This window comes from Betta splendens, chromosome 1, assembly GCF_900634795.4.
Source record: "Betta splendens chromosome 1, fBetSpl5.4, whole genome shotgun sequence".
Lineage (NCBI taxonomy): Eukaryota > Metazoa > Chordata > Actinopteri > Anabantiformes > Osphronemidae > Betta > Betta splendens.
Window position 1 is genome coordinate 16,875,985 of NC_040881.3, and position 72,089 is coordinate 16,948,073.

At 43.3% G+C, this 72,089-nt stretch overlaps 2 protein-coding genes and 2 long non-coding RNA genes across 4 annotated transcripts; 3 read left to right on the forward strand and 1 right to left on the reverse strand.

The window, feature by feature from the left end:
- Nucleotides 1-6,898: 6,898 nt before the first annotated feature.
- Nucleotides 6,899-11,031, forward strand: LOC129604007 (uncharacterized; the record flags this gene model as incomplete). The annotated part of the gene is made up of 2 exons (XM_055508282.1): nucleotides 6,899-7,270; nucleotides 9,840-11,031. Coding segments are annotated over 2 exons (648 nt in total), but the record flags the coding sequence as incomplete, so codon positions are not given.
- A 12,279-nt stretch (nucleotides 11,032-23,310) lies between these two features.
- LOC114851158 (complement C3-like) lies at nucleotides 23,311-41,530 on the forward strand. Its single transcript, XM_029142768.3, has 43 exons — nucleotides 23,311-23,469; nucleotides 24,617-24,812; nucleotides 24,903-25,065; nucleotides 25,227-25,321; nucleotides 25,415-25,503; nucleotides 26,518-26,600; nucleotides 26,701-26,788; nucleotides 26,954-27,056; nucleotides 27,183-27,303; nucleotides 27,420-27,535; nucleotides 27,857-28,003; nucleotides 28,608-28,707; nucleotides 28,797-28,891; nucleotides 29,011-29,202; nucleotides 32,117-32,272; nucleotides 32,852-32,981; nucleotides 33,213-33,281; nucleotides 33,390-33,587; nucleotides 33,677-33,797; nucleotides 33,877-33,965; nucleotides 34,051-34,190; nucleotides 34,286-34,498; nucleotides 35,208-35,271; nucleotides 35,380-35,469; nucleotides 35,755-35,961; nucleotides 36,182-36,257; nucleotides 36,355-36,514; nucleotides 36,702-36,797; nucleotides 37,505-37,655; nucleotides 38,084-38,169; nucleotides 38,396-38,473; nucleotides 38,561-38,716; nucleotides 38,811-38,873; nucleotides 38,990-39,071; nucleotides 39,169-39,205; nucleotides 39,332-39,422; nucleotides 39,497-39,586; nucleotides 39,665-39,767; nucleotides 39,933-40,022; nucleotides 40,473-40,565; nucleotides 40,676-40,759; nucleotides 40,880-41,018; nucleotides 41,212-41,530. Exons 1-43 carry the CDS (start codon nucleotides 23,393-23,395, stop codon nucleotides 41,354-41,356), a joined length of 4,962 nt encoding a protein of 1,653 aa, XP_028998601.1. The 5' UTR covers nucleotides 23,311-23,392; the 3' UTR covers nucleotides 41,357-41,530.
- A 748-nt stretch (nucleotides 41,531-42,278) lies between these two features.
- Nucleotides 42,279-52,518, forward strand: LOC129603746 (uncharacterized). The gene is made up of 3 exons (XR_008693964.1): nucleotides 42,279-44,173; nucleotides 44,593-45,298; nucleotides 52,095-52,518. It is a non-coding gene; the product is annotated as an uncharacterized LOC129603746 (long non-coding RNA).
- A 3,621-nt stretch (nucleotides 52,519-56,139) lies between these two features.
- On the reverse strand, nucleotides 56,140-57,863 carry LOC121202127 (uncharacterized). Its single transcript, XR_005897469.2, has 3 exons — nucleotides 57,611-57,863; nucleotides 56,795-56,882; nucleotides 56,140-56,426 (listed from the first exon to the last, which is right to left on the reverse strand). It is a non-coding gene; the product is annotated as an uncharacterized LOC121202127 (long non-coding RNA).
- Between the last annotated feature and the right edge of the window lie 14,226 nt (nucleotides 57,864-72,089).

The window sequence follows — 72,089 nt, forward strand, 5'->3', positions numbered from 1 at the left end:
AAACCCGTAAAGCGGGGTAAGTTTAAACCCGTTTCAAGAAGCGAGGTAATCGAAACTCTGAGTCAGTTACTATGGCAACTTTCCCTGTGAACCTAACTTGGTCGGGAGCAGGTTTTATTCGGGAAACCCAGAGTTTCCTTCGGTCTCCGCCCCTTTTTAAAGTGAACGGTGTTTAAATATCTCGTTTAATCTTTCAGTACATTCATAGATTTCACCTGTTTCCTTCGCGCAGAGACCAAAATGTCAGTTTTTTAGAGGATCCTGTAGATTAGGACGCTGTATTATTTTTTTTTGCAAACTGTAGTTTTCTTTATAACATTGGAGATGCTGAGCACATTAGTGAAGCAACTGTTTGTAGAATAGTTCGACCTCAAGCGCTTTCCATGACACAAACTCCTTAAAGCCATTAAAGAGGAGTTTCACAGGATTGCAGGTATGTGGTATTTAATTTGTTTCACTGAGGCTAATCTGAAAATGATCAGTTAATAATATCTTGCTGTGATCTGAAATAAAATGATTAATGTGCAGGTGCACTGACTACTCTTTCTAATGGTCACTGTAACTGACATTACATTGTTTACATCACCAAGATCATATGTGATGCTGCACATATAAACGTGAACTCATGAATATATCGTGAGTCAACCCTAAATAACTGTTTTTTAGTGTATAGGACATACATGTAAGTACATGTATGTCCTATACACTTATTTCAATGCATGCACTACACACTCACAGGAGCACTTCTATGCAGCACTAAAGTAATGTAAACTTTCTTCTAGGAGAGATTGACAGCTTTCTGCTGGAGATAGGGGTTAATGCCAGCCCACACTACTGACCCCTGACCCAGAACCTGAAGCAGGCCCCCAGCAGTGCTTTAACGTGTCACTGCAGAACAAGAGACCGGGCCAAAATGACCATGGCCTGTTGAAAGCACTTCTTCAGTGCCTACGTCACCTCAGGGAAACACCTGAGAGGCCTGTGACATTAATGTGTCATGTGTTGTTTTCCACATTATTACAAGGGGAGCAATAGCCTGCCCTACAAATACAAGACCCTGAGGAAGACTTCTTCCATCATGGTAATCTGCAGTCAGTTGTGATTTGCTTTAATGTCTTATTCAACCATCACCACCACCAATAAAAAAAAAAACTGAATAAATGCAAATCATAATTTATTTGGTTTTCTTCATTTCCTACAAATACAAAGGCAATTGTTAGATTTTATGATTCTTCCAATAATTCATACAATTCACCTTTAACTATACACTCACCTCCAGCTTGTGTTTGGGAATTTCAATTTCTAGATCTGTCTTTTCAATCTTGTGGTACAAGTGTGATATTTCCTTGAGATTTAGTTTATACAACTCAATAACCGGTCACTTAAAATACAGAAGATTTAGAGTTACAAGACATAGTTCCTCATTACTCTCTCAGAATTGAACTCTGGCATTTACTGAACATCACTGAACTGTGTGCATCTGTGCAGCAGAATGTGATGGACCCTCCTCTTGCTGTCCTTTAGGCTACGCAACACAAACATCAGAAATCATGTGCTGTGTATAAACTGTATTAATATTACACTTTATAATACTGCTTATCATAATTTAAGCTTTATTTAGTATAATACTCACAACATCCTGGGTTTCTGTTGTGACAGGAGGATTCATATATTACCATAAGAATCTGTTAAGACCAACAAAAAAATGAACCCAGAGTCTAAGAAATGAATATATCAAAAGTAGCCTATGTAAAATATCAAATATATGGGTAGGCCTCTTACATTTTACACATGCACTTGTATCCTGGGGAGTGACTGGTTCTGGTGAACTCCCTCCAGGAATTCCTTCAGCCCCTGCTTTCCAGTGTTCAGGCTGAGAGCCGCTGCACTGCTATACTCTGCATGCTATTTAGTAGTGATGGGTCCGGCAACACCGATGCGTCGGCGCCTGCGTCGAGCTCTTAGAGCGAAACACTGTGTCGGTGCGCGTATCGCGTTGGGAAAGCACGTGACCGATACAGTTCCTGTATCAGTCACTGTCTGACGCGCCAGACTGTGTTTATAAGGAAGCGCATGTGTCGGGCTGCATCTGCCGAATGGAATCCATGAGCGTTTGTCGTTCATCGTCAAATTCATCTATAATTCATCTCATATCGGAAAATAAGGTTTCTTTTATGATTTAATTTTATGATAAAGTGAAAGTGTAGTATTAAAATAATTAATTAATTTTAAAAAGTTTTCACTTGATCTATTTGAATTCAGATTATTTTCCAAAGTGACTCTTTACTAATCATATTGTTTTATGCAGGTTAAATTTCGTATTTATTCGACAGAACTTTCCTATTTTAACAAAACCACCTCACAGTGTGATGACCCCAGCAACACTTCTAGACCCCAGATTTAAATCACTCCGCAGTTCCTCCAAGTGCAATGAGGCCGTCAGTAGACTGCAGTCAGAACAGCAGCTGTCTGCACCCTCTTCAGGCATGTTACAGTATTCAGCATTATTTGTTTCTTGTTGTTTGGAAATGGTGTACTAAAATGGCAGTGTGTTGTTTCAAGATAACCTTTGGCAAGATCTCCTCATTGCAGTGGGCAGAGAGACCATTTGTTTAAAAAAAAACAAAAAAGGCATCTTCATTCACAACATGTTCACTTAGATTTTTACGTTATGATACATGTCCACTTTATCGACTGTATCTAAAAATATAAATTTTAAATGTAAATGAAGATATGAAATATTATTTTATATATAATAAAATATTAATAAAATAAAATTAATAAAAATATATATATAATTATATTATTGTATATATTAAGTCACAAAATCAGTGTCAGCTGAGTCTGTCAACTAGGTTGCCTGTAGGGAGTTTTAATGTCCAGCAGGTGGCAGGATTCAGTGACACAGTATCGGCACAGTATCAATACAGTTTTTCAATGTGTTGAAACGTTTCATGACGCCTCATCTACCCATCACTACTATTTAGTTCATTAATTTGTCAAATGTTGTAAAGTCCGGTAGTCTACACCCATGACATGATGGTGCCTTATACCTGTTTGAATTATGTTTTTATATTTCATTTTTAGCCACGTGCTTCTATGCCTGCAGGATTGCACATATTGCGCCTACATAAAAACTGAAATTAAATTCTTATATTATTTTATAACTTTTAAAAACCTAATTAGATTAATGTAATAATTGCTCTCCATAAAATGTATTGGATTATTGAATTATCATTACTTTACAAATCCCACATCAACCACAACAGGAATTTTAAAAATGCATAGACATAACACTGCACTTTTAATTCATACAAACATCGGTATTTTATGCATGTTTCGTTTAAACTCAGAGTTTGTTAAAGCTCCTTCTTGATACGGGCCCCAGGTGGACTGGATATTTACTACATCTGTAAATATAACAACTGGCTCCATGTTGGAATGACCGTTTAGCGGATGGAGACACAGTAGGAGTAAGGCAGAGATGGTGCGAAGAGGTACTTTAATTTTCACCCAGTGAACAACACAAGACTAAATCTACCAAACAAAATAGCACAAAATGAAATTAAAAGTCCAAGCGGGCCACAGCCCATGTGCAGCAGCCTTCCTGCAACAGCCTCCTCCCTTTCTCTGCTAACGAGGGAGCCCGTCCTTTTATATTGTGCCTGCCCGGTGTAATGGAAAAATTGTGCTTTAATGCTCTTGTGTTCATTTCTGACTCTGTACAATAACCATGCATTCTGTACTTGTTGATTAGACCCAGAACTGAACATTATTAGACAAACAATCTATCTTCCTCTCAAGGTTCTGACGCACATTAAGCGCTGACATCTAATGTTGTGTTTGACTGACCGATTGTTTATGGCCTGTGTCTGCCTTTTACCCCTGGGCTCTGGCTTCTTTCTATCTGAGGCCTCGCCAGACCCAAGGCTGTAAACCTTGTGTATTCCCTGTGTAATGTAAACATCTTCACCCACAGTGTGATAGGAAGATTCCACCAGGTCCCGGGAGAGAGGTTAAAAGGCAGAGACAACCTCAGAACGGGGTGATCTTTGCATTATACCTCCGTGGTGTATGTTCTGGTCTCCCCAGCTGGCTTTTTATTTGCTTTCCTCATTATTTTTATTTTCTTTATTTTTTCAATAAATCGCACAAAAAGGACAACTCTCTCATCTACTTCTTTATGGAAAATTTCCACCACAGAAATTGGCGTCTACGAACAGGATCCGCTGCAGGTCGTCTGGACGGCGTGATCAGGGACGGCGGTCCTGAGGACTAGGGTCGCTCAGCCTCCAAACCTCTACAGCTGTTCTGAGTGGGAGGACTGCTCACCCGTCTGGATCGCCTCTGACGAGATCCAACGAACTCAAAATCCAACGAACTCAAAATCCAACCTCTGCTCGGCCCGGTGAGAGAGATTCCGTTTTGTTGCGACTTGTTAAGGAAAAAAACTAAACAAAACCGGTTTGAAATTGGTTTCAGGTATTCGGGTTTACTTGGCTCTGATCATTTGGTTTAGGGAAATAATAATATATAATAGATAACAATTAATTCTAAAACATCCGCAACTAGACTAAAACAAACAATGACAAAAGAAAATATAACTAGGAAAAGAGATAATAATATTTCTAAAACGACTATGTGGTGGAAGAGAAATTTCGAAAAAAGGTTCCGGCCGGAACACAAAAAAGTCTAAGGCAGAAAACCGCCGGGACTCTGAAAGATGGGTTCGGGGCGAAGTCTCCACCACCAGACTGCAGCATTACAAAATTAATGAGACGTAAATATGGTGATGAGTGTGTGTCATGTCTTCACGACTGGACAAAACATTATGGGTTTCAAGAAGGTGGATCACTCAGTGTGAAGGACATACGCGCTTTAAAAGAAAAATTAGAAGAAAAGGAGAAACAGCTCCGCAAAAGTAGAACGATCAAAGTTAAAACCTTAGAGGAAATTGAATTAAACAAAAGATGCCTTAAAATTTGGGTTAAAGAATCCGAACGCAGGGAAAGATTGAAATGCCAAAAAGAAGTAGGAGGGAGAAAGGACGAGAGTGGTGACGTAGCTGGCAGAAAAGATAACAACTCTGTGGAAGCTTGCACACCGCCACCATACACACACACACACACACACACACACACACACACACACACACACACACACACACACACACACACACACACACACACACACATACAGTATCATGTCAAGAGCAAATGCTCCCATTGTTTCTGCTCTCTATTCTAATGCAGAACTGAGCGCGATGAGGGTAAATCCTGATCTGGACTCCTTTCCCACCATCAGCAGAAGAACCGAAGGAGAAGAAGCGCCAACCAACAACCAGAACAGGGTGGAAGCTCTGACACCACAGCAGCTGGAGGACACAGACCACAGCATGGAGGCCTCACTGACTCCCACAACGTCTGCAGCCATCACGTTCTGGGCTCATCAGATGAACCAGCTACTACAAGCGTGTGTGTCTGACACAGACACCTGCTTATGACAATCAGCAAAGGAAAACAAGGACAGAGCAACAGCAGAGTGAGAAGACGTGCTCTGACACAGACACTGGTTGAAACAACAGGAGAGGCTTCAGACGTGATCGGCCCAATAGAGCTGCATGCGAGGATCCAGGAAAGGTCTGTCATCGAGGAACAACTGTCCCATTGAAAGGCTTCACCCACTGGCGCTCACATGAGACTGATGGTTGGGGAAGGAGGAAGGTGACGGTTCCTTTTCACGTGACGTACAAGACGGTACCGCAAACACACACACACACATTCATACACGCAACGAAGAAACACGCTTACAGCTGATACACGCTCAAATTCATGTTCATGCTTATCTGCTCGCAATGAAGAATCGCTTTTTGCTCAAAACATCCCACAGAGTGATTTTAAAATGATGACAAACAGCTAAATGACAACTGCTGCATGACTTTACAGTCTGATGGGTTTAAACTATTTTAACTTGCAACAAATTCAGTAATAAAATCCTTCATGTTTCTAAAAAGATGTGCACACTATAGGTTCGTCTGGCCAGACTATAAAAAAAAAAAAAAAAAAAAAAAAAAACAGACTATAGGAAAACAAAACAGACTATCAATGACTATTAAAAGGGAACACGGCTATTAGAGAGAAGTAATAATAATTACTGTACGTACCAGACAATAAAAGAAAAACTTACTGTGCCTCTGTCTTGCACAACATCGGACGGCAAGACACTCAGACATTCATTTTTGCTTTCAAACTTATGCCCAGTTAATCTATTAGGAAGAGATCTCATGTGTAGTTTAGGTATTTCACTGATTTCCACTCCGGAGGGAGTGCAGGTCACAACCACAGACAATGTAAATAATTTTTCTTTTGTTTGTGTTAATTTCAGCTCAGAGCCGCTGCTCTACTCTTATCAGGGGCTGCTGAAGGGAGAGGCTGTAACTGAGGCCCTCATACAGGCTGCTCGGCAGCTTGTTTCCTCACAGAATACGACCTTTAGAGACGCATCTGACCTGTCTTGTACAGCACATGTGTCCACTGGTCCTGATGAGAAGTTTGAAAAATCATGGTTACGCACATCTGCGGACAAACTGACCTCAACCTCTCTTTTTTGGGAGGAACATAGGTCTGCGCTTGCGATTTCTCTCACTAACGAACAAGAGAGATTTGTTGATGCTTATTCTACAGATCCACATGTCCTTCTGTCAAAACATGACGGAGACAGATGGCAGGACTTGGGTCCTTTCGTGGACAGATGTCAACGGGAAGGAGACTGGCAAACGACTTCCGACCCGAATGTGATGTATTCACCTACCTTGCATGCTTACAAAAAACTTTTTCAGTCTAACTTTCATGCGCAGCGTACAGTGCACTTGGTACCTCAACATTCCACACACACTTCACACCACGTGCTTTTGTCGGAGGACGCTCTGACGCAGTATCCAGCCTTACAGGAAGTTCCAGCTTCCCTGTGGGCCACACACAAATATGATGTAGGTTTGATCAAAGGGTGTGACCCAGTGGTCATCACGCCAAAATCTGACTACAGACCATGCAAACAGCAATACCCTTTAAAGAGAGAAGCAATTGAAGGAATAACACCGGTGTTTAACTCTCTTTTGAAAGCAGGAGTCATCGTCCCATGTGACAACTCTCCAGTGAGGACTCCACTCTTCCCAGTTAAGAAAATCAGAGACAAAGGACAGCCAACAGAATGGAGGTTTGTCCAGGATCTGCAAGCAGTAAATGCGGCGGTCCAACCACGCGCGCCTACGGTACCGAATCCCTACACCATTCTTTCTCAGGTTCCGCCCAAGGCTAAATTTTTTTTCAGTAATTGATTTGGCCAATGCTTTTTTCAGCGTGCCCGTCCACAAAGACAGTCAATTCTGGTTTGCTTTTGAATTCAACGGAAAGTCATACACCTTTACCAGACTGTGCCAGGGGTATTCAGAAAGCCCTACAATCTACAATATGGCACTGAAAGACAGCCTGGATGATCTTGTCTTGTCCCCAGGCACCGCCCTGCTGCAGTACGTTGACGACTTGATGATCTGCACTGAGGATCAGGAAACTTGCGCAGCAGACACGATCAAGCTGCTGAAACACCTGCATGCTGCAGGACACAAAGCATGTCTGTCTAAATTACAGTTTGTACAGACGGAAGTCACCTTCCTAGGTCACATCATTACCGCGGAAGGAAAATCCATTTCACCTAAAAGAGCTGAAGCTATTCAGAACCTGCCGTGCACATACAAACAGCTTATGTCCTTTTAGGCATGTGCTCTTATTGCAGGAATTTCATTCCTAACTGCGCCGTCTTGGAGGCTCCGCTTAGAGCTCTGATGCAGACGTCTTCTGCATCCACCACCCGCCTGATGTGGACGTCTGAGGCTGAACAGGCGTTCACTGACCTCAAACTAGCTCTTCAGTCGGCTCCTACTTTGGGTCTGCCTGACCCTACGCGACCTTTCACCCAAACAGTGGATGAGAAATCAGGTTGTATGACCTCTGTCCTTCTACAGGATCACGGAGGGCGTCCACGCCCTGTAGCCTATTTCTCTGCTAAGCTTGACCCAGTCGCTGCGGGGCTCCCACGATGCCTCCGAGCAGTGGCTGCGGCAGAGAAAGCCGTGCTGGCATCACATGACATTGTTGGGTATTCTGATGTCACCCTGCTGGTTCCTCATGCCGTGTCTTTGATCCTTTTGGAACAAAAAACATCACATCTTTCTACAGCCCGATGGCTTAGATACAACACCATCCTACTGGAAATGCCAAACATCACTGTCAAAAGGTGCAATGTGCTTAACCCAGCCACTTTGTTTCCAGGCCCTGACGATGGCGAGCCTCACAACTGTGTTTCGGTGTTGAACCAGGTCTGCACTCCGCGCCCACTCTATCGGAGGTGCCAATTCCTAACTGTGACCTCGTTCTCTTTGTTGATGGCTCCGCCTCTAGAGACCCTGCTTCGGGCCACTGTCAGGTTGGATATGCAGTCTGCACCTCTCATACTGTTTTACAGTCTGGCGCTTTGCCAGGACATTACTCTGCTCAGGCTGCGGAGTTGATTGCACTGACCGAAGCCTGTAAATTGGCTGAAGGGAAGTCTGTTACTATCTACACAGACTCCAGATACGCTTTTGGCGTCACACATGACTTTGGTGCTCTGTGGAAACACAGAAAGTTTTTGAAATCTGATGGCAAACCTATCTTGCATCATGATAAGGTTGCTGATCTGCTTGATGCAATTCTGTTACCAGCTGCAATTGCTGTATGTACTGTAAGTGCCCTGCACACACTGGGGGCACTGATCCCATCTCTGCTGGAAATGCACGCGCTGATGCTGCTGCAAAGGCAGCTGCCCGACTCCCCCTTCCTTTTGTTCCCTGCCTCTTATCCTCCACCTCTACCCAACCTCCCTCTCCTCCCTCTGCTCTCCCAGATCTTCAGACATTCTCTACCCCACAGGAACGCAAGCTCTGTCTGACGAATGTCGCCACCAGTAGCCATGCCCTTTGGTATGGGCCCGACGGCAAACCTTGCCTACCTAAACACTTTTTCCCTCATTTCGCGAAGTTGACAAATGGATTAGACCATTTATCAAAGGGGGGAATGTTAGATGCTCTTACAAAACATTGGTACACTAAGGGATCAATCTATGCACAAAAATACTGTGAAGCATGTATGACATGCGCCCAACACAACCCAGGTAAGACGACTGCCAAACCACTGGCAGCTCATCCACCACAGGAACAGGCGTTTGACCATTTAATGCTGGACTTCATCGAACTAACGCCAGCAGAAGGTAAAAAGTATTGTTTAGTGATTGTTGATATGTGGTCAAAATGGGTGGAGGCCTTCCCAGCTAAACATGCTAAGAGCCATGCAGTCACCAAAGCCTTGCTGACAGAAATAATTCCCAGATGGGGGATTCCATCTAAAATCAGCAGTGACAACGGCTCACACTTTGCAAACCAAGCCCTGGAGGAAGTGGGAAAGTTTCTGAACATCGACATCAGAAAGCACTGCTCTTACCACCCTCAAAGTGGAGGGGCGGTAGAGAGAGAGAATGGCACTTTGAAAAACAAACTGGCTAAATGCTGCTCAGAGACTGGTCTCAAGTGGACTCAGGCTCTTCCCATTGTGCTCTCATACATGAGAATGAGGAGAAGGATCAGAACAAACCTCAGCCCGTATGAGATCCTATTTGGTAGACCTCCTATGATGGGACTCCACCCTGAGACTGAGACTAGGATTTTACCACCTACTGAAATGTGCGAAGACGCAATGCTACAGTACTGTAAGAACTTATCCTCTGTTCTGTCCCAAATCTCCAAACAGGTGAAAGCGGCTCTGCCCAAACAGGCGACAGAACCACTGCACATCATTCAACCAGGAGACTGGGTGATCATTAAGGAGCTTCGCAGGAAGCACTGGAACTCAAAGCGGTGGCAAGGTCCCTTCCAAGTCCTTCTGACGACCAACACGGCTGTGAAGATTGCAGAAAGAGCGACTTGGATCCACTCCAGCCACTGCAGGAAGGTCCCGGCTCCGACAGACGACCCTCCATCTACATCTACACCACACGAGAAAACCACCACTGACGAAAAGAATTGAGAAGGACGACCCTCACTCTGCTCACACACGCACTGAGGCGAGGCTGCGTTGACCGTTCAGCTGAAGGTGTGAGCCAAGCGCCGCCTGAAGCTGCGCCGGTGAATCACACTATCTGACCATACATCTACACACACACGTTCCTGAGAAAACACACACACGAGCAGCCTTGAGTTGCCGACGCTGGACGACGTGTAGACTCTTCACATCACTGGGAGTGACAGTGACTCAGACGACATTGGGAGGAAACCTGGCAGTGATAACGAACCCCAAGTGTCTCTGTGATCAGCTGATCACAACCTGAAGAACCCCAAAGAACTGTCAAGGTGTCAACAAACAGGTTGGAAACAATCTAACGCTACTATTCAACAGGAAGAAGAAGACACTGATTGTGACCCTGTTGCTTTGATCCTTATTGTATGTTACTTTAATATTTGCTCTAAATTGTGTGGTTGATTTACATGTATGCCTCTCTGTGATTTTATCTACTATTTTTGAACGAAAACATTTTACGGTCCAGACTCCTCCACTGGCTGCATAGGGAAGCTCTAAACTCAAACACTCATACACAAATGAAATAAATCAATCAATCACACAAATACATAAACATAATACAAACAAACAATAATCAATAATCTGTGCTGTTGCACTCCTCCTATTCCAAACAATAATATAACTTCAAATTAAATACCGAACCGACTACAAACTCCCATTAATCAGTAGTTGAGGCCAGAGCTTTCAAAATGGCGCCTGGTTGTGAGGTCACTCTCTTTACCAAACCAATTGGAGCACATGAGGTGAGTCAATCAATGTCCATTTGAGTTATTTAAACCTGTAAAATAAAGTTACTTTAAAGTATGGTTATGGGTTGTGTTATTTAACAAATTGAGGCGCTAAGGAGTTCCATTAGTAATGGAGACCACCTCCATTACACTCTAATAATCATGTTTTGGCAACATGAAAGCTGGCTCTTTTAACTGGCCTCATGAAGATAATAAAAGTGATGAAATAATTCGCTCGTCACCTGTGCAGTTTCAATTAGACACATGTGGAAGAACAAACATGTTGCAGCACTATTGGGTCGTAGATCTGAGCGTCGTGTCATTGAGTTAAACAGGCACAGTCGACGATCGCTGTAAAGAGAATTACGATGATTATTGCCGCCGTTTACACAAAATCTAAAAGACGTGGCGTCACTATGTCCACTAGAAAACATGTAGCGGATAATATTTAGACGTTGTGGCCATTTGAAACTGACATAAGCAGCTGTAGTCCTACACAAACCGAGCTAAACGCCTTAACGAGGCGGTGCGCGCTCCTGCGTATGGGGTGCCAAATGTAAAAGGAGCACCTATAACTACAGAGGCAGCCGGTAAAAGTGTCTACCCCCACCGTGTTTAGGTTTCAAATCTGCCGCGTCAGTGCCGGGTTTGTACTGCGGGAGGAGTGTGTTACGTCCTTCTGGCCTGTAGGTGGCGATTGACTCCCACTTTTGGTCCTAAAACATCGTAGTTGCTTACGTCATATAGGCTCTTGTAGAACATCCAATGATCAGGTCTTTGGTGGCCTAGTGGTTAACGTGCATGGCCACAACGTTTTTTTTTTTTCCGGGGTTCGAGTCTGAGTGGAAGCAGTTTTTTTATTTTAATTATTGGAAAAACAACGTCTCATCATCATAATGTGATCACGAGATGACAACATTGTATTACTTAGTGCATGGATCGCCAAGACCATGAACCGCTGGTCGCGTTATAGTATGAAGTTATGAACGTAAGTAAATTATGGCAAATTATGGCAGTTTAAAACCGAAAATAAGAAGCTGAACGATGCGTCCTCCCGCGTGCAGCGTTCGATTTATGGCAGACAAGCTACTGTAACCCTGATTTCTCGCTGTTGGTACGGGCAATTTTCTTTACGTGGAATGCTTCTTTAATGCACCACACGGCAAGACAGTACGGCACATGTACACTTTTTTCTTTACGCCGCTCTTATCCAACGCGCGTCACCTTTTTCCTGTCCCCCGTCAACAAGGACAGGTAGGAACTAATGTTGATGACAAATAAAATCACAGTAGCTGAAATGTCACGTTTCCCAAACATAAAATAAAAAAATAAAAAGGAATACTAACTAAGGTTATGTCAGGACTCGGGCAGGCGGCGGACCCACATGCACAGCACGAAGGCACGATTATGATAAAGCACAGGTTTATTAGATACGGCAGGGTAAGGCAGTCCAGGTCATACACGGAAGTGTTCAGTGAGCGGTAAACAAGGGAGCAGGCAATCTCTGATTAAATGTCCAGGCAGGGTTCGGTACACAAACAGGCTCGGTAAAGGTACAAACGGGGATAAGGCAAACTCACGGTCAGGTAGTTAGTCCAGGTTCTTTTACAGGCAGGATACACGGAGCAAGGCAAAACAGGAACAGGCACGAGGAGCACGGACACGGAACACGAAAACACGGGAAACACGGGAAACTCGGAATGCTCAGGAAACACGCGACACTGATGAAACACGAACGAAACTTGGACTCTCAAGAAACACGACAATCTGGCGGAGAACTAAGGACACAGGTGGTGGTTAAATACACGGAGACTTGATTACCGATTACAGACAGGTGCGGTGAATGAACGGATAACAGGAAGTCTACAAAATAAAACAGGAAGTAGTGTGACAACAGGGCATGGCGTGAAACATGACAAACAGGACATGGCGTGAAACATGACAGTACCCCCCCCCTATGGCGCCTTCCACGGCGCCCACGGAAGCCCCCCCCCAAACCAGGGCGGGCGGAGGGTGGCCCCAGGAGGAGGGACCGAACCCCTACCCCACAAGGCACACGAGCAGGGTGGGTGGAGGGAGGACCGGAGGAGGGCCAAGGCAAGAGTCCATATAACAAAGTCCACGAACGGGGAAGAACACGAAGTCCAGGGATTCCGTCACGGAGGGTGACGGCGTGGCGAGACTCTTAGTGCCCTTGAACTGGGCCGATGTCCCCGGGGGCCACCCCGAATGGCAACGTCCTCCAGGCGGACGCTGATCCAATGGGCTGAGAAGTCGAGGCGGGCGTCGCCGCAGGAGGCAGCGCCATCCAGGCAGCAGGAGGCGCCGAGGGCGAGGCCACCAGTCCGGCAGCCGAGACAAGGACAAGGCAGGAACCAACGGCGTCCTCCTTGGACCACCGCGACGAGAGGCAGGAACCAGCGGCGTCCTCCTTGGACCACCGCGACGAGAGGCAGGAACCAGCGGCGTCCTCCTTGGACCACCGCGACGAGAGACAGGAACCAGCGGCGTCCTCCTTGGACCACCGCGACGAGAGACAGGAACCAGCGGCGTCCTCCTTGGACCACCGCGACGAGAGACCGGAACCAGCGGCGTCCTCCTTGGACCACCGCGACGAGAGACCGGAACCAGCGGCGTCCTCCTTGGACCACCGCGACGAGAAACAGGAACCGATGCAGATGCGGCCGGAGCCGGGCCGCCAGGAACCGATGCAGGTGCGGCCGGAGCCGGGCCGCCAGGAACCGATGCAGGTGCGGCCGGAGCCGGGCCGCCAGGAACCGAAGCAGGTGCGGCCGGAGCTGCGACGGGAACGACCCCCTCCTGGGGGTCGCCAGGGACTGCGGCTGGAGCGACCCTCTCCTGGAGGTCCGCCGGGACTGCGGCTGGCGCGACCTCCTCCTGGAGGTGCGCAGGCACTGCGGCTGGCGCGACCTCCTCCTGGAGGTGCGCAGGAACTGCGGCTGGCGCGACCTCCTCCTGGAGGTGCGCAGGAACTGCGGCTGGCGCGACCTCCTCCTGAAGGTGCGCAGGAACTGCGGCTGGCGCGACCTCCTCCTGGAGGTGCGCAGGAACTGCGGCTGGCGCGACCTCCTCCTGGAGGTGCGCAGGAACTGCGGCTGGCGCGACCTCCTCCTGGAGGTGCGCAGGCACTGCGGCTGGCGCGACCTCCTCCTGGAGGTGCGCAGGAACTGCAGCTGGCGCCGCCTCCTCCTGGAGGTCCGCAGAAGCTGCAGCAGGCGCCGCCTCCTCCTGGAGGCCGGCGGGCGCTGCGGCTCCGAGGGTGACAGGGACTGGAACGACCTCTCTCGGGCCGACAGGAACGAGGACTGGAACGACCGCCACCGGGCCGACAGGAACGGGAGCGGCCTCAACTTGGCCGACGGGAACGCCCTCAACTTGGCCGACGGGAACGCCCTCAACTTGGCCGACGGGAACGCCCTCAACTTGGCCGACGGGAACGCCCTCAACTTGGCCGACGGGAACGCCCTCAACTTGGCCAACGGGAACGCCCTCAACTTGGCCGACGGGAACGCCCTCAACTTGGCCGACAGGGACAGGAACTGGAACGACCTCAACTTGGCCGACAGGGACAGGAACTGGAACGACCTCAACTTGGCCGACAGGGACAGGAACTGGAACGACCTCAACTTGGCCGACAGGGACAGGAACTGGAACGACCTCAACTTGGCCGACAGGGACAGGGACAGGAACTGGAACGACCTCAACTTGGCCGACAGGGACAGGGACAGGAACTGGAACGACCTCAACATGGCCGACAGGGACTGGAACGGCCGCAACATGGCCGACAGGGACTGGAACGGCCGCAACATGGCCGACAGGAACAAGAACGACCCCTAACGGATCGACAGGAACTGGAACGGCGTCCCCTCCGGAGCTGGCATGACAGCTTACAGCTGCCGAGCTCAACGGGGGAGACGTCGGGCCTGATTGGGTGGAACTAACAGTTGTCAGACGGACGGTGCCCTCTGACTGGGACAAGGACTGAGCGTGACTGGACCGGACTGGGGCGTGACTCGACTGGACTGGAACATGGGCTAGACTCGGCTGGACCAGAGCGTGACTCAACTGAACTGGGACCTGGACTGGGCTCGACTGGACTGGGCTCGACTGGACTGGGCTCGACTGGACTGGGCTCGACTGGGCTGGGCTCGACTGGACTGAGACCTGGGCTGGGCTCGACTGGACTGAGACCTGGGCTGGGCTCGACTGGGCTGAAACCTGGGCTGGGCTCGACTGAACTGGAACCGGGACTGGGCTCGACTGAACTGGAACCGGGACTGGGCTCGACTGAACTGGAGACTGAACAGGGCTCGACTGAACTGGAGACTGAACAGGGCTCGACTGGACTGGAGACTGAACAGGGCTCGGCTGGACTGGAGACTGAACAGGGCTCGGCTGGACTGGAGACTGAACAGGGCTCGGCTGGACTGGAGACTGAACCGGGCTCGGCTGGACTGGGGACTGAACAACACACGGCTGAACTGGGGACTGGGCAGCACACGGCTGAACTGGGGACTGGGCAGCACACGGCTGAACTGGGGACTGGGCAGCACACGGCTGAACTGGGGACTGGGCAGCACACGGCTGAACTGGGGACTGGGCAACACACGGCTGAACTGGGGACTGGGCAACACACGGCTGAACTGGGGACTGGGCAACACACGGCTGAACTGGGGACTGGGCAACACACGACTGAGCTGGGGACTGGGCAAAACACGACTGAGCTGGAGACTGGGCTAAACACGACTGAGCTGGAGACGGGGGACCGCATGAGAGCAGGAAGTCCTCCCAGCGGAACAAACATGGAGCTGGGCAGGTTGGTGCAGACACGACGGTCCGACGGGGCTGGGAGGAGGAAACCGAAACCATCGGCGGTGCGACTGGCGCTGGCGTGGTGCGGAGCGCGTCGCTTAACTCATCGTACCTCACGCACAGCCGCTCATAGAGGCGACGAACACTGGGGCGCTCTAACGCGCTGTCATCGTCCTCCAGCGTCAATATCGCCACCTCAACGGCGCTGCGCTGGTTCTCCGGGTTAATCGCCCGTCGGTAATCCTCCGCGAGGATCTTGAAATAATCACGTAGGTCGCTGGGTAGCTCGGCGCAGGTGAATTCCATACTCCCTCGGGAGAAGAATATTCGCCGTACAAAAACAAGGAAAAAAAAGTCACTGACCTGACCGGAGGCTAAGTGCTGGCTGGGTCCAAGACTGGCCAGATTGTTCTGTCAGGACTCGGGCAGGCGGCGGACCCACATGCACAGCACGAAGGCACGATTATGATAAAGCACAGGTTTATTAGATACGGCAGGGTAAGGCAGTCCAGGTCATACACGGAAGTGTTCAGTGAGCGGTAAACAAGGGAGCAGGCAATCTCTGATTAAATGTCCAGGCAGGGTTCGGTACACAAACAGGCTCGGTAAAGGTACAAACGGGGATAAGGCAAACTCACGGTCAGGTAGTTAGTCCAGGTTCTTTTACAGGCAGGATACACGGAGCAAGGCAAAACAGGAACAGGCACGAGGAGCACGGACACGGAACACGAAAACACGGGAAACACGGGAAACTCGGAATGCTCAGGAAACACGCGACACTGATGAAACACGAACGAAACTCGGACTCTCAAGAAACACGACAATCTGGCGGAGAACTAAGGACACAGGTGGTGGTTAAATACACGGAGACTTGATTACCGATTACAGACAGGTGTGGTGAATGAACGGATAACAGGAAGTCTACAAAATAAAACAGGAAGTAGTGTGACAACAGGGCATGGCGTGAAACATGACAAACAGGACATGGCGTGAAACATGACAGGTTACACTACTACAATTTAAAAAAGTGAATAAGGATGATCTAGACCAGGGGTCTGCCACCGGTAACACCCACGTTTTAAATAAAAAACAAACAAACACTGGGAGCCGCGGAGGGCGGCAATATTATATTATTTGAGAACATTCAACATTTGTTTTTTAATCCAAAGAAGACATAAAAGTCGGGGCTCAGAGATCTAACCGATGATAAAACATTGTCAAGGCATCGACAAGGACGGCTAACTCGCTTTTCCCTGCTTCAAACAGCTGTTTTAACTGAGAGCAACCCGTGCGGCATCACCGGTCAATCTGGAAACGTATTCATTTTTTTTGTAAATAAAAATCATGTTTGCCCTGTTCAAACCTGGGGAATAAAAAAGATTCTGATTCTGAAAGCGGCTGAGCAACTTCGTAGGAACACATTTCATATGGTACAAGTGAAAGGGACACTAACAACCCAACGCAGCGAGGCTGTAGCAGCAGAGAAACGCAGATCTTTGTCCTGCGTGTTGATGCGCGTTTCCCTTCCCCCAGTGTCCCTGCTCTGGGACGTGGGTGGCCACGCCCACTTTCATTCAACAGACGGACATGAAAGGAGTAATAACGAAATAAACAGCTGGTTAACTTCATAGAAACACGGCTGTAGCTCTGCAATGACTTTATGTGGTACAGGTGAAAGGAGTATTAACGAAATAAACAGCTGGTTAACTTCGTAGGAACACCTTGTAGTAGGAACTGGTATATTTAGAAAACCCAGTAGTCCTAGTGTTAAGATGTGTGAACTGGGGAGGAGACGGCAACAGCGACGGAAGAGCGACTGAATAGAGTTGATGTCTTCCCCGCTGACAGGCGCATTCATTTGATAATGCACGTACCTTGGCTGACAGTTCAGTTGAAAACCACACTGAATCTTTACAAACCGTCCCTGAATAACATCTATGAACTGCAGTTTCTTCCTTGATTATCCATGATTATTATGAAAGAAGCGCAAATCTTCGCCAGTCTAAATTGTGCAATTAATACTGTGTTTACAATAAAGGTAATAAATGATAATAATAGTATCTTCATTTTAAAATGCACTGCATATTTTAGACGAATGTCGAAGTGCTACAAATAACTTAGATCAAAAAGCTACGATAAATACATGTGTTTATTTTTGCAGAGTAAACGTATGTAGAACAAACTACTTGCTGCATTAATGAGTCTTAGACCTGCAGCTGATCACGCCGCCCGATGCTGCCAGTCTCCCACGGAGCTTTGTCCTGAAGCTGAAGTATTTCTCACCTGCTGATCGAGTAGTAGCAACACATTAGCATGTCTATGCGCCTCTACGGGGGACGGGAGGGATGAGAAGTTTGCCTTTGCGCCTCTGAGCAAACATGAGACAAGCAAAAGCTTGGTCGAACTCAGATTCAAGTCATCCGAGTACGAAACACATCACATATCATTCGATCTCGTGTTTCATTCGAGCGGCAGTCTGGAGCTCTCTGCTACGACTGCTGCCCCGCGACCCGTCCACGGATGAGCTTCCATTAAAAATTAAAAGCAGAGGTTTTTTGTTTTTCGTTTTTATCTAAACGAAAAAACAGCTTCAAATTCAAGTCCGTGTGTTTTTGTTAAAAATATTTTTGTTCGGTTTATTGGTTTGTAATGCGGTGCTTTTATTCAGGATAGATAGACAGATGGGAAATCAAAGTTTTGAAACATACACGGGCCGAATAAGTCACATCAGCCACTCATTCAGTTACAATGACACGCACAGTCTAAAACAAATTCTCGCTACATCTAGTGCGCCACTCCCCCGTTCCTCTCGTAGCCTGCATTTGCACATCCATACATTTGTGTATTGGTCACTCTCTGTCTGGACACATGACTCCGAAACACGTCACGTGTTTGTGTAAGAGGTTGATGTCGCCACCAAATTATAAGCAGAGGTAACGAGAGAACGACTTTTTGTTTTCCGTTTGTCTCTAAACAATAAAAACATATTACCTCTAATTCCGTGTCTTTTTTTAAAAAACAAATATTTTTGCCTGTTTTATTGGTTTGTAAGGCGGTGCTTTGATTAAAATCCATTTGCCGCTCAACGAAAGAGAAACGAAAACGCCGGTGAAAGTGGCTGGATGGACGGATGGGAAATGAAAATGTTGAAACGTACACGGGTCGAATAAGTGATCTCAGCCTCAGTTACAATGACACGCACAGTCAAAACAAGTCAAACTGCAGTTCTGCAGACACAGAGTAAACGCGTAGGAACAAACATGTTGCTGTAATGCGTCGCTGTAGATCTGCTGATTTCTTGCGTCCTGTCAAAATTACGATCGACAACTGCTGTAAAACAAATTCCTATGATTATTACGGTTATTTACGTAAAATCTACAACTATTGGAAAACATTCATTAACAAGTCGTGGAAGTTTAAAACCTAAATAAGCGTCTGTAGTCGCAGATGGACTGCGCTCTACGTCTTTACTTGCGCATTCAAATTATATTAATTAAACCGCGACGCATAATCATGGTATTATGTGAAGTCAATATGTTGTATCAGATGTTAGAGCGGCGGGTGTGTACATATTTTTAAGAGACGCCTTCTATTTAAAGACACGAAAAAGCTGAGGAGAATAAAAACAAGAATCTGTTGCTGCTGTGGCGCTGCCTGTTTTAAACCAACAATTATAACTTCGCAGTGAATAGAAAACAGCTAAGCCATTAACAAGTTGTTGCCCTTCACACTCCCCATGTTTTAGCACACAACAGATACTTAATAGTGAAATAGGTCTGGTGTAATATATGTGTGTTACAGGTAGAAATGAACAGTCGGACCTCAGTTACGCTGTAGTGCTTTGGAGGCTTCTAATCAACGCTGCGCCACCTGGTGGTTAAAATGAGACTAGCGTCCTGATTTTTTCCAGCCGGCTGCAGGATTAAAAATCTTTAGTCAGCGACGCACTCGCTGCGCCGTGGCGACGCGGCGGTACTGCAGTAAAAACCCTAGTCACTTTGAACCGCTGCCACTGTAGTTTTCTCACATTTAATTAAATGTGCAAAAGTCTAAATGTTAAGTCTAAATGTTAAGTCTAAATGTTAAGTCTAAACGTTAAATCTAAATGTTAAATCTAAATGTTAAATGATCAAACTGAATATTTAAGTAGACTCCACCCCCTATGATTCTAGAGCAGTGACGCGAACTCAAACACGTCAAACAGTACGCATAGCTCCGCCCACATCTGACTCTGGATCGGTGGACGACAATACTGGAGAGAAGCCTGAAGTCGAAGCCATCATGGCCGCCAGCTCCGACTCCCTCCCTAACTATACTAGCTAGCCGAAGTTACGTCCAGGATAACAACAAAAGTTTCCAGATCAGATGTGGGCGGGGTTTGCGCGCACTGTTGGAGGTGTTTGAGTTCGCGTCTCTGATCTGAGACCAGTGCTGTTTGAGGGTAGGGGTGGAGTGTACTTGCACATTCATGGATATTCAGTTTAACATTTAACTATACACATTTAGATTTAGACTTTTGAACATTTAACTAAATGTGAGAAAACATGTTATCATTTAGTTAAATGTGAGAAAACTAGTTATAGGTTCTCCTTTTACATTCAGCACCCCATACCCGTGCGGGGCAAGCAATTTCTGGCAGACAGTCACTTTGTGGCATGACACTGGCAGTAAAGTTCTGGCAGACAGACAGAACACCAGCAGCACGCAGACTTGGCTGACGGTGGAGGAATGACACTATTTCTACACTGTTTGTCAGAAAAGCCTCGGCGGCACTTGGCAGCTATAACGCTGGGTCCGCCATTCTGTCTGTCTGCTGGAGTTGCAGGAGTGGACTCTGATTGGTTAGGAAAAACGAACCTCGGCCAATCAAATTTGAACAATGCTTTTAATTTTGAAACTTTTGTAGCGTGTTCACAGATCTTGCAATGCATTCTGACTGTTTGCTGTCGCATTTGAATAAAGATACCTCTGTATAAAAGATAAAGATAGGTGTATGCGTCTGTGTTTGTGTGAGTTGGTATGCGTGTGGTGCAGTTGGAGTGTGGGGCGTCTGACCCTCCCGCCGGGGGGAGTGTTTGCCCCTGGTTCTCATGGGGCGAACAGCGTTGACCCACGGTGGCCCACTCTGACCTCGGGTGCTGTCTCTGTGGCTGCTGCGGCACCTGCCCTCCTGGAACTGAAGGTGTGTGGGCTCCCTGGCTGCTAGGATTCCTTCCTCTGCTTGCTGGATGGGCGTAGTGGCCGAGCCCCTCACATCACCCTGGCTTCCACAAGTGGCATTGTTCATGCACCAACGTCTTCCTCACCCTTTGTGTGAATAATATCAAGCTACAGCCTTACTAACCTTGTAGTGGGACACTTTCCAAATCCAACTGTAAGTATTACTGATACTTATCACTACCAATATCAATGTGTGAATATGTCATGACTTTTATTAAGTAGTATGGGATATGTATAACAATGCACATGTGTATGTATATGATATGTATATGTTTGTATGAGTATGTGCACATACCTTAACACTATTATTGGTATTAGTATTAATCTCCAAGGTAAACCACAGTACAAAAGTTGTTTAGTTATGAATGTGTTAGCCTAAGGTACATCCCTGCTTCTTATTCATTTTGCTCCGATTGTTTACTTAACAGATTTGCTTGGTTTCAGCAGCTGGTTGCACCCCTTACCCCCCCCGCTCATACACACCCTAAAGCAGAAACCTAACCTGTCCACCAACACAGCAACATCACACATATTTTAGATTAGCTAAATAAACCATTAAATAAACCATAAATCAACAAGAGTATATATATTCTATATATACTCCTCTTGTTAAAGCAAGGCTGTCCAACACAATATGGCATTCAGCGTAAGATATGCTGCTTGCTAAACTGCTGGACAGAACAAAAAAAAAAAAAAAAAAAAGAAAAGAAGAGATAGATACCTCTAAACCACGAGAAAATGAGATGCAATTGATTAAGTCTTTATTTAAACATCTTAGCATACTTTTCATTCTAAAGAATACTTGACTTCAATGTCTCAGTAAGCTTTTTACATTTTCATTCCATAAAACCCTGTAGCTCGTCCACACTGCCCCTGTCAATGTGTGATTTTCACTCCCCATCAGTAAACGCTCTGTTTTCTTGGCGTGTTGCAAGTGAAGCTGCACGCCACAACTACAGTATGTGCGGATGAGGTCTGTCTTCATTGGATGAGAAAATTTACATTTTCAAAATGTGAAAAAAGGGGAAATGCATTTCTACCGTGCTCAGTGTGTGTATATGTGACCCATAGAGTCATAGGAACACTCCAAAATGTCTAAAAAGTGGATTTTGCATGATATGACCCCTTTAAATTCTGTTACTCCTCTTTGATTTGTTTGTGACTTGTATAGTTTAGGTGGTAGGGGAGCAGACAGTCTCTATGTGACAACTAAGACTAAGAGGGGGTGGCGGCTGTAGAGATCATGCAGAGAGGCGTGTAAGACTGCAACTCTGCGTCCTGTGTTGTCACAGAGTAGGGAGACCAAGCAACATGACCATATTACTACAGAGCAGAGAGGCTTCGTCCAACGTAGGATGGACGTCGTCTCTTCTAATCAGCACCGGTTTTCCCCCCAAAACTGCTCTAATTAGCCATAAAGACAACCAGCGGTGGAGCGATATACATGTCATCGCTGGTCACATTGGGGAGGGGTCCAGAGAAAACTACGGAGTCCGACGTTGTTTTGGCAATGGAACACACCGACTCAATGTTGGTTTTAGTGACTTCCGATTGGCGTAAGCGAGCGTCAATAGCTCCTGCGTGTATTACGATCTTAGCGTACTTACGCTTATCCTTAGACAGGAGCTTAAGATAAGACTCAATGCCCACTCTGGCCCCAGGCAAACACTTATCAATGACCGCTGGATTCTGTAACTTTACGTCAATATTAGTAAACTCAACCTGATATCAATACAATACATTACACAAACACATTTATGAACATTCGTTAACAGCACGTACAGAAATGGCATAGGAGTGACAAGACATGTAGTCATTGAGACATTTAATAACTTGGAAACATATCAGTAACATCCATTTAAAGCTGTGAATAAAAAAAAGTCATATAATGATCTGATAGTTAATTGCAATATACTGTATAAGTTTAGAATCTAATAGAACATGTACATAATGTCTGAATCAGACTGTGTTTTGCAAAATGTCCAGCTGAGTAAAGTCCATCCAGAGTTGCCCAGGAATTATCCAAGAGGACTTTCACCCCTCTATTGCATGTTCATGATGTTTGATTTTGATTTGTTTTTGTTTTATGTTTTTAATTTGGCAGGGGATTCACAACTAAAACCTTAAGAAAACACATTCAACTAACATGTTTTGTTAACACAGAAATCCAGGTACTTATTCAGCAATAATAATTTTAAGTTTAAAATTAAAATGAACACTTTCATTGATTTTCACATGTTTACCTTTTCCACAGAGCGGAGATAACATTTAGTCAAACAATGTTTCTCAATAGCTGCTGGGAAGTCATGTAAGTGTTTGTGCAGTGAAACCTTTTGGATGGGAATAGACAGTAAAGAGGTTGAGAGGAGGTGAATGAGGAGCTCAGGAGATAAAAGGTGAAGAACAGAACATTAGTCTGACAGTAAGACAGGATCTGGTAGGAGGATGAGTGGGACTCAGCTCTGGCTACTGGCCTTTCTGGCTTTTACCTCTCTGGTATCTCTGGCTAATGGAGGTCCATTGTAAGTAGACCTTCCAAAAATACGAATATCTACCAACAAATATATGTTTAGAAATGCATGTTTTCATTAATATAATTAATACATTTTAATTTTGGGATAATTCATCATTAATAATATTAGGTGTTTCTTCACATAGTTTAGGATTTTAGATTACAAATTTAACTACAGGTCAGTTAAGTCAGTCAGTACTTTAGCATAAATGAAGCTTTAGACCGTTCTGTTAAAATGTAAATAAAAATAGGCCAAGCTAGAATATTTAGTTAAGTATAGTTTGTGTATCTGTACATTTGCTTCCATACAACTAACAGATTAGGTTTCCTTTTTTTCTCTCCAGTGACACTAAGCTCAATGTCTACCATCTAGCAACTAGGGTGGCACGGAGGTACAGTGGGTAGCATTGTGCCCTCACAGCAAGAAGGGCCTGGGTCTGATTCCCGGGGCGTTTCCCGGGTTTTCCAGTGGTCCAAAGACATGTGGTTAGGTTGATTGGCTACTCTACATTGCCCACTTTAGATAGACTGGCGACCTGTCCTCCCGGTGTACCCTGTCTTTCACCCTAGGGTACCTGGAATAGGCCTCAGCACCCCCCATCACCCCTATGGGAGTAAGCAGTAGAAGGTGGATGGATTTAGGAATTACAGCGATTTTAATTTAAGTGTGTCTTTTGGAAACCAATGCACAAATTGTATAATGTTAAGTTTCACTTTTTATAATGAAAACTTGTAGCCCATTTTGCAGGTCGTGTGACATGGGTCAAGGTAATGTGGTGTTTCGAAATGATGCCAACTTGTTTTGAGTTCTTTGAAACCAAAATGACAAACAAAGCAAATAAAGTCAAGCCATGATGAAATCTAATGTTGATTCATGGCTGGATCTTTATCCGGATAATCCAAAGTTGAGAAATGTGTTTAAAGTCCATGCAGCCACAGAAGACCTTAATGTGTGTATGTTTGTTTGTTGTAATCGGGACAAGTTAAGATGTTGAATGTAACTAACTAAAGAACACATCATAACAACAATAGGGGCGGTGAGCACATTTTGCCTCAGTATAAATGATCAACCAGTAATTAAAATAAACCACTTTTCTATGAGATGTGTGCAACAAATACTATAACTGAATCATTCATCTGTTCTCGTTGCTCTGCAGGAAGGTGATGTCTGCTCCCAACTTGTTGAGGGTAGGAACAGCAGAGAACGTCTTTGTGGAGTGTCAGGACTGTAGTGGAGGAGACCAGAGGGTTGAAATCAGTGTGATGAACCATCCAACCAAAACCAAAACACTGACAAGCACAACTGTGACTCTCACTGCAGCAAACAACTTCCAGCAGTTTGGACAAATAGCGGTAAATCAAGTCCTGTTGGCTTCTAGATGTGGAGTCCTGACAGGCTCATGATGTAACTCACACTGTTGTGTCTCATTATACTTTTCGTAGCTTCCTGCAGCCGACTTCAGTAAAGATCCCAACTTGAAGCAGTATGTTTACCTCCAAGCTCGGTTCCCTGACCGGCTGCTGGAGAAGGTCGTCTTAGTGTCCTTCCAGTCTGGATACATCTTCATTCAGACAGACAAGACCATCTACACCCCCGACACTAAAGGTCAGTTCATGCTGTGTCATGACTGAAGTGAACAAGAATGTCTTTTTAAATGAATGATTGCATTGTGAAGTTTTTGTACAAATGTTAAATATTACACAAAAAGATTATTAAATAATCACGTCTAGTAAAGATTGAGAAGTGAGCACAGATTTCTTTGTCAGTTCATTACAGGATGTTTGGAGTGACGCCTCGCATGGAGCCTGTAGAGAGGAATGACCAAACCCAGACTGATGCATCTATTGCCATTGAGATTGTGGTATAATATTTAATCGTCAGATACAGTAGGCACAGAATTAAATGTTTGTTAGACAGAAGACTATAGGTTTGCTAAACACAATGTATGTTTTAGACTCCTGACGACATCATTCTACCACTTGATCCAGTCTCTTTGGAGTCAGGGATCCACTCTGGAAGTTACCAACTTGGTGAAATTGTCAGGTGAACATTTAACTAAAATGTTGCATAATGTATATGTCGGTGTGGTATTGTGTGTTTTATGTATTCTATCTGGATACAAGACGTAGTGTAGAGACACTTTTCAACATCATTGCCGTTTTCACCAGAAAATAACTCAATCCAAACAGAAGTCCAATCAGGTTATATGTGAGTTGATACACCTTCTTAGTACTCACACAGCTATGATTATATTGAAGGAGAACAGCCGTTAGAAGCTTTTATCGCTTTTTGCACCCCTGCACAGGGTCCTGTTGGTTTACATAGGTGCTCTGCTACTTTGCATGTGGGGGTTTTAGCCCTTATGAACCGGTCAGAAGCAAGCAGAAGCATAGAACAGCCTGTAGTCTTGATCCACGTGGCAGCTTCAAATCGGAAACATGCTGTCGATTAATGTTGCACATTCATTGTAGCTGCAGGTGATCTGACACTTTGCTCTCTCTCTGTATTCATTCTGCTTAACATCAGTGGTACTTTCTTACTAACTGTTGATGTCCATGTTCTTAACTTGCAGCTAAAAGCAAAGACCTGAAATCAATGCCGTGAAACAAAGAATCTCCAAAGATTCATAATTTGTACTTCTAAAGACATATCTAACAAATTGTGATGAACTTAAGTTACTTTATTTCCATCTCATATAAGAATTGGCCCATGTATTTCAAAGAACATCATATCAAATTGAAAAATCAAATCAAATAAGTATGTTTAGTCAAAATGAAAAATTAGCCATTTTCCAATATTTTTCAATTACCCATTTGTAAACAACTAAAAATCTAACTAAAAAAGAAAAGTTGGTCAGTTGATAGTTGCTGAAATTGTATTATTGTAACAGATTCTATCATATTTAAAACTATGCACATTGCATTGTTGGAACTTTAGCAGAAAGTAGCGTCCATACCATTTAATATATCATTAGAAAATTGACAGAAAAGTATTGCAGGAAGATATTAACTATAGCCCTGTGTGGGTGTGTGTCTGTGTATATGTGTCTGTTTTCAGTCCTGGACTTTGGAAAGTCAGGGCCATGTTCCACAACAACCCTCAGCAACGTTACTCTGCGGAGTTTGAGGTTAAAGAATATGGTGAGTGCAATTTATGACTTATTTTCTATAAAACATTTTCTCAGCATTTTGTAAATTTTTGCTCGATGTTGCACACAACAAAACACATTTGATATTACAGTTCTGCCCAGTTTCGAGGTTAAAATTAAGCCTGCAAGCGCCTTCTTCTATGTGGACAGTGATGAACTCCTTGTGAATATTCAAGCTACGTATGTGAAGAGTTTTGTTTTTACATAATTCATATAGAGATTATGGTTGATTGATAGATTTGTTGGAAGAGAACATAAAACGTAATGTGTATATATAGTGCTTGCTAGTCTGTTTTTAATTTTCAAGTTTATTTGTCTTTTTTTATCCACATCATGTGTTTCTAGGTATCTGTTTGGTGAAGAGGTGAACGGAGCAGCATATGCTGTGTTTGGGGTTATGCAAGAGGGTCAGAAAAAGAGCTTTCCCAGTTCACTTCAGAGGGTCATGGTTAGTACAAACCGAACATTTACATTTTGAGAGTATTTAATAATTATCGCTCTATCAGTAAATATTTATAGACGACTGAATCTTGTACCGTATGTCACTATATATCTGCTTATTATGTTGCGTCAGATTGAAAACGGGAAGGGAGCTGTCACACTAAAGAGAGAGCACATCACACTGACGTTTCCAAATATCAATGCCCTGGTTGGGAGTTCCATCTACATAGCAGTCAGTGTGCTCACAGAGAGCGGTAAGATAAACAATGTGTGAGTGTGTGTTTTTGTAAATGTACTGTATTGATGATCAGCTCCTACAGTTGTCGAGCAGAAATCAGCAGCTCAAACTCTCTTCTGTTTGAACTCACAGGTGGTGAAATGGTGGAAGCAGAGGTGAGAGGTATCCAGATCGTCACATCACCTTATGCCATCTACTTCAAAAAAACACCCAAATACTTCAAACCAGGAATGTCCTTTGATGTGACGGTAAAGCCTGTTTCTACTTACATAAACTGAATACAGTGTTATGGCTCTATACAATATTTTTATCTAATCATAAGACCCTATGATTAATTTGTATTTGTTAATTAAACATAATGCTTCTAATTGAATTAAATTCATAACTTTTTTGTTTTTTTTTTTGCATAACTTTTCACTAATGACTAACTAACTCACTAAGATGCGGTTTATGAAGTGTTTCAATAATTTCATTCAACTTTTTTCATATGGTGCCAATTCACAACAGAAGCGAAGTTGTATTAAGACAGATGTTTTCTGATTGTTCAGTTGTTGTTTCTTTGTTAACAGGTTGAAGTTCTGAATCCTGATGAAACTCCAGCACAAGGTGTTCCAGTGGTGGTGGGTCCAGGAGACATGAAGGGTAACACGGGAGAAAATGGCATCGCAAAGCTTACCATCAATACAGTAGCAGGAATTCAGACACTGCCTATCACTGTAAGTCTCCTATATATTTTTAGTCATTGCTTTTGTCATTATCTATTTTCACTAAAGGAAGTTCTATAATAATCAAAGGCTACCACACTGTACACATTTAGTGTACAGTGTTTTAGCTTTGCCAGACAAAATCTGCCAGGCCAAGAAATTACAAATAAATCCTGTATTCCCACTTTTTGCAGCAGCTAATCTATCCTTGAAGCTGAAAAGTTGTTGACATATCGTTTTTTTCCACAATGGTTGAAGGTCACCTGAGACAGTGATCAGGGCATTGTACTACGGGGCTGTGGCGACCCAAAGCAAAGGCCCAGTTATGGACCACACCCACACTTGACATAAAAAAACATGGAAACAGGTCTAATGTACTTTTACCCCAGAACTTGGCAGGACTTGGCAGGACTGAAATGAAATGATGTAGCAACCATATGCAGACTATAAGTGGCTCTTTTATTGACCACATACTAAAACCTATTTTACCTGTCCTTTAATTTGTGTGCTAAACTGGAGCAGGTTAATAATTATTAGGTTAAAACTAAGCTGTTATAAATATATTTTATTGGTACGTACCAATGCATGTTTAACCTTGTTTCATGTCTAATTTTAGGCCAAGACCAACTCCCCTCGTCTTACACCTCAGAGACAAGCGACGGCCACCATGGAAGCTAAGCCATATGTCACAAACAGCAACAGCTACATCCACATAGGTAAAAAAAATCCTGATGCTAAAACATATGATGGCAGTGACAGCATCTGTAGCGTTTAACTGTATTAATGAATCAAAAACATTTTACAGGTGTGGATACAGCAAATCTTAAATTGGGAGACAACCTCAAAATGACCCTCAACCTCAACAAACAGATAAATAGAGGGAATGACATCACATACCTGGTTAGCAATTTTTTACCTATGGATAAGAGGATGTTTTGTTTTGTCTGTTTGTCTTTTGCCAGATTCCACATTTTGTGATGTATACACTGATTTTTTGGTGTGTAAATCTATGTTTTTAGATCCTAAGCAGAGGTCAACTTGTGAAACATGATCGTTTCAAAGCACAGGGTAATGTATTAATAACCCTGAACGTCCCCATCACCAAAGACATGCTGCCGTCTTTCCGCATCGTAGCCTACTACCATCCAAGTGATAATGAAATAGTATCAGACTCTGTTTGGGTGGATGTCAAGGACACATGCATGGGCTCGGTAAGACACAAACACTAAACACCCGCCGTGAAAAAAAAAAAAAAAGTATATATATATATATAATATAAAAAACTCCCTTCTCACCCCACGCGGGTGGTCTCTCATCCACTTTCCAAGCTCGGGTCCTCTACCAGAGGCCAGGGAGCTTGAGGGTTCTGCGCAGTATCCTTGCTGTTCCTTGGACTGCACTTTTCCGGACTGAGATTTCGGATGTTTTTCCAGGGATCTGTTGTAGCCACTCCTCCAGTTTGGGGGTCACAGCCCCTAGTGCTCCGATCACCACAGGCACCACTGTGGCCTTCACCTTCCAAGCCTTCTCCAGTTCTTTCCTGAGCCCTTGGTATTTCTCTAGTTTCTCATGTTCCTTTTTCCTGATGTTGCCATCGCTTGGTATTGCCACATCCACCACTACGGCTTTCCTCTGCTCTTTGTCCACCACCACAATGTCTGGTTGGTTCGCCATTACCATTCTGTCAGTCTGGATCTTGAAGTCCCACAGGATCTTGGCTCGCTCGTTCTCTACCACCTTGGGAGGTGTTTCCCACTTTGATCTTGGGGTTTCCAGTCCATACTCCGCGCAGATGTTCCTGTATACTATGCCAGCCACTTGGTTATGGCGTTCCATGTATGCTTTGCCTGCCAGCATCTTACACCCTGCAGTTATGTGCTGGACCGTCTCTGGGGCCTCTTTGCACAGTCTACACCTTGGGTCTTGTCTGGTGTGGTAGATCTGGGCCTCTATGGCTCTGGTGCTCAGGGCCTGCTCCTGTGCAGCCAGGATGAGTGCCTCTGTGCTGTCCTTCAGCCCAGCCCTTTCGATGTCTCGCTCACTCTTGGCGTACAGCTTGATGTCATCCATAGAGAGGAGGTGACTTATGGTGGCCCCGTTCCGGAGTCGGTATCCATAGCCAGTCTTGTTTATTATTTGGCTGAGGGGGTTCAGACCTATGCAGAACAGCAGTGGGGACAGTGCATCTCCTTGGTATATGCCACATTTGATGGATACTTGGGCAAGTGGCTTCCCATTGGCTTCAAGGGTGGTTTTCCACAACCTCATTGAGTTTGCAATGAAGGCCCTTAGAGTTCTGTTGATGTTGTACAGCTCCAAGCATTCAGTGATCCATGTGTGTGGCATTGAGTCATAGGCTTTCTTGTAGTCGATCCAGGCTGTGCACAGGTTGGTGTGTCGCATTCTGCAGTCTTGGGCGACTGTTCTGTCTACCAGGAGTTGGTGTTTGGCTCCTCTGGTATCCTTACCAATGCCCTTCTGTGCTTCGCTCATGTATTGACTCATGTGCCCACTTATCTTAGCTGCGATGATGCCTGACATGAGCTTCCATGTTGTGGAGAGACAGGTTATTGGCCGGTAGTTGGATGGGACTGTACCCTTTGAGGGATCCTTCATTATCAGGATCGTTCGCCCTTCGGTCAGCCATTCAGGGTGAGTCCCATCCCTTAGCAGCTGGTTCATTTGTGCTGCCAGGCGCTCATGGGTTGCAGTGAGCTTCTTTAGCCAGTAGGCGTGGATCATGTCAGGGCCAGGTGCTGTCCAGTTTTTCATACCTGAGACTCTATGTTGGATGTCTGCCACTGTGATAGTCACTGGATTCTGTTCAGGGAGGTTGCTGTGGTCTTCCCTCAGATCCACCAGCCACTGTGCATCACTGTTGTGTGATGCCTCCCTTTCCCATATGCCTTTCCAGTACTGTTCAGTTTCCAGCCTTGTTATTACCCTGCCATTGAGAGTACACTTTCGCAGGTTGTGTTGCGAACAGCCGGTTTATTCGTCTGGCTTCGTTATCTCTGGTGTATCTCTTTAGGCGGCTGGCCAAGGCTTGTAGCCTTTGCTTGGCAGTTTCGAGTGCTTCAGGTATGGTCATCTGGCTGTACCTCTTAGGCATTGGTCTTTTCATTGCACCTCTCTGGGCCTCTGTCATTTGGCTCACTTCCCTCCGAGCGGCCTTGATTTTTGCCTCCAACCTTCGTTTCCATGGTGGGTATTGTTTCTCATGGCTCCCATGGTTGCTCTTATAGCCAAGTACCTCTAGGATCACTGATGCTGAAGCGTATACCAGCTCATTGGTTTCCGTGATTGTTGTGGTAGGGATCGCTCTCAATGCTGCATTCACATCTTCCATGAGACTTTCTGATGGTACTTCACTTAGCCGTTGTAGTGGGGTTCGGGGTTGCCTGTTCAATCTCGCCATGATCTTATCTTTCAGGTCAGTTGCTGCCTCGCTCAGCGTATCTGTGCTTATTGGGGCTTCGTACCCAATTTCCGGTTGGGGAGATGGTGAAACCTCCCCTCTGACCTGGCGTCCTGGCTCCCCCCTGCCGTAGCATTTGTGTTGTATCTCGTCAATCTCAAGTTGTGATAGCAGTTGCCGTTTGTGGATGTTGGAACACTGAGCTACTAGTTGCTTCGCCGTCAGCCTTGAATGTGGGTTTCTCTGTTCCCATTCACCGCACATTCTTTGCATGTAACCCCTCTGACTAGGGTTACTTGAGTAGTAGCATTCCAACAGAGCCTTGTTCTCGCATCTCAGCCATTTCTTTCTTGTTCCAGTAGCCCACTTCTCGCCAAGGTGCTCTGGTTCCCCAACACCTGACGCAGACCTTGTTAGACCGGGCGACGTCTGAGCCGGTATCTCATGTGGTTCATTGTCACTCATGATATGAGGTAGGCGGTAGCTTGAAGGGTCTTGCCCAAGGACCCACACTGGATGCCTATTCGCCCTAACGGGGATTCGAACCGGGGACCACCCGTATACACTTTACCGATTGAGCTATCCAGTGAGCATATATATATATATATATATATATATATATATATAAACACACATATAAACATATAAACCCACACACACACATACAAACATACAAACTTTACATTTATTTTACTTCATCTCAATAGCTTAAGTTGGAATCTTCAAGACCTGCTCCATCCTATGAGCCTCGTAGAATGTTTGGTCTGAAGGTCACTGGAGATCCAGAGGCCACGGTGGGACTGGTGGCTGTGGACAAGGGTATCTATGTCCTGAACAACCAGCATCGCCTCACTCAGAAAAAGGTATCTTTCAACTGACAGTGACAATAAATATTCACCCCTGGAAACATGGAATTGCTGAACCTCTGTTGTATTAGTTTAGTCATTTTAAATGAAGTGAACACTTATTTCTCAGTACATGTTATTATTATTTAATTGATTTTATTATATTAAAACATTTATAATGTTTTTCTCCGGCATCTGTGTGGGTTTATTCCAGGTTTTCCAAGTGCGAGTATGAGTGATTGTCTGTGACTATATGTGGTCTAGCGACCTGTGCAGGGTGGGATAGGTTCCAGCAAACCCATGATACTTACAGTACGAGGACAAAGGATAAAAAAGAAAGACAAATGAATAATTTTTAATGTCAGTAAAATGATGAAGCATCCAAAGGGGTGAATACATGTAAAGCACAGTTCTCTATCATGAAGTAAATAAACTACTTGTTCAGTGTTTGAAAACCTCTAAATGCAAGTTAACATATTCTACAAGGTTAAGTTTGTTTGCTGTTGCTTAATGTAAAATCCTGTAGCAAATGCTGAAGTTTAAGTACAATATATATATATAACACTTACATATGTGTTTGTATTTGTGTTTACACAGATATGGGATGTTGTGGAGAAGTATGACACTGGCTGCACACCAGGTGGAGGGATGAACAGTATGGGTGTTTTCTATGATGCTGGGCTGGTGTTTGAGTCCAGTGCTGGTTCTGGGACTGCATACAGACAAGGTGACTAGTGGTTCACTACTGGTCTGGTTTCATCCAGCTTTTCACCAGAATCAGGATTTAAGTTATTCTTTATTTCTTCATATGGAAACTTTAATAATGAGCTCTGTTTGTCCACAAGAAATTCACGTTTTACTATTGTACAGAAAGCATGTATGATAATATTTACTCTTTCCTATTTCTTGTTATGGTGGTTTAGCATTTGTAATTAGAAAGCTGTTGTATTATTTTCAGAGCTGAAATGTCCGGCCCCCAGCAGGAAGAAGCGAGCCGCCACTATAATGGATGTCACAACCACCTTAGGTAAGAAGCACATCTACACACAACTGTAAAACTATTCTCTTTGACAACGTCTAGTTGACAACTGTGCTCAATACCTTTGCACTTTGATTATAACATCTGTATTTTTAGTGAGCAAATATAAAGATGAGCTCCAACGTGAGTGTTGTTTGGATGGCATGAGGGACACTCCTCTTTCATACACCTGTGCGAGACGCAGTGAGTACATTGTGGACGGTGCAGCCTGTGTCCAGGCCTTCCTGCACTGCTGTGAGGAGATGGCAAAGCAACGAGCCGAGAAGAAGGAGGAAAACCTCATACTGTCTCGAAGTAAGTGACAGAGACAAATGCTGGGGACAAAGCAACGTCAGACTAATAGTTAGAAAAAACGAAATTAATAACCTTTCACTTTACATTAGGTGAGGAAGATGACAACAGTTACATGGACAGCAATGAAATAGTTACTCGCACACACTTCCCTGAAAGTTGGCTGTGGAAAAACATCAAACTGCCTGCTTGTTCTAGACAAAACCCAGATTGGTGAGGAAACAGAAACACACAGAAATACTGCACTGATAACTGCATTGTCTTCTAATTATGAACACTTGTCCTTTATTAGTGCATCTACATCATATGAAGAAAGAGTTCCTTTGCAAGACTCAATCACAACCTGGCAGTTCACTGGTATTAGTCTGTCAAGGACTCAGGGTGAGGACTCAGTGATTAAAAATTGTCCCTTTTATAGGTTTGAATCTATGGTCTTACAAACATTTACTATTCTGTCTTTCAACAGGAATCTGTGTTGGGGATCCACTGGAGGTCATTGTCAGGAAGGATTTCTTCATTGATCTCAGACTGCCCTACGCTGCTGTCCGTGGAGAGCAGCTGGAAGTTAAAGCAATCCTCCACAACTACACCCCTGATCCTATCACTGTGAGTGTTACTCTGCTGATTTCTTTAACTGCAGATGAATTTTGTCTCCAGCATCTGATCAAGTCTATCAATCTCATCTCTCTGTGTTTTTCCAGGTGCGCATAGAACTGATAGAAGAGCCGAATCTATGCAGTGCAGCTTCCAAACATGGAAAGTTTCGTCAGGAGGTTGAGGTTGGGCACCAAACTACACGATCCGTTCCGTACATTATTATTCCCATGAAGGAAGGACAGTTCCGCATTCAAGTCAAAGCTGCTGTTAAAGAATCATCTCTCAGTGATGGGATTGAGAAGGTGCTGCGTGTGGTGGTAAGATACACAATCACACCTCACTCCCCAAGGCTGAACTATAGTTTTTCAGACTTTGTATAGTGCACTCAGCGCCTCCAGAGCTTGCATGGCAAGTCCTTCTTATATTTCTTATAAAGTCACAATTGAGTTAAAGTATTTCCTTGCTGTCAGGAATCAAGACAGAGTACATAGGACACAGATAATTGACCAACTTTATAATTCTCAGGCAGAATTGTCCTAAAGTTGAAATGATGAGCTGTGATTAGGCAACAGTTGCCATGGGCAAAGATAGATGATAGATGTGTGTCTCCTGTTATGCTCTGTGGTTAACTACACTGATACACATTATCAAGATGCTGTATGATCATATGGAGAGCAGTGAACACGTTTTTAATGGTCTATTTTATAAACCTTTTAGTTGATTTCAGGTCTATGAATTGTGATGATGTGTTTATTTTTGTGTGTGTATTATGGGTGTAGCTAATGTTATATTTGTGAAATCAAACAAGACTATACAACAAATTTGCAGTTTGTGTCCTACGATGAGTCAGTAATCTGGGCCTTCTCAGCGGAGCTAAAAGTTGCATGTGCTTGATTCTGGTAATTTGAAAGGAAAGTAAGAAATCAGGTCATGATGTGTTTAGTTAAAGATAATATAATAATAATAGTTATAGATAATACTGTCCACATATTTTTTTAAGCAGATTTCTGTCTGTCATGTTTCCAGCCTGAAGGCGTCCTAGTTAAAGCACCTCATATTGTAGAAATTGACCCCACTAAAAAGGGTGTAGGTAAGTTTATCCATGAAGCACCTTTGAATTTTATATTCATAGAACAGTATACTATTGTACGATGATTTATCATGTTTTGATTCCCTGGCTTTCTGCTATTTCCTTTAGGTGGTAAACAAGAAGTAGTCATCAACAGCGCCATTCCTAAGAAAGATTTGGTTCCAACCACACCTACTAGCACACAGATCTCTATAACAGGTGACATACGTTATACATGACTAGATTTTATTACATTATAAGAGGTCTGTTAGTGGGCGAAGTTAAAAGTCAAGAAGAGTTAACAACAGTCTAATTACACTTAAAGAGAAATGCATAATTCACTTCTAGCTTATTACTTTGCTTCATGTTAAGCTGCTGGGCAGGATAAAGTAAAAATAATATTAATAATAAATATTAAGAAATAATATTTAAGCATGTGATGTTGTTAGTAGTAATCCTTTACCAGTAACAATTGTTTTATAATTTTTTAATGTGTTCATACAGGGAGAGAAAATGTAGGTCCACTAGTGGAGAACGCCATTAGCGGCCAATCCATGGGTACTCTGATCTACCAGCCAGGAGGCTGTGGAGAGCAGAATATGATCCACATGACTCTACCTGTCATTGCAACAACATATTTGGATAAAACCAAGCAGTGGGAAACTGTGGGCTTTCAGAAACGGGCAGAAGCTCTTCAACACATCAAAACCGGTAGGTTGATTTTACACTGATACATGATGTGGTTTTGTTGCCCTCAGGGTGAGACTTTTATTCTCACAGAAGTGACAGACAGAAGTCAAGAAGTGAAGTGACACAGTGTCTCCCCATAATATTCGAGCCAAATATACTAGAAGTTCCTATATGACCTCACTAAAACTGACTCCTAAATCAATCCAATTATCTTCTTCTTCAAATGTTTGTTTGCATACAGGCTACCAGAATGAACTTGCCTACCGTAAAAAGGATGGGTCTTTTGCTGTATGGGCCAATCATCAAAGCAGCACTTGGTGAGGCATTCAAACACTCTGAGTCTCTCTAAGGCTGAATGCATAATGCATATGGAAATCAATGTAACTAAACCATTTTTGCATTCCCCTCTCTAAGGCTGACAGCCTATGTTGTCAAGGTGTTATCTATGGCCAACAGTCTGGTGGCAGTGGAAACCAACGTGATCTGTGAGGCTGTCAAGTTTCTGATCCTTAACACACAGCAGCCGGATGGACTGTTTAAAGAAGTTGGGAAAATGTATCATGGAGAGATGATAGTATGTATACTAACATGAGCCTTTATTACATGATTTATTAAAAACAAATACACAGCGTTGAATATCATATTGTATGTTAAATAACGTGTGTGTGTGTGTGTGTGTGTGTGTGTGTGTGTGTGTGTGTGTGTGTGTGTGTGTGTGTGTGTGTGTGTGTGTGTGTGTGTGTGTGTGTGTGTGCGTGCAGGGCGATGTGCGTGGCACAGATTCAGATGCCTCCATGACGGCCTTCTGCCTCATTGCGATGCAGGAATCTCGCACACTTTGCGCTGCCTCTGTTAACGTGAGTACCTGCATACAGTGTTTTGTTTTTTTTTTTACCTTGTCAGTTTGTGTTGTTGTTGCAGTACAATAGCTGTAACACACTAGTGTCACACGTAACTGGCCAAAACAAAGTCATGACTGATTTAATCCTTTTTTAAATTGGGTTTGAATTTATTGTTGCCTTTTCTGTAGAATTTGCATGTTTTCCCACATGTCTGTGTGAAAGCCTGTGAGAGTGAACAATTTTTTCACGTATACAGTATGTGCCCCTGTGATGGAGTGGCAACCTGTCCAGGGTGAACCCTATGTTTTGCCTGATTGTAGGCTGGAATAGGCTCCTTGTGAGAAAGAGGTTGGTAAGATAGTCATGATGCTCCCTGAGGGTTAAATATTTATTATTTCATTATTTATTTATTTATTTCCAATTATTACTGGTGCAAGATTCACAAAAGAAGAGACGAAACACATTTACTTTGATGGTCACGTGATTATTGGTGTTGTGTAGATACCTAAAACCCTGTTCTCTACATTTTATTTGAAAGCCTAAATATGTGTTTACTGGTTTGTATAAACAGAAATATCAATATATTACAGTATGTTGCCACAACATTCCCTGAGTGGATTTTCACTTTAGGGCTCATTTTTAATTCACAGTTTAATATCCCTGCGATCTACCAGAATCTTTACTCATTCTTTCCTCCCCTCTTTATCTCTTACTCCTCATAGAGCCTGCCAGCCAGTATAGACAGAGCTGTGGCGTACCTGGAGAGGCGATTGCCCAACCTCGTCAACCCTTATGCTGTTGCTATGACGTCATACGCCTTGGCCAACGAAGGCAAACTAAAGAGAGACATCCTCTACAAGTTTGCTTCTCCAGGTACTTTCCATCAGCAGTGCTCTTTAACATACCAAGAAACAAAGTCTACATATGTAAAAGTATCAGTACTTTAAATGATTCATCTGCCCTAAAATGGGCAAAATGGTTTCATAAATTAGTTGTAACCCATAATCAGCTGCAGCATTACTGCTCTACCATAGTTTTATAGTCAAAGACAAAGTAAACACTTCTCACTTAAATATTTGTACAGTATAGCTGCAACAACAGTCACTTAAGCTGAGTGCAGGTAGATCTACAAGTTTGAGGTGGATGCTTACTCAATAACTAATGCTTTGTATAGACCATCATTCCATGAGCAAATCTAAAATAAATATATATTCATAATATATATTATTAAATGGGAAAATACAAGAAGATGGAAATAGTAAAAATATTAATAAAGCTGTGTTGTCTATCTGTTTTATTAGAATTGTCTCACTGGCCTGCAGTTAATGGCCATGTCTACACACTGGAAGCCACTGCTTATGCTCTGCTGGCTCTGGTCAAGGTCGAGGTGCGAATATGTCACTAAGGACATTAAACCAGCATTTCATGATACACATGCAAACTTTCTCATACTTTATAGACAATACATTATTTTGTATTTCTGCTACATTTTTTAAAATACATACACTTTAATTAAAAGGCTAATGTATAAATGACTGCTTTACAGAACATCCATATAGTGAATATTTCACAATTTCTTTTTGATATTTGAATTGTCCCCTTTGTTAAAAAAGGCCTTTGAAGATGCCAACCCTGTTGTAAGATGGTTCAGCAAACAGCAGAAAGTGGGAGGAGGCTATGGTTCAACTCAGGTAACAGGACTTTATTCATCTTCAGGTCGTATTATTAGCTCATGTAGGATTCCAACACAGGCTGATACATACTGTTGTTTCCTCCAGGCTACCATAATGGTCTACCAGGCAGTAGCAGAGTACTGGACCAACGCAAAAGAACCGGAGTATGATCTGAATGTGGACATTCTGTTGCCGGGCAAGTCCAAACCTGTCAGTTATAACATCAACAGGGACAACCATTTTGGCACAAGAACATCAAAAGTGAGAAAACACATATACCTGGCTCGCACATACTTGTGTAGTGTCAAACAGTTTGTCTTCTAATGATTTCTGTGTTCATTTGAAATTCCCACAGATCAACAGCATAAACCAAGATGTGAAAGTGACGGCCACAGGCACAGGGGAAGCAACACTAACGGTAATCAACACATATGTTTCCGTTTGTCTTATATTTTAACATTGTGTGCTCAATACTGTTAATACATAGTTATATTATCTGATCACAACATCTGCTATGTTTTGTCTGTGTGACAGATGGTGTCATTGTATTATGCTTTGCCTAAAGAGAAGGAGAGTGACTGTCAGAGGTTTGACATGTCGGTGGGAATAAAGGAAGGTAATTTGGTTCTTTCTGTCTTTGTTTATCGAAATGCCAGTGTGTCCTACACATCTTTTTGTTTTTTTGTGTTTAATATTTATGTTTGCTTTTCCAGTGGCAGAAAAAGTCTACCAGCTGACTATAGAGGTTCTGTAAGTATCAGTAAAAATTTAAATGTTTCACAGTAGCATGGATTTACACACAGCATGCCATCATAATGTTACTTCGTCCACATATTTTGTTTTTCTCCAAATTCTATAGTTTACTTTTCTGTGCAGGTTTAAGGACAAGGCGCGTGATGCAACCATGTCAATCCTGGATATCGGTTTGTTAACGGGCTTCACAGTTAACACAAATGACCTGGATGCAGTAAGAATCTTTACATACATAAGTTTGTGTTATGGTTTAAATGGGTTTCTCACTGTCTACATGTTTGTGTGTAGTTGTCTAAAGGTCACGGTCGCATTATTTCAAAGTATGAGATGAACAAAGTCCTGTCAGAAAGAGGCTCACTCATCATTTATCTGGACAAGGTGAGACATCACTGCTTCTCTGTTTCCTATTCACTCTGTTCATTTCTACTTCACCTTTTGATTTACATTTTTATGCAGGTTTCTCACACACGACCAGAAGAAATCAGTTTTAGGCTCCATCAACCCATGAATATTGGTGTCTTACAACCAGCTGCTGTGTCTGTCTATGAATACTATGACCGTAAGTCTCAAAGACTATTAATAAAACTACATAGAATCTTTTATAAAACTTTTTTATCTTGGCTTTAAATTTAAATCAGAGTAGATATGACTATTTATGAAATATTTACAATTATTAATGTGGTGCAATTACAGTAGAAGACTGATTTCAAACATGTTTCTTCAGAAAAACACTGTGTAAAATTCTACCACCCAAAGAGGAAAGCTGGAGAGCTGCTGCGGCTCTGTAGAAATGATGAATGCACGTGTGCTGAAGGTAAAAATAGCCATTCTATTAGTAACTTACTTATGTGTTTACAAAATAAAGTAATCTGCTCTCTGGAGAAAATCAGAGCTCACAAATCCACCTACTGTTTCATGACACAAGTAATTAATGTGTTAAAAGTCTGCTTATGTGCTAAAAGAGATTCTGCTGATTGCATCTGATGAGCCATACCCTTCTAAAGGGAATCAGTAAAATGTAATGAAGCCTAAAGTGGAGTTTCTTAGGAAAATAACCCAATTCTAGCAAACAAACTCCTGAAGATTGAGATGGGATTAAATCAGTACCAGAACATAAAATCACTAACCAACATACAGTATCTACAGTGTAACTACTGCTACTTACCATTAACAAATAAACCTGTCTACAAACATACACATACTGTAATGCTCAACTAATCTGTCATCAGTTGTATATTCACTTTCTGTTCTTTTGTATTTCCAGAAAACTGCAGTATGCAGAAGAAGGACAAAGTTACAAATGATCAGCGCACAACTAAATTATGTGAAAGTACACAGAGCAGCAAAATCGATTTTGGTAAGAAAATGTACCTGAACTAATTGATGCATCCCTCTCATTTGAAGAGATATTTTAGAATGTAAAATTACAAGATTAAATGAGCTAATTCAGAACTTATGTGTACACAGCCTACAAAGTGAAACTGGTCAAATTCACAGAGGAATTGTCCACTGACGTCTACAGAATGGAAGTACAAAAAGTCATCAAGGAAGGTTAGTAATCAATCATTTAAAATGTGAAATCTCCTTCAAAAGCGTCTTACGTCTAACTAGGTTATTTCCTCTGGAGTACTGTAAGTGTCTTTTCTCTGTTTTGCTGTATTTTCATTACAGGGAGCTCTGATGTGGATCCTGTGGATAAACAGCGCACGTTCCTCAGTTATCCACACTGTAGAGTTACATTAGATCTGGTAGAAGGCAAAACCTACCTTATCATGGGCGCGTCCACTGATATTCACAGGGATGGAGAGTCGTAAGTTTGTTTTAATGTGATCATATGTGTTGTACTGTACATGTAGCTTACAGTTTAGCATATCGTTTTACTGCTTCTTGTTGCTGTTCAGCCCATGGTTCATTTTCTAATAGGCTGCTACTCCTCATGTAATATTATACCAGTGTGTGCCAGAGAGTTGGCCTCAGACCTAAAGTTTTTTTGTTTTCGCCAGATATCAATACATTCTTGGTGAGAGAACCTGGATCGAATATTGGCCCACACCAGCAGAGTGTCAGACAGAGGCCCACAGATCTACCTGTGTAGGCATAGAAGAGATGGACCGCCAGTTCACATATTTTGGATGTCAGCAGAAGTGAAATTCAAAAAAGGAAAAAATAAATAAGAATTTACAGTTGCATTGTTACTGAATAAAAGAGCCATAATCCTAAACTTTGTGTGTTACTTAAAGAATACATGTTGGTTAATGTTGATTCATTTTGAAAAGAAGTTGCAGTTGAACAAAATTAATAATAAAATAAGTAAGATGTTGAGACATGTGCATTAAATGTTTCATCTGAACTACATCCTGTGGGCACATTTGCTCAGAAACCAACTGCACTACGGACATACTTCATCAAAGACTGGTTTAGTCTCACAAAAGACAAGCAGCAAACATAGTCCTGAGATGTTTTGATGTTCAGAGTTTTTGCTGATTGCAACAGCTTTTTATGCACTGAAAAATCATTCATCATTCATCTGTCAAAGGTGGCAGTTGCAACTGAGTGCAAAGCGGCTGGGATGAGAATCAGTTCTTCCAAGTCTGAGACCATGGTCCTTGAATGGCAAAAGGTGGTTTGTTCTCTCCAGGTTGGAGAAGAGCTCTTGCCCCAAGTAGAGGAGACACACACATCAAAGGCAACCTTCCATCAAATTAAATGTTGACAGCTCTAGGTCAACGGTCACCTGCACCTTCAACCTAACCTTCACGGTCAAGGGCCATCAATGTCAAGGGTCACCTGCATTCTAACCCCTTAAAGTTAGAGGTTAGTCAAGTCAAAGGTTACCTGCACTCTAAACCCAAAAAAGTCCCATAAGTCAAAAAGCCATCCTGCTCGATCAGAGATAGGAGTCAGTTTATCGCAACTGTTTTTAGCCAGCAACTGTGCATCTGGTCCAAGGGGCTTACGTATGTCCTGGGGCTATATGCAGCAAAAAGGGCGGGGTTCATGCTCAATCCCAGGAGAACACTGGAGGTGCAGGTTAGGAGGGGGGGGTTGGGTTTCGAGCATGACCCCAGGAAGACACCGGTGTCAGGCTGCTTAATATGGTGGACCCACATGCACAGCTTCAGAGACCAGGAGGTAAGTAGGAGTCGGTTTATTGATCAGAACAATATCCAAAAACAACAGGCAGAGGTCGGTACACGGGAAGGCAATCAGCGTGTCACAGTCTCTGGCTCTGTTCCTTGTTTTATTTTGATTCCAGTTTCCATTTCCGGTTTATTTTGGTAGCACTCCCGGGTTCTGTTTCTGTCCCTGCTTTACTTCCTGTTTACCCGACGTCACAGCTGTTCCCTGTCAGTACCGGTCTTCATTACACACACCTGTTTAGAATCAGTGATCAAATCCCTGTATTTAACCACCACCTGTTTTCCTAGCTCTTGGCCAGATCGTTGTTCGTGTGTTACCGTTTTTCCCCAGTTCATTGTTCCTGTCCGGCCGTGTTTTCGTGTACCGTTTTTGACCACCGACCCTGAGCCTGCCTATCCCTGCCTGTCTTGTCCGCCCTGATCTTCTGCTCTGCACGTTACCGACCTTGTTTGCCTGCCTGACCACGCTTCTCCGCCTGACGACTCGGTATTGTTAATCCTGTCTTTCGTGTATGAACCTTGCCTGTCCCTGACGCTGTCTCTGCCTAACCTGGAATAAACCACGTTCTGATCACCGTCAACCTGTGTTTTGCTGTGCATTTGGGTCCTCATCCGAGCGTTCCTGACAGAACGATGTGGCCAGACTTGGACCCAGCCAGCATTCAGCCTCCGTCTAGGTCAGTGACTGTTTTTTGTTTCTAGTTTTGTTTTTTTGTTTTAGGCGGCGAGTCCCATTCACCCGCTGGGAGAATGGCGTTTGCATGCGCCGAGCTACCCAGCGATCTACGCCATTATTTTTCGATCCTCGCGGAGGATTACCGAAGGGCGCCCAACCCGGAAGCCCAGCGCAGCGCCGTGGAAGTGGCGGTGTGGACCCTAGAGGACGAGGACAGCGTGCTAGAATGCCCCAGTGTTCGTCACCTCTACGAGCAATTGTGCGCGCGGCTTGGGGAGTTAAGCAGCGCACTCCGCACCACACCCGCCTCCACGCCGTCCGCTGGGGCCACGCCAGCCTCGGTCGCACCGCTGATGGCTTCGGTTTCCTCCTCCCAGCCCCGTCGGACCGTCATGATTGCACCAGCCTGCCCAGCCCTGGGCAGGAAATATCAGAATAAGACCGGAAACATACATACTACAGTACATATATACATACATAAATTACTGTGGTGGAAATTTCCCTTGAGAGGCAGATAAGAGAGTTGTCTTTTGTGAGATTTATTTATAAAAATAAAGGAAAATAAGAATAATGGAAAGCAAATCAAAAACATGGATGTTGATTGTTCACATCAACAAACCAAAAACCAGCTGGGGAGATCAGTGCACACACCACGAAGGTGTGATGCAAAGAGCCCACGATCCTCAACTTGCTTCTGCCTTGTAACCCTTTTCTCTGGCTCTGGTGGAATCTCTCTCTGCACCAGTAGAATTGTTTGTGCCACTTTATCTCGCTGTGAGTGAGAATGTTTACATTCTCACTTCTGCATCATCGCTCTGTTTTCTGGGCGTGTCGCAAGCGAAGCTGCTCACCACACCTCTGTGCGGAAGCGCATACCTTTTTTGTTGTTTTTCTTTTTTTAAAATTGGCTTAATGGATACGAGCCACCGCACGGTTAGGATATATAGGTGGCAGTAGTGCGACATTGAGAATGCAATCCACCGCAATCCTCCACAGAAGAAGAAGACCCGCTACAGAACTGCACGACATTAGTCAGCTGGTTCGTAGCGTAGTAGAACCATACGTCTACGATCCCGAATCTGACCCTGAAGCTGAAGAGGAGGCTGTTGAAGTCACTACATTTTGGCTGATGCAAGATGTGTCTCATTGGTAATGTCGCATTTACTTTAAATTATTTGCTTTATGTAATTTGCAAAGCGACTAGCGGTTGCTAATGCGTATGCTAAATGGCGTGTGCAGCTTCAATATTCACAACACGACTTACCTGGAAAACTCTCGCTAATAGAAAATAGTACTTTAGCTTACATTATAAAAATAAAAAGTTCGAGAGCGTAGCTGAAATAATATAAATACATTTTACACTGTTTTTGTCTTATTTGTGGTGCTGCTCTGACATAATTTTATTTAAAAAATGTGCATTAATATTTAGAGCAATCACTGCATGACCTACCTGGGAACAAAAAGCATTGGTTCAAATTATATATTGACCTGACATATTTTTACTGCTTTTAATTATGTTATTGATCATTCTTGATAAATCTGACAGTAATATGTCTCTGTATCTGAAGTTGTTACAGGTATCTAATCTACAGAGGCTAGTGAGCTGGTGCTGAGGATTCCTGGGGTGAAAAATCTGAGTTGCCATCACTTCATGCTTGGGTTGTAGATGAAGGCAAAGTTTGTTGGAATAACTCCTTTACCATTTGAGTAAATATGTGTTTTTTGTGAGTGCAATACTCATTAAGAATTTTTTTTAATTTATATATAATAAGCTTTTTATTTATGGCCAGTTAAACTTTATAGCTTACCATATTAGAAAGAGAAAAACATGTAATTTCAATACTAAGATTTCCTGAATAAAAGTGTTTTCCCTTCAGAAACAGTTCAGTGAAATACGTAATAGTTAAAGCCAACTTTATTGTCAACAAAAAAATGCACTACTACTCCAAAGCTAGAACAAACTGTTACCTTCACACGCCAATGTGCAATGTATAGGTTATTGAGTTAATTAAGAAGTCTGGGTGTTTGAGGACAGAAGCTTTTGCTGCAGACGAAATGCATGGAAGTAGGGTAAACAGACCATGTTCTGGATAGGTGGTAAACTTGGTTATGTTGGAGATTTGTTTCTGCAGCAGGACAGCTATAGTTGTAGACAGAAGACTAGGGAGATGTGGTGATCCTTGTTCTCATCACTATTTGTAAGACTGAGCGGAAGCAGTCCTCTACCAGATGGAAGCTGTGGCTGTCCTCGCCATCACCTCATCAAAACAAAAGGTACTGCAATCAGAATTGTAGATTAGTGAAATGTTCATTATTATTTAGGTCAAAACCTTCCCTAATGTAACAATACACAATACCAGACAAAAACATTAAACCAAACAAGAGGAGAGGCCTGTGTGCTAAAACAACACATACAGTTGTTACAATTCAAATATAAAATCTAAACAGTATATACCAATTAAAATTGAAATCTTCTATTGCCTATCTTACTGTTAGTACATACAAACTTACATACCTTCACTCCTGAGCTGGGTAGCAGATGTCTGTGTACCAATAGTCTGCAGTGATTTCTCTGTTTGACAGCCTCCTTGCATGTGGGTAACTAGGATGTGTCCCCCTACAGTATAGAAAAGACAATGGTAAATTTACTGTAAATTGTATTGGTCCTACAAATATAATGGCTATGGTACAAGCTATAGGTAACTGACCAGATAAGCAGCAGTTATTGTAGAGATGTGAGCAATTAGCAACTAAGCTTGCAACACAACACAGTAATCATTCCAACCATTCATGTTAGAACTTGATAGAACAATGACAGAACCCCAAATCACAAGTTGATTTAGGCTGTGACACAGGACGGGGTAATAACAAAAATAATCTGCAATAAACTGCAATAATCATCTGCAGTTTCTTTTTGTAGCGATCGACCAGCTGTAGCTCTAAAGTGCAAAGGCCTAACGGCATGCTAACGGCTAACGCAACACACAAACAGGAGCGGCAGCACGTCAATAGGACAAAAGCTCGATCCACCGCTTCCTGCCTGTCGCCGATCAAAGGCCCATCGCTATTAGCTGTTCCCCACACAGGTGTGTGATTGCACCAACTCAGAGTAGCACATTTGAAAGGGACAAAGGCTCAGTTGACTCGCTGTAGCCGTTAGCAACGCTAGCGATTAGCTTGTCTCACATGTGGGTTACTGCATTTTAAACAGACTCAACTAACGTATTTAGATATCACAAGTATCAAGCACAAACTTACTACAGCGAACTAGATCCACCGCTCCCTGCCTGTCGCCGCTCGAAGGGCGATAACGATCAGCTGTTCCCCGCAGGTGTATGGGATTACAGAAAAAGGACAGACGCTAGACCCACTGCTCCCTGCCTGTAGACGCTCGATGCCGATAGCCATTAGCTTGTCTCACATGTGGGTTACTACATTTTAAACAAACCAACCAACATATTAAGTATCAAGCACGTACTGACTACAGCGAGCTAGACCCACCGCTCCCTGCCTGTAGCCGCTCGATGCCGATAGTCATTAGCTTTTCTCCACACAGGTGTGTGGCTGCAGGAGCCCACATGAGCACATTTGAAGGGGTCAAAGGCTCGGTCGACTGGCTGTAGCCGTTAGCATAGCTAGCTACTAACTTGCCTCACATAGGTTACTGCAATATAAACAGACAAATTAACATTAAAACATTATAAATATCAAGCATGTACCTACTTCAGTGAGGTGTTGACGGACTGTAGGAATAGATCCTTTTTTTCCAACAGGAGCCGTGAAACAAATCCAGCATTGTACGCACCCTCGTTTAAAATGCACATACGTATAAATGCTGAGGCAGTGTTTCTGGCACCGGTCCGTTAAAAATAAAAGTGACCCACAAAGTCCTCACATGTTGATCCCTTGGTAAAGTGAATAGACTTTGGTGTTGGTTAAAACACTGAAGAACTGAACTATTTCTATGGGAGGACTTGGCACGGCAGCGCCCGTGCTTGTCTGTTCACGGTGAGTGAGAGGGGGGAAATGGCGGAAGTCCAGTTTTGGTTCGGGATCATTGTGGGGGTGGTGGTTCAGAATTTGCAGGGAGGACTTCCTACATGTGTGACGACAACGGGGGAACGGTCTCAGAGTAGGACGAGGTCTCTCTCCATTGGATGAGAAAATTTAGGTTTTCAAAATGTGAAAAAAGGAGGAAATGCATTTCTACCGTGCTCAGTCTGTGTATATGTGACCCATAGAGTCATAGGAACGCTCCAAAATGTCTAAAAAGTGGATTTTGCATGTAATGACCCCTTTAATGTTCCCTGAATAGAGTGTGGTAGAAGAGATGTTAGGTCACCTTAAGGTTAAGTGGTAGCACTATAGATTTGGTCCAGTTAATAGAGTATTCTAAAAGTCCTGAGAATTCATCTGAGGCTGATAGTTGTAGGAAGAGACGTCTGTGGCTCCAGGAGAAACAGTAACACATCCAGAGCATATAATCTTATTTTATGATTTACTGATTTGGTCGATATTCTAGTAATTCCTTCATGCTGTATTATTGCCACGGCTAGAGGTTCAATAAATATTGCAAATAGTGATGGAGAAAGTGGGCAGCCCTGTCTTGTCCCTCTACTCAGATTAAACCTTGGTGAGATCTGGTTGTTTGTTCTGACTGCGGCGTTTGCTGAGCTGTATTTGTGTAATATTTGGATCCAGTCTATAAATGATTTCCCAATGCTGAATTTGTGCAGAGTGGCTAAAAGAAACTTCCAGTTTACTCTATCGAAAGCTTTTTCAGCATCTAAGGAGTCGAATGTTGACTCTAGTTTATGGGTGGTGACATAATCAATTAAGTTGATTAATCTGTTCATATTGTTTGTTGACTGTCTACCTTTTAATGAAGACTGTTTGATCAGAGTGAATTATATATGGAGTGATTTTTTCTAATCTTCTAGCAAGTGCTTTACATACAATTTTTAGATCTACATTTATTAGAAATTGTGTCACGGCGCCCTAGGTAGCGGACCCACATGCACGGCGGAGACAAAGATTGGTGATGAAAAAGGTTTAATAGTACTCGTAGTCAGGCAGGCAAGGGTCGATACACAATTGAAGCAGTAGCGGCACAGGCAAGGATCAGACAGTCGGTGGTCAGGAGGCAGGCTTAGGTCAGACTTATGGCAAGGCAGGATCAAAGGTGAGGCAGGAGGCAAGGTCAGGGAAAGCAGGGTCATTCACAGAGCAAGCTACGAAATACAATGCTGGAATGCTGGCTAGTACACACAGACAATATGGCAACTGGGCAGGTCTAGAGCTGGTGCTTAAATACAGAGGGATGATGACTAGATAGGTAGCAGGTGAGTTGATTAGAACCGGAAATAAAGCTGGCTGGAACTAACAATGACTGAGACAGGAAGTGGCAAGAACATAAAACCGGAAATAACCCAAAACAGTGAGTCCATGACAAATTGGTAACTTGATGGAAGCGTAGGGTCTTTTCCTGGTTTTTGGAGCAGGCATATGAAGGCAGAATTCATATTTGTGGGTAATAAATGCTGTTGTTTAATTTCAGCTACCATTTTGTAAAAGCTGGGTGCCAGCATGGACCAGAACTCCTTATAAAATTCAGTTGGGAATCCATCTGGTCCTGGAGCTTTTTTATTGGGCATCTCCTGCAGAGCTTTATGTAGTTCTGCCAAAGATAACAATGAGTCTAGAGTTGTGAATTGTTCTTCCTTTAGCTTTGGCAGTTCTAGTTTATTCAGAAACTCCTCTATGGCTGAGGTGGATGGATCTATTTGGAACATATATAACTCTTGGTAAAAGGTTTTAAAATATCATTTATTTCATGGGGATCATGAGTAATATTCCCTTGCCTATTAGTTATTGAATGGATGATTTGTTTCTCTTTATTATTTTTTAATTGGTTAGCTAAAAATTTACCACATTTGTTAGCCTGGTCAAAGTTCTCCCAGCGTAACTGATCTTTCTGAAACTGAGTTTTGCAATCAATTATATTATTTAATTTCAGCTTTGGATTCTTTAGATCTTCTAGGACTTCATTGGTTGAAGAGACAGCATATTTCTCTAGAGAGTTTATTTTTTGCTCTAATTCTTATTCAAGTAGCATGTCCTTTTTTTCTTGTGTGATGAATATGAAATTATTCTACCATAGCATAACTGCCTTCCCTGTCTCCCAAAGAACACAGGGTGAGGTTTCTGGTGTATCGTTGATTTCTATAAAGGTTGCCCATTCTCTCCTGACATAACTGCTGAAGTCTTTATCATTGAATAATGATGTATTAAACCTCCAATTCCTGGTTGATGGTGTGACTGTCTTAATCAACGAAATGGACATTAGAGACATCTTGTAAGACTGAGTTATTTTCTAAAATATAATCTATACAGGAGTGAGAGTGGTGAACTGGCGAGAAAAAGGTATATTCCCTGGATGTAGGATGAAGAGAACGCCATGTGTCACAGAGACCGAAGTCATCCATGTACTATTTTAAGGTCTGTACTGATTGCCAGTTCCTGTTGCTCACAGCTTTGCTTAGCCTGTCCAACTCTGGGTTAAATACTAAATTAAAGTCCCTTCCTACTATAAGTTTGGAGCCAGAGTGAGCAGAAAGTGATGTGAAGAAGCTGTAGTATATTTATGTATCATATTATATATTATTATATATAATATGATATGACTGTTCCATAACCCTTGCATTTTGGCAGAGTCGTTGTCTAAGGAATGTCTGGGATACACTCCAGGAAACAGACATATACTTTTGAGTAAACACTTATTGTTGGCCAGTGGTATCAGGCCAGAAATTAGAACGAAACCAGATATCTAGCTGACGTAGGATCAGGGTCTATAAGCCTGTGCCTCAGCCTTAGAGGGGCAGAGCCCCACGGACCGATGGACGACTTGCTGTCTGGGACGTTGGGGTTCTCAGGCTTCACACACTCCACACCGCTCCTCTGTCCTTTCTTCCTTGCTGGTAATATTATGTCACCACTTGTAATAAATTTAAGATGCATCTGTTTAAACGTTAACTAGTGGTGGTTTGAGTTTTTCCATTTCAATCTGGCAGCTGTAAATTTACTACACTGTGAAAGAAAGAGGGGTCGTCAACATTAGGGCCATACAGATTTGCTATGCAATATTGTTATTGTATGTTTCCTATCAAGATATTAATGATTATATATCTCCCTTCTGGTTCTGCAATGGTATCGTTATGAGTAAGTTTAATCTTTTTATTTATCAGGATTGCGACCCCTCTTTGTTTAGAATTGTAATTGGCTAAGTAAGCATGTGGAAACTCTTTTGATGCCAGAGTGTAATCTATAGTTTTGGGAATATGAGTTTCCTGTAGTACAGCAATGTCTGCTTGTAGGGTTTTCAGATAATTAAATATTTTAAATCGTTTCTCCTTCTTATTGATTCCAGTTCCAGGTGTGTGGCTAACCTTAAGTACCTGTGTATTCTGAGTTGTGTGTTATCTATGTATGTGCACGTGTTTCCCCTGTGCAGTAGATGTTTGTGTGTGGCTGCTGGAGAGCTACATAGCTGGCTGACTACGTGGGAGAAGAATAGAGAAAAGAAGGATGTAAACAGTGTGGAGTGAAAGTAGGTGAAGGAAAAAGAGTAAAGGGAAGGAAAATTAAAGTGAAAGGAAAGTGAGTGATTAAGCATGATGGGCGCTTTGCAAAGAGAGTGAGTGAGTAAGTGACATTAGAATGACAAAAAAACATTTACATGAAACATCTGCGAGAGAACAAGTTTGAATATTGGATGTAAAGTTATAACACTTAGTTGCATTGCATCTATTATTTTTCAACAAACCTTTTATATTAAACCATTTTTGTTACATACCACCTGCTAGTACAGCCACGGAGTTGCTTCCCGGTCCCGGTAGAGCTCTCCGTTGACGTACAGTTTGTCTACGCTGATGACAGCCCTGCAGCCTTCTGCCATGAACTTTTTTTGCCTGAACAGTCGGCGGCGGCAGTCAAGGATCTCCTTGGGGAACTGGTCGTTGAAGCTGTAGTCGGTTCACATCAGCTGTCTGCCTCTGTCTCTTAACCAGTTCCTTCTGCTTAAAGTCATGAAACTTGGCAACGATGGGTCGGGGGCGCTGGCCATCCGGTCGTCTTCCTCCAAGTCGGTGGTAACAATGAAACGCCATGTTGTCCACTACGTTTCGGCCGCTAGCTGAGCCACATCCTCCGTCAGGGACTGCACCGTTCCCTTCAGGGCCTCGTTCTCGGTGGCGAGAGAAACCACCTGCTGCTGGCTGAATTCCAGGAATTTGTGGGGCCATAAACTCTTTTCCACTAGCGCCAGACGTGCGCCAAAGCTTGTTATTTTTTTTTTCTATGGACTCCAGGACGCCTTTAATGTTTTTGTCCGCCAAGCTAGCTTCAGGTGACTCAGACAGACGGGATCTTTTGTTTGTAGCGGTGTCCTTTTTCCCCATTATCAGACGCTCAAAGCACTCGTCAATGTACTCGAAACTTTCTTCGGTGTTATCCAAAATGGTAAGATGGTTGATTGTTTTCCATAGAATGTAGTAGTTATTTATATATTTAAATTGGCGGATAGTTTGTCGCACTGTTGTTTACTGCCGGTGTCGCTCCGCCTTGTTGAATTTCTCATGCTGTTCTCGCAGAGTCTCGCGTTCTCGCACAGCATCGCCTTCTCTCACAGCATTGTCTGTTCAAATTTTAGTTTGTTTGCGTACAAAAAACAATTACGAACCACCTAGCTAGCGCCTCTTGCTCTGTGCTGCTAAAAAGTAAGCACTACGCTTTGCCAATAACAGAAGAAGAAGCGATTTGGCCTGCACTATATAAAACGAATCATATATTAAAAGCAACAACAATACGCAATGTCTTAACAATAAACCACAATAACCAGGTCTATCACATGCTACTCAGTGGTTTGCACAGTCTGGTACAGAAAGGCATTTCCTGGATCCTCGCATGCAGCTCTATTGGGTTTAAACCAGTGTCTGTTGCAGAGTACGTCTCCAAGGAAAGCAGATGTAGCTCACTCTGCTGTTTCTCTTTTCCTTGTTTTCCTTTGCTGAAGACGTGGCATTTCATCGTGCTCATCTGCTCCGAGTAAGACAGTCAGATGGCCAGCACCCACGACCCATCGTTGCCAAGTTTCATGACTTTGAGCAGAAGGAACTGGTTAAGAGCAGACAGCTGAAGGGAACTGACTACAGCGTCAACGATCAGTTCCCCAAGGAGATCCTCGACCGCTGCCGCCGACTGTTCCCCGTCCATAAAGAGTTCATGGCAGAAGGCTGCAGGGCTGTCATCAGCGTTTGTGGCTGTCCGATATTTGTGCAGACTGCTGGGTCCAAAACTACAGCAAAGGACCAAACGAAGCCATGTTCTCACCTTGCCACAGATAGTATGTGTAACTCTGCGATTCTTTGCAAGTGGCATGTTTCTTTATTCAGTTGGAGACCCCGAGAACCTCAATAAAGTTTGCCGCACAATAAGAACCATTTGTCTAGCACTGAAATCACTCGCACACATATTCATCAGCTTTACAAGATTGCAGGTAAATGTCATGAATACATATTACATTAAAGTGACACAGGTGGACACTCATTATTCTGTGTTACACCTTTCCCTAATGTCATTGGTGCATTTTATTGCATTCATGTCTGTATACAGTAACACGGCTTTCAGGGGCATATGAGCGAGATTACATCAACTGTAAATGTTCAGGGAAGAACAAATTAAGGTTAGTTTCAGCTCTACATAAATTAAATCTGTGCATTTAATGGCCCTAATAACTGCCTACATGTTGTATAGATTATCACCTTACCAATTTAGAGGCAAACTGGCCTGGCTCAGTCCATGACTCCAGAATTTTTCGGTCAAGTACACTCTACCAGAGACTCTCACTAGGTAAGCCACCTCCAATTTTTAAGCACATCACAAGTGTGTCAAAATTTAGTTAGTTACCAACTAGTTTTAAGAATGATTTTATATTCATAGGTGAATTCTCTGGTGTGCTGCTAGGTGACAAAGGCTATGCCTGTGACACATTCCTGCTGACACCCCTGGCCGATCCCCAAACCCTAGCACAACAGGCCTATAACCATGACCATGCCGGAACAAGGGCTCCAATCAAAATGACCTTTGGGCTCCTGAAATCACGCTTTCAGTGTCTGCACCACCTGAGAATTTCCCCAGACAGGGCTGTGACGTGACTGTGGCCTGTACTGTGCTGCATAATATTGCCAGCCTGAGAAAAGAGAGAGCCCCAAGAGTTGTGAATGACATTGACTCTGACAATGTAGCCATTTTTCCAGATGACAGAAATGGTAGGCTGGTCAGAGAACAGAACATACTGAATCATTTCAGTTAACGGTTTTGATTTAGCCTGTATTATCTGAGGATAATGCTCAATAAAGTGGTGCTTTAGTAAAAGTCTGATACCATGAAGATCTTGCTACATGTACTTCGGTCTGTGCTCAACTGACTCCAGTTTTCATGGGAATTGCCCCCAATAGTTTTTCCACCAAAGAAACTATGTGGCCCAACATGTGGTTTATTTGTTTTGTCTGACCATTTATATGGGAAAGATAATATAGCTTTGTTGAGGTCATATAATGTAAAGAACATCTTTGATATTAATGATGCCAAGCAGTAGGCCAGCTCTACTGGCACAATTCCATTCAAGTACATCACGAGCAACATTAAAATTAGACAAATTCTTGGAAAGAACACAGTTTTGTTTAACTCCAAAACAATGGACCTTTTTGTGAAGAGCTTCTTTTACATCTGCATGGACCTCTTTGGATCTCAGGCTGAAAGTACCAGATGCAACACAGTGAGAGCTAATATCAGATCTTTTGCAGTGCAAAAAAACAGACAAAAAAAACAGCAATACTGTGTGCTCCCAGGATATCAGCAACAACACACTGCACTGTTCCTTTAAGATTTGTACCGATGGTATCGATATTATTGATATTAGGATCGATGAACCCACCCCTAGTCGCAAAGGCTCTGACAGAATCAGAATCAGCAAAACAAAACCTGCATAAAAATTTAAGAGCAAACAGTGTAAAGAGTTTTTCAATGTTGATGAAATAGTGATTAAAGGTTTGAATGAGCCAAAACCATCTGAGGAAGAGAGACAAGTTGAGAAAACCGCAAAACAGAATGCAGTCAAACAGATTTAAAAAAGATTTTTGTTTGTCCAATGAGTTTCCTTTTCACAAATAACATTTATATAATGTCGGATTTAAATAGGCAGCCCGTGACCATAGGTGAGGGTAGAAACATAGATTGACCTGTAAATTCAGAGCTCAGTTCCTCTTCACCACGATGGACCGGTACAACGACTGCATTACTGCAGCTGCCGCACCAATCATTCTGTCAATCTCATGCTGCCTCCTCCCCTCACTCTCGAACAAGACCCCAAGAAACTTGAACTCCTTCACTTCGGGCAGGAGCTCTTCTCCAACCTGGAGAGCAAACCACCTTTTTCCGGTCGAGGACCATGGCTTCAGTCATGACCGAAAGGGCAAGATCACCGATACAAGCCGTCAAACTGAGTTTCCTCTGCAGGGTGGCTGGGCGCTCCCTTACAGATAAGGTGAGGAGTAGAGTTGCTGCTCCTTCACATCAAAAGCCAGCTGAGGCTTGGGCATCTGTTTCGGATTCTATTCCGGACGCCGCTCCAGGAAAGCGTCCAGGGAAGGCAGACAAATTTGATACCTTTCCTTCTTGCCTTTTTTTTCTTCTGCTTGCGGCCGCTAGTAGCAGAAGCAAAAGCATTGCCTTTTTTCACTGTCGTCATCGTTACCCCAGACGAGGTCGGCGGTGAGGACGCAACGCTGCTGCTGCTGCTGTTGCTGCGGAGGAGAAGGGCGACACCCACGGTTCCAAACCACCTTCTGAACTTGTTCAGGTTCTTCCTCCTTCTCCTCCTCAGCATGAATAAAAAAAGAAAGGCATTGTTTATAAATATGTGTGTGCATTTTATCTTCCTCTGAACGGAACCACGCTCAATTACCGTCACCAAGGACCATTTAATTTTCCAGTCTTTAGAGATAAGTGTTTTTTTGAAACCTTTTTGTTATCATCATCATCATCATCATCATCATCACCATCTTTTTTATCTTCTATTTGATTATCTCTTTCTATTTCTTGATCATCATCATCATTTTCTTCTTCTTCATCTGAAGCGTCAAACATTAACTCCCATCGCTTACCGTCTTCTTGTCCTTCATTTCTTTGTGCTTTATATTAATCTTCATTTTCATTTTCTCTAGAATGCTGGATAAGTTACCTTCACAGTTCAATGAGCAGACCACGGTATGAATGGGTAGTGTCAGGATTCTGGGCTGGCTCCGCCAGCTATCCTGTTGTTTTTACCCTGGACCCCACCTTCTTCCTCACCAGGCCACGCCTCTGCTTTGGACCACGCCCACTCCCTCTCTTTCCCTCAGTAGACTCCTGGCAATCAGCCCAACTCACCACACCTGTGATTCCCCTCTGCATCCCTTTAAAGACTCCTGCAGCCCAGGACTCGGTGCTGGGTCATTATCACCTCATCGCGCCACCCTGGTCATGTCAGGTCGGTTGCTTTGAACCATTGATGGGCTCGGTTGCCGGTCAGTCACACGTTGCTTGGCATTTAAGACTTTAATCTTGTGTTTCACGTTTTGCAGTAGCTGTCATTGTTCATGCCATGTCATGCTTTAGCCCTGTTGTTCACGCCATGCTTAAAGATGGCGTAATCGAAGCAACTGAGCAACTATGACACAGTTGGGCTGAAATCGACACATTGCTCGACACCATATGACACAGTCAGAACATCGACATCTGCTGGTTATGTGTGAGAACTGCATTAGAGCAGACGGACTAAACACTCGCTGATACGTGTATGTGTGTGGGTTTGAGTGTAGCACTACACGGGGCGAGCATGGGCATACTTGAGCGAGAGAATGGGTAAGTGTGAAAGAAGGATGATGATGGCTCTGGCTGTGCTGCGTGTGGCGCCTGGGCAGTAGTGCTGCGGTCCCTGGGTCTCGGCTGTCTCTTCCTGGCTGAGGGTTGTGGGGGGCGGTGGAATGGGTAGCAGAGCCAGTCGGGAACCTGACCACCTTTCTTCCAAGTGAGACCCCTGGGGAGGCTGGGAAGGCCCCTCTTCCATCTTCCAACAGCCAAAGCCTCACTTATTGCCCAGTTTATTTTAGCAGTATTTTAGTTCACAAAAAAGTGTCATCATTTTGCAGTGTAGCAATACTTTCATTCAACACACGTAATAAATCTTGGCCTAGTTCAGCCCAAAAAGCCTTGAAAAACTCAACAGGCAGTCGATCTAGACCAGGAGCTCTCCTCCCTTTCATGCTTTGCAGGGCTGTGCACAGTTCCTGTAGGGACAGGGATTCTGCCAACACAAAGATCACCACAGAAATTTTGAAAACATTCCTCATTCTCTGTGAACTCACATTTGTACAAATCCCTGTAAAAATTACAGCCTCTCTAATCTGTTTTAAAACATTCTTTGATGCGGAGTGAGGATCAATGTGGTTACAATCTTGCAAGTCATTTTTAGTACAGTTAAAATCAGCGCCTAATAACAGGAGATTGTCAGAACTGAAAAAATTACCTCTGTCCCAACGGTAGGAGCATATACATTAATCAAAGCAACTGTGCAGTGTTCAAACACTGCCTGCACTGCCAATAGCCTGCCTGGAATTACCTTGAAACACTAAGGGAGGTTGGAAGACAGGATTTGGAGAACAGAATGCCTACCCCTCCACTACTGCTGCTGACATGGTTCAGTGTCACCTGCCCATTCTTTGTGCCAGTCGACTTCATTGCTGCTGTCACAGTGCGTCTCCTGTATAAACATAACATCAATCCGATTCAATTTCACGAGCTCAAAAGCAGCCATTCTTTTCCTCAAATCCCTGGCCCCATTCAGGTTCAGTGTACTAATTTTAAAATCAAACATGAGAAAGGAGAAATCAAAAACAACAATTAAACCCATTAGCAGCATGTCAAACAGTTTGCAGTTACTGTATAAAGACCATCATCATAATTATAAAGTTCTTAAATCACTTTGGTGAGGTGGTTTCTTTAATCTACTGTACGAAGTTGATCAGCTGCTTTCAGAATCAAAATCGTTTATTCCCCAGGTTTGAACAGGGCAAACATTATTTTTTATCATTTATCGTGCGTAATAAGCACATGTAAAACAAACAAGCTGTATAAACCTCTTGCTCAGTATAACCTCATTTTCCCCTGCTTCTCAACTGCCCACAAACAGATTTTACAAAACTTTCTTTGTCTGGGAAATGATCTTCAATTTTCACCCCCTTCATATTCTTTGTCTGCAACAGAAACAGCTTAACTCTATCAACACTGTAGGCCTTGGGCCTTTGTGACTGAGATCAGCAGTCAGACATTTCAGTGTCTGTGCATAAAGAGACATCATGTTCCCTAACGTCAGACTACGGAGGTAGCTGTTAACTGTCCAGTTTCCTCCCCTTTGCCTTTTTCACAACCCCCAACTGGTTTCAGGAGCTGTCTACAGTAATCTTCCTTTTTTACAGAGTTCTTTTTCACCTTCTGCCATCTCTACGTTCTGTGCAGCTGCAGCACTGATTTCATCCAGATCATCGTCACATATCTCCTTTTCATGGTCAGTCTGCATTTCCTGAGTTGGCATGTCAACAGCTTTGCTGGTGTTAAACGACTCCACATCAGCCTCTTCAGTCTGCTTGTTGTCTTCGCCAACCACAAGGTCATGTCCACCTACTGCTGGAGTTTTTTCCACTCTTAGTCTAATGGCCAGATTCAAATGTTCCTCCTTGTTGTTGAGGATCATGTATGCTTGACACCTGTGGGAAATCACATGATGCAGCTACGGTTGCTTGCTTTTTTATGGCAGAAACTATTTTACCGTGTCTGGACAGCTCTTTTCTTAACAGGTCATCACTTATTAAGTTTGGTACAGTCATAGAACTTCAAAGCGACCACCTTTTTTACTGCAGTACGTCCCCGACTAAGGATTTTTAATCCTGCAGCAAGTGGAAAAAAATCAGGGTGCTAGTCTCGTTTTAACTACCAGGTGGCGCAAAGATGTGAGGTCCAGCTGTTCATTTTCTATCTGTGTCTGCACATTAAGCACAAAAAACGATGTCATATTATTGTATCATTAAATGTAGAGTAGTTCATTTTTAACTATTAAAGATTATTATGCTTTATTTATTTTATTATTTATGCTATTTATTTATTTATATGGAAGCTGCTGATGTTTTTACACAGTTCCCAGGCCACCCGAGAGACACAGTCCCTTCTCCAGCCAATCCAATACAACAATATACGTATAATAACATAAAATAGGAATCTATATTTATTCATCATTGTGTATTATAAATGTATTTTATATGTATCTCTGTACTTGTCTTACGGTTTGTTGGTCATGAAAAAATAGAAAAACTGGATTTTCGTTTCTCTTTATATGAGCGACAAACGCAATTCAAGTGTTGTTTTTTCGACACAAGGCACGGAGTTGGATTTAAAGCTGATTTTTTGTTTTGAGAAAAAAGCAGAGAACGAAAAAATAAATTGTTCCCTCGTTATAGCAGCTTTTAAGTTGGTGAAGAAACCAAACTCTTAAAATGTACTCAGACCGCAATGACCTATAGTTTGCTTGTCAAATGCAGGCAACAAGAGAATTGTGGAAGTGGCGTCACTGACGTTCCAACAATTTGGTGCTGAGGAGCCACTTATTCATAGGCAGATGACTTGGATCAAGTTGTCAATGCACGCTAGTGTTTTTTGTCAATTGCTCTAGAATAAAAGCTGGGAAAATGAAAAAACGAGTCGTTTTAGAACGTTTTAGAACCGGAGGACCTGTTAATGTGTCTGGACACGCCGGTAACACAGCACATGGTTGTTTGGGTCGGCTGTCATGGCAAAGTAGACAGGACCACAGCTCCCAGTAAGTCCAGTAACTTCGTATTGTAACGACAGACCCCTCCCCCACCACACACTCTGTAAGGTTTGCTCTGACGGTACGCACGTTAGATGCCAGACACGCGGCCTAAGAAAGTGAGACTCTTATTTTGAAACACAGTACAGTACAACAACGACAGGAAGCCGGTGCTCAATGGCAACTTAAGTAATGGATTTATATTTTCCTTTCCAGACAACATCGGCTGAAATCAAGCCGTTTTCTGGTTAAGTTGTCCAGAAAATAAAATACAAACAACATCCGTTTACTCGTTTCTCTTCATATAAGCAAAAAACTGAATTTAATCACAGCACCGTGTTAAAAACGAATAAATGAGTTGAAAACAGTGTTTTCAAAACTAGACCCAGAATTGGATTTGAAGCTGCTTCCCGTTTTCTCCTTTTGAGGAGATAACGGAAAACGAGAAAACAAGTCGTTTTCTTGTTTTTCCAGCTTTTATTCTGATAGGAAAATCAAACTGTTAGAACATACACGGACCGTGTCGCCCTGCTGCCCAGTCTTTGTTGATTGCACACATTAAGAGAAGAGATACACAGTGTGTTTCCAAATGCTAACGGTTGTACTGGATAAAAACGAAAAGAACTCCTGCTCTGCAGCATAAACCACTTTGACCACTTTTAAGGTGTGTGAGAACGGTTAAACCAGTAAGATATAGCCAATGTCCTTTAAACGGAAGCTCCAACATTATACCGGAATGACATTAATCACAATATCTGCAGAAAAACAAACTTTTATTACACAGGCAACACAGTCGATTTAGTACTTGCTCTCCACCGTGAGCACAGTGTCTGATGTTGGTTCAGTTGCAAAAGCAAACTTCACAAACCTTCCCCCTACTCTGTATTGGCACAGAGACATGTTAACATAATGTCACCACTCAGTCAGTAGGTGTGAAATACTTTAGCTGCAAGACAAAGAAAAAGCTCCATGGGAGATCGTGCAGCATGATCAGCTGCACGTACGTTGGCTGTGGGACGCCATAACCTTTCACTTCACTTTTTTTAAACGCTCTTGGTATTGAATTGGCTAAGGTAATTCACACAAGACTGGCAGACTACCGCTGCTAACTTGTAGAGGATATTATATAATAAAAATAAAAAAATAAAAATAAATAAATTGTAATAAACTCTCTCTATGGTATGACAGAACGCCAGGACTCAGCAGATGTACTACTCATTAATGCAGCAGGTTGTTTGTTCTACATATATTGATTCGGCATGAGTAATAAGGACTGTTTTACACTTATTTAGCTGAAGACAAAACTCAAGAGGAGATCGAACCATTCGCTTAGCTGCACCTAGTCTGTGGAACGCTCTCCCAGAGCACACGAGAACGCCACAGACTGTCATAGTTCACGTTATTTCCTGTTTTATTTTGTAATACTTCCTGTTTCTCAGTTCAGTTCCCGGTTCATTCAGCACACCTGTTAACAGTTAATTAATCAACACCAGTATATAGCCTCCACCTCTCACAGACTCCAGTTGCCAGATTGTTTAGTGTCGTACTTCTTTCCAGCACTTAGTATCTTGTCTCCCGTGTTTTGATCCTGACTTCCTTGACTACCGTATTCTGCCTGAACCTTGTTTGCTACCTTTGCCTGGAGAAGAACTTTGCTGGAACATCTGACCGTGAGTTTGCCTAACCCTTGTCTGTACCGTCACCGAGATCTTCTGTGTACCGAACCCTGCATGTCTACTGGACCTGAGATTGTCTGCTCCCTTCTGTGCATCATTACCGAGCTCTCTGTGTATGACCTGGACCGTCTGACTCTGCTAATAGAAATAAAGCCTGTCTTTATCCTCAACCTGCCTTTGTGCTGTGCATGTGGGTCCGACGCCTGCCCTAGTCTGACACAGACTGTGGATGTTTTGTAAAACTTGTTTATTTACCGGAGCTTTCAAAGTCGGCAAAATCCAGAGTCGCTCAGATTTATTTGCAACATCTGATTTTGTTGGCAGGAATATTATCATAATAAAATCGAAAGCTGTACGTGGGAGCGCGCTGTCGGTTTGTCTAAGCATACAGTACAGCTGCTTATTTTGGTTTTGAACTGCCATAACTCGGAAATACTACTATACTTAATACTACAATCGTCTGCTAAAATACAGACAGACAGCCCTATTAGTCATTTGTTATTATCTTGTAGGCCAAAATATAAAAATGAGATAACAACGCTGATTGTTCAGTAATTACAACTTCTGCTCCCACCGAGAAAGTGATTAGTCAAGACTGTTAAGAATAACTCACCATTACACCACCAAGACATTGTTGCGAACATCAGAGAGCTCAACTGGGGGGGGGGGCTTTGAAGGGAAAGAGGGAGGATATAAGAGAGCTTGACTGGAAAGAGCTTTACACTCACACTTCACACACTACAAACCCAAGCAACAAACCAATCGTTCCTCCTGAATCTGAGGTTCGACTATAGGCCGACCTCTTCTCAAACCCAACAAAACCCTGGCAAAGGCTTTAAGAAACAGGGACTCAGAGGTGGACGCCATCACTGAACTGGAAAAAGTCAAACATTAATGTAAGTTTCTACATTGGGGAGAGTACAATGTTTCCTTTTTTTATCTCCTGACAACTGCTTAAAGTACACAATGCACAGTTCACCTCTAAGGTATTTAATTATGGAGATGTACACAATGATTTGAGCAAAGATGCAACATATTTTTATATTTGTGTTAATCACGCTTTTAACTTTAAAACATTAAAAATGACTTTCCCCCAACTAAACATTACACTTTGGAGCAATAGTGATTCCCGAAAAATAATGGGTTGTCATGTTTTTGACTTGTCTTAATAAGTAAACCCAGACATCTTACTGAATCTCTAAACATGCTTTGAGGAAAAGCTAAACAATTAGCTGTAACAAAATGGAGTCATTTTATATAATGTGAACCACAGGATTATTTTGTTCAGTGTACTGTAGTCCACCTGTGAGTCTCTGCCTCCTGTTTTCTATAAGTGGGATTGAAGAGGTCATTAAAACAGAATCTCTTTGAGGCCGATCGATAGTCCTCCTCCATGGCCCCTCCAGAAGGTGGGAGTTGAAATCCCTCTGACGTACTGTAGGGTTCAGTTAACAGTCCCAACAGACCCACAGGCCCATTGAGTTGACCAGTGGATCCTGTTAGGAAAGTTGTTAGTTCCCTTTGTAAATCTTAAATAAAGCAGACACAATCAGTTGAGACCTTCTTCAGGATTTTACTTGCAAGGAGTGAGCGGTTTACAGCAAAGGCAACTTCCTCTCACTGAAGAGAAGACAAGGATTCAGTTCATAATATGTATTCCATTCTGGGAGGTGCATAGTCACGCAGTACATGGGAAATATTTTCTGCACAAAGCAAGCACTGGGCACATAAGGTAAGGATGCTACACACCGGTACTCCCTATTTCTTTCAGAGCACAAGGGGTAAAAACCTCAAAGCTATAGCACAGCTAACAAGGCTTCAACAAAATATGCTTCAATGATTAAATGCAGTATTTTTCTGAGAGATTCAATGACCACCAGGTGGGGATAACTTACTGACCCATAACAGCTCAGACCCTCTTTTCAGAGTGTCCACACTGGTGTGGTTGTGCCCAGTAACACAACCCAGAGGTCGACCTTCGACCTCCGGCTGGAGTTTCTTGGTGCTCCATGGGTATATATGTATTTTTTTTAAATTTTGAGTCAGGTGTGAACTTTAACATGTTGTGGGTGACAGGCAGACCGAAACAGTGAAGCCAAGTCTTTGATCCAATTTACTTAATAATTAATCAATTAATTAAGGCCAATCATAATTACCAGGTCATTTCTTTTTATCATATATCCAGATATTTACATCTGAATTTGTTGCAGAACATAGAAGATACCCCTTTTGTCAGAAGTGGAAGTACTGAAAGTCAAACAAATGAGTGCAGTGTTTCCGGATAAGAATTTCCCCTTGGGCACAATGAAGTATAAAGTAGTTAGTAAGTAAGTAAAGTAAGATGTGATTGATGTTGATTTTTAAGCAATAAATAGCTAAAGTGAGTAAAAGAAAGTGAAGAAGTTACAGTCAAAGCCTCGAAAAGCATCACAAGCAGACAAAGTTAAGGATGGTAGTGCCTTGACACGTGTGTGGGTCCTAACAAAGCTGCTATCTTCTAAGTTATGTATCAAATCCACATGTACGTGTAAATTTGGAAAATGGAAGGTGAATAAATAAACAAGTACCTAGGTCAGGTCAAATTTAGATATCAATTTAGAATTTGAAGTCTGTCTTTGACCGCTCTGTTCGGTAACTCAACCTACTCTACTAATAAAGCACAACCTACCAATAAGGCACAACCTACTGATATAAACATAACACATCCTGTTAATAAAACAGTAATTGATCAAACCTAAAAAATACAAACATGATGATTGACATTTGCCAAATCATAATTTTTCAGTACGAACTTCGTACATGAGACTTTAGTGGATGACTAACTAACCCTAATTGTAAAAACTACTTTGACTATATTATTTGTGCTGTCAACATTCGAGTCCAGCTCGCCATCAACCTCAAACAACAAGCTTCTAGACCAAACCATGCAGATGTACCAAACAGAGAGCTTTACGACACCCCTGGCCTCCACTCGTGTACAGTCTGTACAACTGGCTCAGCGGAGGTAAATGTGGTGCTAAGGTGAGGGCTGTAAGTGAGGAGGGAGGAAGAGGAGCTCACATGGGGGGGCACTCACCTTCAGCTGTTGGAGCCAATCCCAGCTGTCATTTGTCCTCAGACTGTGGTTCTGCTGGACTGTGTGAGATAATCATGTATCTTCCTATGTGTGTATCTGGGTGAAAGGCAGCGTTTATGCTGGACAGGTCTCCATCCATCACAGAACCACATACACAGAGAGGAACTAACTACACTAGAGTCTCCAGTGAACTGACGGCATGTCTTTGGACTGTGGGAGGAAACACACTGATATGGGGAGAACATGCAAACTCATCACCTGGGCCGCGCAGGAATTAAACCCACATCTTTGCTGTGAGGCAGCAGTGAGTCACTCTAGGAATTTCACCAATTCTGGCTACAGTTTAAAGCTTTTTGTGGGATTTGTTGGGTTTAGTTGTGTAATGTCTTGTAAAGTGCCCTGAGATAAGTCTGTGGTCAATTGGCTCTATATAAATGATGATGATTTCCAGTATTAATGCAGGTGGCAGACACCTGACAGCACGTTGGCAACCACCTGATGGCACACACACACACACACACACACACACATCCACTCTAATTGGACGGCCGGGTGGGTGCAGGCTGGGGGGGGCATCTACCAGCCTTAGTGTTATCGTGACTGTGCCTCTGGGTTTTAGGTGGGATCTTACCCGTCACAGGCAAACCAACCTTCCAAACCAGTAGTGGTGGTCACTCAGTGGACTCATATGGAGCTTTACACACATTCATACGCTGGGGACAACTTTAAGTCAAGCCGGGAATGGAACCAGCGGCCATACTGTAGTCCCAGCTTCTCTTTACTTTGGCTGCTTTGGACAAAGCGCCCTAAACTCGTGCACGCAGTACGGATCTCTGGGTTATCTCACAAACGAGCGATCGGCGCAGCCAGCTACAATGGCAACAATGAGGGTCACACCAGGACAGCAGCACTAACAGCTTATAGTAAGACCAGAGAGATTCTTTTAGAGGCCTTTTACTTCGCTGACTGTACTGTCCTGTACAGTCTGCACCCGTCTAAGTAACCTGGTGCTCATTGTCACGTGACTATACTGCTGCATATGGCTTCAGGTAATCTGCTTTGTTGATGTGATCTTTCTGTCTTTCATTGCTCTGTGTTTACGACGCTTCCGGTTCTCTAGGTTTTATCCGGAAAACCCTTTGTCCCCACTTTTTGCACCAAACTGCACATGCACACACAGATATGTGCGCACACGCTGCGCTTAGCCGCCATCTTGTGTAACTACAGCCTTCTGCCACCATCTTGGTTTCCTCGCACAGTAACAAGACCTGGATCACTTAGAGACGGTCTTCCTCTCACATGCACATTCTTAGATAACTCTTACCACCTAGTAGTTCAATGACCATACTCTTACTTTTCGTACTAAAACTGTGTCTGGCTTGTTTTTCCTACATGTGGACTGTCTGAATTTGTGTGTAGATTTTTAATCTGAGGAGGAAGATCTGAGAGATGAGTGTTGGACAAAATAGATGGTGTTTTAGCAGCTGTTGGATGCCACCAGCAATTATTAGCTGGTATGTTAATGCTACCAGCTGGTTCTAGCGAGCATGCTAATGCTAACGGTTGTTTAGCATAAGTAAAAACAATAGCATAGAGTGATGGTAATGCTGCCACCTTTGAAGCAATCTTCAATTTTCTACCCTTAAATGTTTTAAACTTTTACCACACACTGTGTGTTATGGCTCTTGGGGTTATCACAGGGTTTTGTGTATTTCCTGCTTAATTTTGTAGGCCTTTCCAGTCGTCTGCTTCACAATGTTTTAGTTCCTGTGTCATTCCTTGTCACATGACCTGGCAGCTGACGTCTTTTTGCAGTTAACTATGGTATATAGTCTCCAGTACTCGCCTTACCCCCTTGCCCAATTGTTGAGTTCTTCTCTTCTTCTGCTTTGAGTGTTGAGTTTTTCTACTCTTTCTAGCATTTGTAGTTCATGAGTTCAACTAGTGTTTCGACCACCGCCTGTTCTTGTTTATCTGATTGCCTTGTCCTACCTGTACTGTCGCAGTGAGTAATCTGTTTTCACCCAGCCTGTCTGACTGCCGTCTTGCCCGCTTCTCTGTACCTATGCTAGAAAAGGCGAAATCAAAGCCTCGTGAATCACTGAGCAGCTTTGACACAGCTGGGTTGAAAGCGACACGCTGCTCGAAACATTTGATACAGTTAGAAAGACAGGCATCTGCTGGTTGTTTGCAATAACTGCAACAAAGCAAACTGACCTCCAATCCTCACACATAAGTGTTGGCTTAACGTTTGACAGTCGCTGTTTTATTGTCAAATATATTATATATTTATCAAAGATGTGTAATTGTGTTTCTTTGTAGATAAATTTATATCGGGTAGGCTTGATATATCAAATATGTGTGATAGTGAAATGTTACGATTACTGTGTGAGTGCTTCTTCAACTTTGTTTTTACTACATTGACGAGCGTCTGTCATTTGTACTGTAACATCAAAGATTTTTATTAAGAAAAAGAATGATTTCCAAAGTGCGGGGTTTTAATCTGCTCCTTCTTCGGCTTGCCACCTCTCAAGACCCGCTCACACGGCACAGATGTTGCTACCATGTAAAAAAGGCCAAACTGAAAAGTAGTGGATATGTTGTTGCGTGTCTTCCAGTAGGCAAGCAGATCCTCTCCTCTGGAGAGGTACGACTCAGACAGGTACCGCTGAACTTCCATGGTTGCATTTGCCGTTGGATTTGGTATTTGTTGAGTTGCTCAAACAAAACACATTACAGTTTCTTTCCATTATAAAAATATGCTTATATCAATATACCCACTCTGCTGTCCAACAGTTCCCATAAGTTGTCTGCAGCTCCTGCCTCAGGATCGGGTTCTAACATTGCTGCTGACTGAAGACATGATTAGATTTGATCATACATATATGTAAAGATAACAGACTCTAATAAATGAAAGATTACCTGTGATGTTGATGGCTCAGCACTTTCCCCCCTTATTGTGCTTGCACATTCTGCCAGTTTAGTCACAGCCTCCTGAGCATGGCTTTAATTGCCAAACCCCAATGTTTTGAAACAAGGGTCCAAGAGGGTGGACAAAGCGAGGACTCGGATTGTTTCTACGTTGCACCTTGTAGCCCAAATATGTTGTAGGTTCTCGCACAGAAGACCTGTCGTTTCATTTAATCCTGTAGCCTTTGATGCCAGCTTGTGTTGCACCATTCTGATAATCACTTTGGATCCCGATACAATTTGCTCTGCTGACAACTCCGTTGTAGCCAAATAGAACAGTGCAAGCACTGTTCTATTTGGCTACTTATTGTTCTATTTGGCTTATTCGCATAGTCCAATGATACAAGGGGGGGTATGTCTGTCGGTATAGAGCCAGAGCTGGACTGACTGCTTCATGTTGTTGGTGTAGTCGTTGTAACATGAGGTACGTAGAATTCCACCACGTATAAACTTCTTGGAGGAGTTTGTGTGGTGGAGTTTGGAGGTGATTTTGAACCTCTTTGAGTTTTTCTTTTGCCTTAACACTGCTTTTAAAAAATGTTACAATTCGTTTAGCTCTTGTTCTAATATCCATGAGAACAGGAGTTTGTTCCAGACACTATGCCTCCATAGTAATGGATGTCCACATGTCAGTAGTCACACTGACTGCCTCTGCTTTCTCCAACTCATTTATGGACTTCTTCTTGGCTTCCTCGTATTTTTGTCCACCTTTTTAAAGTCTGTTGAGAAGGCTGGACATACGTGGGGTCAAGCTTCTGAACAAAGACCCTGAAGCCTTTGTCTTCCACCACTTTGAAAGGCTGTGCATCCAGCACAATCATATTCACCAGTGCCTCATCCATCCAACTCCGCTTGTCACCCTTAACATTAAAACATAATATACTGTAGTACCTTTAGTTTAATTCTTTCAATTCTGTGCCTTTAATTATAAATAAACTAAGCACAGCATACCTCGTTGGGCTCCAACTCCAGCTCCACCTGCAGCAGCAGCAGATGCATCAGTTGCTGCTGTATTAGGTGTGGTTTCTGGGTGTTTGGTTCGCAGATGACGCGGCATGAATGATGTATTGCTGCTATAAGTCAGCTCCTGAGCACAAATCAAACACTTGACCTTTCTGGGGCTGATAAGATCAAAGTGCTCCCAGACATATAAGCGCTGGCTCCTGCTCCATGTCCCTGCTACTACTATAGTAGTACTACCTACTGCCTCACTTACAACTCTTTCACACATTAAATGATCTATCTGACAATGCTATTCCTACTCCTATATCTATCTGTATAAATATGGTGTATGTGTATGCGCCTATGTGTGTATGTTTCACTTCCGCTTCAAAAGATCGGCGCTGTGTTGAGTAGGTCTCGAGTTAGACATCTCTAACCTACGCTGATTATCTTACCGTGTACCGACCTCTGCCTGTTGTTTTTGGAAATTGCTTTGAACATTAAACCGACTCATACGGGTTATGACACGTCACATCTAAATCTGCAGTTAGATGTAGATGTAACAATATCTGTTGATACAGTACATTTAATTTTTAATCTGGTGCCTTTGAGCTATAATCAATAATTTTGGCATGCATTTTCTATTCACTCTGAAAACATTTAAAAATCACACATTCATTCCTTTCTCTCTAGATCTGGGTGTAACAGCTTATGCTGTGGACCCTGGTCTGGCCAATACTATGATTATAAGGTGCTGGTGCTGATCAGTTGAAAAGCAATATTTAGATGAGGTCAATCCAAGACAGTGTGGGAAGTGTCACTTTGTACTAGGATGCTGCATGTGTCCTTTCTCCTCTTAAAGAGACTTCATCCTATGACACCTTGTAGTCCAAGCTGAGCTGCCACCTGCTCGGCATTCGCTGGCGATAGACTGGAATATACTCTGCTGCTTGCTATGATGCAAAAATGAGCTAATACAGTGGTTTGTACCTGATGCAAGTCATTCTAAATCAAGTTTGATAAAAGACACTCAACGGCAAAAAAGAAAAGCTAATGAAAACATTATTAATAGACCAAATGTGCATTTCACTGTTTGATGGCAGAAGAACACAAACTCAATACGTATTGAGTATCGGGTAGGCTACACTACCTTTTGTACAATACTTTACTGAAATTGAACTGTACTAAAATAACCTGATACTTGACAACGTTTGTCCCAGAACAGAAGAACAAACATGCACGTGAAGTTACTGGTTCCTCCACTTAACAGTGGAACATCACACAACTGACTTCAATGCCAAGTCCTTCCATCACCAGCAGCCAAATGAGCTGAGGATAAAGACAGTGTGTCACTACGGATACATCCATTAACCACTGACAACTGAACAGGTTAGAAACCACCAATAGAATGATTTTACTGCTGATGATCCAGTGCAAACTAGAAGGAAAAGAACACAGAGCTGGAGCCTGGAGGAAAGATCCAGCCATGCTGACACATAGCAGGTACCAACCGTGAGATGAAGAACTGGAGAACCAGCACAGACTCGAAGGTGGCGAACAGCCATCCAACGTGGTTATAAAAGCTGCTTCCATCCAGCTTATGGCTATAAATATGATGGATGGAATCATATCTGGGAAGCTGAGGCCCAGTCTCTGGTCATGTAGTGTAATGGCTACCTGCTGCCAGCAGAGGGCGCCACGCGCACAAGGAGCTGAAGCTGTTGGCAGCGAGGATGAAGTGAGCCCTGATGAAACTAAGACTACAACAATGATTGACAGCTTACATGTTGTGACGTTACACAAAATGCTGATAAAGCTTCTCTTCTGGAAGTGTTTCAACATTTATTAGACACAGTGAGTCAAGAAATATGAAGCTGAAGTTATTCTACACAAGCTTCCTGGTTCGGAGTGATTCTTGTGATCAGACTGATCAATAACTACATAAATAACACGTTGCTGTTCTCTCACCTCCACCTGAGCCTGGTTCTGGGTATTAGTAATTTCTGCTACTAATTGTTTTTTTTTACGAGGCTAAATTGCACACACACGAGACAGAGTTGGCTACTGTTGCTCACTGTTGCTGGACTGTCAGAGTGAAGAAGTGTCTGAAGGTGGACCTGTGATCTACCCAAGAACTAAAACATGCTTCTTGTGTGTTTCCTGCTGCAGGGGTGCGTGTGCTTCCGTGGCTGCAATTGTAACATGTCAGTAGAACTGAACATCTTTGACCCTGCCAATGTAAGTAACAGCACATTTCTTATCCTAAATGTCTAGAACCCCACATCGCAGCAGCAGCTTTTGCTTTGCGTCCTGGTATCTTGGAATTTGACCATCTCTCCTCCGTCTCTTTTGGTTCTCAGCTTTTGATCCTGCAGCTCATAAGATTCATGGTCATGAACAAAAGTACGCACGAGTTGAGGGTCTACGTCAATCTACAGGATCATGGGAAGTGGAGATTTGCAGCACCCACCTGAAGGTAAGGATGAGCTTCAGTAAAGAAAATGCCCTTTTATTATAACTGTTTCATAACAATGACATGTAAAAAAACAATCAATTAAACGATCAAATCAAAATGCAAGAACACTGCTGAAAACACAGACTTGCCTCAGTGTTGCTCCTTTGGCAGGTGGATAGAGGATGGCACTGTCTGGAAAGATCCTCTGCGTAAAAGGAGAATCAACACAAGAAGCATGATCAATGAAGCAAAGGGGGGGAAAGTCTGTGCAGACAGCAAGGTGGCTATAGAGCCAACTCTGTCAGACGTTAGTGACAGTGATGATGGCATGTCGGACTGTAGTGACGTATCCACTGTGAAACAACTCAGTCAGGAAAAAAAGGTATATTCATCAAAGATGTTGAAGTCGTTCCTCCAAGAAACAAAGAACATTAAAGGGGTCAAGTTGGAGGAATATTTTCCTGACAAAAAAGGTTGTTACACAATAGCAAGAAGCCATAAGAGGAACAGAGACGAGTCTGGTCTCACAGACCAGGAAATATTCAGATTGAAAAAATTGGTTCTTAAGGTAAAACGTCAACTTAGCAATGATGAAGACTGCACAGATTTCAGAGAACCTTGGTGTGCACTTTGTTTGAGCATCAACTTGTTCTCTCCACCCAGGTGCCTTTCTTTTATTTTACCAATTCTTTTCCTTTCTTTTTGAATTTTTCTATATGCATATGCAGCAATAAATTCACAAAGACAACTTTTTGAATTCTTGAATTCTTCAGAAGCTCTCGTGGTATTTTTTTAGTTACCTCGGACACAGATCATCTTCCACTGAAGCTCCTCAGTGGCAGAGGAGGATGGACTGCAGTTTCATGTGTTATGGAGGGGGCACATGGTTGTCTGCTGTTCTAATCATGCTCTACACTACAGGGAGCAGTGCCACTGATACTGATGTTCTGACCAGGGTGTCTGTTGTGTGACAATTTCAAAGATGTTGAAAGAAAGAAATTTAATGTGATCCTACAAATGAATCATCTTTCTTCACATTCAGTTTTATAAGGAGAAAGAAATGAGGGCACCAGGAGATGAGGAGGAGGTAACGAGACAAGTACAAGTTTATTTGTTCTATTAGGTTAAGATAAAGAAAAACATAGGATAAGTTACACTTATCTTGTGACACCATCCATCCATCCATCCATCCATCCATCCATCCATCCATCCATCCATCCATCCATCCATCCATCCATCCATCCATCCATCCATCCATCCATCCATCCATCAGTTTTCAACCGCTTTATCCGGGGCCAGATAAAAAAAGTATTCCTTCCATCGTCCGATAACATTCCCAGGTGAGGTCAACGATTCCTCACCTCCACTGAGAACAGAGTTGGTAAATGACTGCTTCCCCCTCCTGAGGCGTCGAATGCTTTGAGATAGTCCTCCTCCATGGCCTCCCCGAACCCCTCCCAGGCCTGAGTTTTTGCATCTGCAACGGCACGGGCTGCAGCACGCTTGGCCTGTCGGTACCCATCTGCTGCCTCAGGAGTCCCACAGGTCAATCAGACCTGATAGGACTCCTTCTTCAGCTTGATGGCGTCCCTTACCTCCGGCGTCCACCACCGGGTTCTGGGATTACCACCACAACAGGCACCGGAGACCCTGCGTCCACAGCTCTGAACGGCCGCGTTGACAATGGAGGCGGAGAACATGGTCCACTCGGACTCTATGTCTCCAACCTCCCTCGGAATCTGGTCGAAGCTCTCCCATAGATGTGAGTTAAAGGTCTGTCTGACAGAGGGTTCAGTCAGACGTTCCCAACAGACCCTCACGATACATTTGGGCCTGCCATGTCTTTCCAGCCTCCCTGCCAGCAGATCCTACTCAGTTGACAGCTCAGCCCCTCTCTTCACCCGAGTGTCCAAAACATATGGCCGAAGGTGAGGTGAAACGTCTACAAAGTCTATCATCGACCTCCGGCCTAGGGTGTCCTGGTGCCA

Excerpts from the sequence above, each read along its gene's own strand:
- LOC114851158 (XM_029142768.3), top strand. The coding sequence starts at position 23,393 with ATGAGTGGGACTCAGCTCTGGCTACTGGCCTTTCTGGCTTTTACCTCT. Across the intron at positions 25,322-25,414 it reads CTATTGCCATTGAGATTGTG|ACTCCTGACGACATCATTCT; the intron begins GTATAATATTTA and ends TGTATGTTTTAG. Across the intron at positions 27,057-27,182 it reads GTTCACTTCAGAGGGTCATG|ATTGAAAACGGGAAGGGAGC; the intron begins GTTAGTACAAAC and ends ATGTTGCGTCAG.